Source organism: Coregonus clupeaformis, chromosome 10 (assembly GCF_020615455.1).
Source record: "Coregonus clupeaformis isolate EN_2021a chromosome 10, ASM2061545v1, whole genome shotgun sequence".
NCBI classification, from domain to species: domain Eukaryota; kingdom Metazoa; phylum Chordata; class Actinopteri; order Salmoniformes; family Salmonidae; genus Coregonus; species Coregonus clupeaformis.
The window spans coordinates 24,863,731-24,935,819 of NC_059201.1; the positions used below are offsets into that span (position 1 = coordinate 24,863,731).

The window sequence follows — 72,089 nt, forward strand, 5'->3', positions numbered from 1 at the left end:
AAAACTCTCAAAAATGCTGGCAAATAATTTTAGCAATTTTGTGATCATTTTCTACATGTGATTAGGACGTATGCTCAAATCATCTACTACCCAAGTAGCGCAAGAAACAAATCCTAATTGAGGCATATGTTTCTACCTCCAGGTGAACATGATTGTGTTGGGGAAGAACCTGGGCATCCCTAAGCCGTTTGGGCCCAAGGTGGACGGCCGCTGTTCCCTGGAGGCAGAGATGACCTCCCTCATGGAGGGCCTGGGACTCAGCTGCACATACATTGATGACTTTGCCTCCTACCACAAACTGCTGGGAGAGGTTCACTGTGGCTCCAATGTCCGCAGGGAATCCTTCTCCTTCAAGTGGTGGAACCTGGAGATGTGAGGGAGTTGGGGCAAGGAAGAGGGAATAAGCCTTGAAGTAAACAGCAGCAACTATCGCCAGCAGTAGTCATCTTCAAACAACAACAGTAGTCCTTGTACTGTATTACCCCTTTGTCTTTATTAAACATGTAATTGGCTTTATTTACAAAAGGATGAAAGGCTATATTTACAAACAAGACTTTCGAACTTGAACAAGGGCTTAAGCGTAATATCAACGAGAACAGAAATACAATCATCTGAATTAAGCACATTGCAGGTTGAATCTGTTGTTTGGATTGACTGGGTGCTCAATCCAAGTGTCTTGCATTTACATGTACAAACACAGGTACAGATGAACAGGACCACAGAGAAATGTGCAAGTATAATCTGGAGCCACCAGAGGGCATGATCCAACTATTCAAGCATTTCCAAAGACTAGTGAGAGAGCTTTAATACATTTATTTTAAGCTTTGAGATTAAAATAGTTTTTGATATATTTTGAGTTTCAGTGCCTGCGATACACACACTATGACTCCAAAGGCTCTCTTAACCTGATGAAACTTCACTTTCCAATCACATTTCAATTAATAGTATTTTGTTGAATCATAATCTTCAGAATGGTGTTTAATAATAAATACATGATTAAATAAATGTCAGACTAACTGTATTTTGATGTAGTGTTCCTTACTTACTCAGAGAGCCATTTATTTCATTGAAATAAAAAGTCATGAAAACCATGCCTTCATATCAGTTATTTTCATTATATAAATCTGAGATGAGGGAAAATGGCTCTAATCAGGCAATGTAAGACGTTTCACAAGATACCAAGGTTCCATTCATTGAGAGCAGATATCTACAAATTAATACATATCTGTTTAGTTTTACATTCAAACCAGTTGGTGATAGATTCCAGTTGGCGATATCCACCATGGCATAGATTCCATATATGAAGGGGGATACCCTCCTACAAAGCAGCTTACTTAACACAATCATTAAAAAGGCAACTTCAAGACTTGTCACAGTGTAAATCTTTTAAAAAACGAGTCAGATTATCAAAAGATCAACAATTATTTGAAAATGTAGTGCCAGTTTCCCCATCTTTCTCAATCGAAACCTATGTGAAACTGATATAAAGAAATCTAAAGAAATAATGTCTCTTTATGTGTATTTTTTGAGAAGTTTGACTGGTTTGAAGTAACACAAATCACAGGAACAACTATTTTCGAGCATGGCACCAATTGACATGGGTTTGCAAGCAGATTTACACCATGCACCATGTATACATATCCAAACACATACTTTAAATCAAACTAGTGGTTTGTGATTTCAAAAAAGAAGCTGAAGACAGTAGTCACTGGACAGTAGCTTGGCTTTGGAGGCTGTCTGCTTTGGTTAGGTCACCTTGGTGGAATGTCTGACTATGTGGTACTATCTACAGTATGGGACAGTGATGAAGACTGATGAGAGTCATTTAGTCTGGACACCGGACCTTATCTGTAATTCAATACTTCATGTTTTTTTCCTCAGCTTATAGGGGCAATCTGTGATTGCTACATCAATTTTTGGACTGTTAAATTAATGAAATATATCCATTGATTCTTGAAGAATATAACTTGGAAGTCCCTCATGCACCTAGTTCAACTGTCGTACCCCATCAAAACCCAAAACATAAGTTTGTTTTACTCATTTGTTTGTAAACAAGGTAACTGTAAACAGACACTATATAGCCTCAACATGGTTAAAACTATACTTTTGCTATCATAGATGGTCAGTCCTTGCATCCATAGCTTTGTCTATGAATTTGAGAGTGGTTACTTTTCTCCAGCCCCATCACTCAGCTGGTTATTGAAATAGTGGCGGGTTTGCCACTTTGTTCTTTTTAGAACTGCAGATTACCCCTTTAAATGGCCTGAAATAGGTTGACCATAGTTATGGAGTCAGTAAAATATTTTCCATTCATCAACATAAACTGCAAACTGTAATTGTACAGTTTGTCAGGGGAAATGAATAATGGAATCAAAACCAGCAGCAGCATGAGGATAAAAGTACCTTCTATCAAAAACATGTAACATTTACCAAAAGTTTCTAGTCAACATCCACCATTACACTCATAATTGACCATTAATAAAACAGGCTTGGTGTGACATCAAAGGATCCGGGACACCAAGAGTAACAAATGTACAGTATCATGGTGGGACATGAGGTTGATGGGAGCAATAATGTCAGTTCTTCCAACAATGACAACAGGACAACACCCTCTTATCCTTCTCATGCATTCCTCTTTAGCCTAACAGAAAACTTCCCCTAATGCATGATCAACGGATCTCCTGCAACACCAATCTGTCTAATGCTTAAGATCCACCCCTGCCATCACCTTCAAAACAAAACAATAAACAATGCCATAGACAGGACAAGGGAGAGTGTACTATGATTCAGGCTTCACAGAGCTCACGGAGCAAAAATGTATGCAGGCTAAGCGAGCCAACAGACAACAGCCAGAAGTGATGCTGTGTGAGTGGCACTCCTTTTGGGAATGGGTGCGGGCCGCTCCTCTCCTTCACCCCTCTAGGCATGCTGGGAGTCAGCCACATAGAGTTGGGATGAGGGAGGGCAGTAAGTGCATGTCCATGGACCTGGCTGTTCAGACTGGACTAGCCTACACCAGGTCTGTCTCTGTCCCAGCGACTAGCTCTGCTCCTCCTCTGCGTCAGTGGTGGAAAACACGTGCGCTTGCTTCATCTCCTGCAGGGGGTGCCTCTTATGGGAATGCTGTGGGAGGATAGGGGGACTGGGGTCAGACACTATCTTTACTACAAGTCATCACACACAAACACCCAAATACAGACATGGGTAACACATGGTCAGTAAGCTACATCTACTGAGTTGAACAACTCCAGGTACCTGCTAATGGACATCCATGTAGTGATCAATGGGGAGAGGCTAACAGTTCTGGACACAGACACAGAAAGAGAAAGAGAATGACAAGGTTAACAAAGACCACAATGACTGAACAACAATGAAGAGGGTAAGTTTAGGGCATTTATACATTTATAAGCAGATTTATAAATGGTTATATATACCTGTATGTAAGCGGAATGAAATGTGTCTTCCAATGTACACCGCTAGTACAGTGAACGAGCGGATATGTTACAGAGGATCTGATTGTTAAATGAGTAAAACTGATCTCACCGATGATGACTTATCCTGTGAACGCTCTGTCTTGTCTCGGCTCTCCGCCTTTTTGAGCTCTACCCCTTTGCCCCCCTCAGGCTGCTGGGGCCATGCAGGTGCTGTCAGGGAGGGGCAGACAATGGGCCATCATGACAAACAAACTCAACTTTTGGTACCTTATGGCAGTATTGAAAACACTATTGAAACAACTCACCTGGAGAGCTGCCCTGGCTGGTGGCACTAGTACTGCTCACACTATCCTCTACCCAGGAGACGTACGCAAATGAGTCCCTCTTGTGTGGTGTTCCAGAAAAGGACAGACTCTCCTGCAACAAACAAAAACACAAGCGCAATTGTCAGGATCTTTAGCTTTTTATTAATTTTGAGTGTGTCACTATTATATTGACATGACCTCTATGTGATGTATGTTAGTGATTGAGGGTCGGAAAAGAGGGGCTCCTACCAGTCCTGTGTCGTACTCCTCGATGCCCTCGTTATCGTGTTCCTCCACCACGCTGGCGAAGCTGCTGGCATTGGACGAGGAGCGGGAAAGGTCCTGGGCCTCAGGGATAGAAGGGGCCCTGCAACACATGGCCAAACTACACACCTGGGTCAATCTGACCACTCTAATATGCACGCACGCACACGCACACGCACACACACACACACACACACACACACACACACACACACACACACACACACACACACACACACACACGCACACACACACACTACACACACACACACACTATACACATGTTCTTCAGCATGAGCTTGACAGCACTATTAAGTGCTGTCTATTCACCTGTTCTTTGTGGTGGGCATCTCTGGTGAGCTCTGATTGGATGAGTTCTCTGATTTGGGTTCCTGGGAGATGTGTCCACTGTCTGGAGTCCTCTGTGTGCTGGGAGACACTTCCCGACTGAGGTAGGAGGTGATAGAGAGGTATCAGGATGGGCTCTTAGACATTACCGCTAATCAGTGGAGGCTCCTCAGAGGAGGAAGGGGAGGACCATCCTCCTCAGTGAATTTCATTTATTTTTTTATTAAAAGAAATTGAAAAAGTTATTCTTTTTAAATAAAACTATACTAAATATATTCACGTCACCAAATAATTGATTAAAACATACTGTTTTGCAATGAAGGTCTACAGTAGCCTCAACAGCACTCTGTAGGGTAGCACCATGGTGTAGCCGGAGGACAGCTAGCTTTCGTCCTCCTCTTGGTACATTGACTTCAATTCAAAACCTAGAAGGCTGTTGGTTCTCACCCCCTTCCATAGACTTACACAGTAATTATGATAACTTCCGGAGGACGTCCTCAAACCTATCAGAGCTCTTGCTGCATGAACTGACGTTGTCCACTCAAAGGATCAGAGAATGAATCTAGTACTGAAAACATAAGCTACAGCTAGCTAGCTCTGCAGTGCATAAAATGCATATCATTCCAAGAGTCAAACACCAACACGTCTCTCCAGTGACCTGACATATATTTGAAATCCTCATCGCTCTCTTTACCCCAAAGGTTGTGTGTTCGAATTGCGTCGGTGTCAACTTGAGCGTCTTAGCTAATAACCAACTTTAGCTAAACACAACAATAGCGTTTTGCAAGTACTTTAGCATGTTAGCTAGCCATACTCTAACCCTATCCTTAACATATCCCTAACCCTTAACTTAACCTATCACTAACCTTAACCTAACACTAACCTTAACCTGCTAGCTAACGTTAGCCACTAATGCTAATGCAACGGCGACACTTCTGTAAAATGCAACCACGTGACAGCTGACCGCCATTCAGAGTGACTTGTGGTATTGGAACGTACTTCTGGTATGTTTATTTTCTCCATCTCTTTCTATCCTTTCTCTCTGACACTCCCCATTTTCCTCTTTCTTCTCCAGATAGCCCAAGAAGCCCTCCTCTCACCTCCTCTCCTGCACCTCCTGGATGTTCTCGATCCCAATGGCACTGCTCCGTCTGGCGCTGAAGGGCCCAGACTTCTTCCTGGTGGGGCTCTTCCCAGGAATGATCAGAGACTGGGGAGGAGTGGCTAGGTTAGTCAGCCTCAATACTATATTCCTCTAGCATGACTTATATAGTAAAAGACAGAGGCTACTGTACGGCTATAATATACGACTTGGTCTGTTTTACAGTCAGTGAAAACGTGAACTCCATTCAAAAAGGCATTTGTTGAATGGCATTTGTTGAATGTCATTGAGATTCTGCAGCACAATGACTCAAATGCCTTCAGTATTTGATACTTGCTATCTACATCACATGAGAAACGTTATGGGGGGACTAAAATGAAGTGACAGTGGCTTGTTGGTGAAATACTATTTTAGCTACTCCATCATGTTGTACGAGTGAAAGATAGGAATTGATCCACAAAGGAAGGTAATAAACCAGTAATTATTCTCACAGACCTTTCCATTTTTGTGATGGATACTCTTCATAAAATCTTTAATACCTAAATTATATTTTTCTTACATCCCAGTGGTTTTCCCCCCCACACTTGAGATGTAGAAAATGATTGCTTTATAGATGGCTATAGAAATATTGGTTTCAGCAGAAAGCAACAGTAATTGAGTCATGCAAAGAGACATAGAACCACACAAGTAAGCGAAGAAAAGAGCAGAGAAATAGCACATTAGAAGGGAGATTTATACATGAACCTCTTCTATTGTTCCTATCCCTATGGCACTGCCGCGACGTCCATGATACCTACTGGGACTTTTCCCTGGGACAAGTAATGACTGAATCACACAGGGGAGGAGGAAGCAGAGAAAGAGAAAGAGAATGAGAGGAGAAGATACAATAATACACCACAACATTTCATGCAGCAGGAACCATTTGAACAGCAAGGTACAAATTAGAATGTGAGCTCACAGTACACCATAAGACACAGAAGACAGGAGACATATTGAGCACACATTGAAAGGCCATTCACATTGAAAGCTGGACTAGAGTTAGAGACCACAGAGTGCGGAAGGAAATTGAATAATAGCCCATGTAGCTTGGTCTCACTCTTCTTTCCTTATCATGAGAATGAACAAAAACAAGGAGGAGTTTGTCAAACAACAGAGTGGACCTGTTTAAATAGGTAGATGAGAGATAGAGAGATGAAGAGGAGGGACTGGCACAATCCAAAGAGTTAGCATGTGAGAGGGCAGATTTACTTCTTGAATGTAGTAAAAAGTCATTAGTAAACTAATAGTTAACTAGCAGCTGTTTCTTTGAATTGCCTACCAGAGTACTTGCAACCTGTACAGTGACACAAAGTGGAAAAAGATGCATGCATACACTTCTTATCTCCGCAACTGCCTGCCATGCACAGCTCCATGCCAGACTGGCTTCATGCAGCGCCCATGAAACACTCATGACAGCAAGGTAACAAGGGAGGGACTCTGGGTAGTCTGACAGCTAAACTTATCTCTTTTCAAATGGCTCTCAGGTTGCCAGAGAAAGCAAATCAAGCTTCACAATCTTATGAGACTCAAAAGCCCACAAAGTCTATGAAGTGGCAGAAAGGGTTAAAGGTTCTTTGAGATCATTCACATAAAATAAACTTTCCAAAAAGCACACCAGCACCTACTTATAGCCTCAACAGGTCTGTGAGCAGATTATACCATTATACCAAGTCCAGTTACATCTAACATCCCTGATAACTAGATTTAACTATATGAAATGAATATGATTTAGGGTTGAGCATGACTTTGTATGACATGGAAGACACATTTCAGTTGTACAACTGACTAGGTATCCCCCTTTCCCTTTCCCATTCTCACGACATGAAAATAAACATTACTTTAAAATGAACAGTGGTTCATTTGAAAATGCCATGGAAAAAGTCATGGAAAATGGCAAACTATGGAGGTGACAGATATGAGGGTAAAGGTAAGGGGGGGGGGGGGGTAGTATTTAAAACTCTTGCTCATACCATATATGAAACATTGTGTTAAATCAAGGGATTTGAGCACAGGTAGGTACAGACGGTATATGACTATCCCACATGGGAGAGACGATAGGGTATGCAGTAGTTGGTATTGGGTGTTGTTAGGGGAGGGTCAGTGTCTACTACAGGGGAGTCAGTAGACAGGCCCACGTGGGCCTCTGGTAAAACCAAAAGGGTTACTTACTATCCCTGGGGTTTTGGGGGTCTCAGTAAAGCTGCTACTGAGACTAGTGGAGACAGTGTGTGGCTTCTTGTTACTGAGGCCCATGGCATCCATAGACTGGCTTCTGCTGCGGATCACCCGCTACAGAGTACAGAGAGAGACACGGTCGGTGAGTGTGTATGGATCCTAAACATCGCCTTAACCACACTAACCCTGAATTCTAATGATAACCTGTGATGGAGATTGTGCAGGACCATATTTGATTATTCATTTTTTTGTCATTTAGCAGACGCTCTTATCCAGAGCGACTTACAGGACCAATTAGGGTTAAGTGCCTTGCTCAAGGGCACATCGACAGATTTTTCACCTAGTCGGCTCGGGGATTAGAACCAGCGACCTTTCGGTTACTGGCACAACGCTCTTAACCACTAAGCTACCTGCGAGAGTGGCACAGACAGAAAGAAAGTGGGAGGGACAGAGAGAGACAAGAAAGGAGAGAGCGAGAGATAGACAAGCCAGAGACAGAGCCAGAGAGGAAGAGAGCAGAGTGGCAGATGGGGAGCCATGCGGACAGGCTCATCCGCTCCCTAATGAGGCCATTACAGTGTTCGTCAGAGACACACAATCACAGCTCCTCCACTGCCATGGCTCACTGCCTTGCCCACGCTCCACCACCCTAATGGTCATTGATAGAGGATTTAGAGTCAGAGTGCTGGATGCACATCGACAGGGATGCTCCCAACTCCCTGATCCTCCTCTGGTCACGTGACACAATGAGATATGATATGGCAACAGCCAATCTTCAACAGCATCAGGGCACTTCCAGAGAGCACTTATACTGGCACTTCCTTTTCTGTGCCTTATTTTGAATGTATGAATACCCAGAATCCCTTCCAGGAAATAAAGAAAGCATTTATTTTTCAATATTCAACCTCTCTCATGCAGGTCAAGTGCCCGATTAAGCTTGCACCTTACATAGTAGGGGGTTACCTTAAAGGACTCAAAGAAGCCCCCCCCAGCCCCATTCTCCAGTTTGTCCTCGTCCCCTCCCAGGCCCATCATGGACTGGCTGTTGATGTGTAGCTCCTCATACAGGGTCTCCAACAGGGCCGACCGCGTGCGCTCCTGACAACAACACACACTCATCAGTCAGAGGATAGTGTCCTCAATAGAAATCAATGACATGTAAACACTTGTGCAGACATTTCTGCAGGCATTCAGTGTACAATACAGTTCAACACACGAACGCACACACAGAGACACAAACGTGCCTTTACAGAGATACAAACAAAGGAACATGAGCTGCAAACTGCCATGATCCAGTCATTCACCCTCACATACAGCATCCACACAAACACACAGACAGACAGTACGGTAAGTGGTGCAGCGAGAGCAGCGTGACTCTGCCCCCACACTGCACAGCATGCCGTGGCATGCTCCTGCTCTCACCTCCAGTTTGGCAAACTTCTCAGCCTTGTAACAGGCGTACTCCGCATTGATCAGCTTGGTGAACAGGAACTCATGGAACTCATGTCCCTAGAGAAGAAAAGGAGGGAGGAGGAAAGTCTAAATTAATATGTTGTCCCTCTCATGGGCTCACCTAGTTTATGCATTATTTAGATTCATGACTTCTCACCTTTTTAAAGATGGCTGGGTCCGGTAGAGCGGGTCCAAAGAAAGGCACATCATCTCTCGCTGTCACAGACACCTGGAGGGGTAGAAGAGAGGTAGAATGTATCCAAATGACAACAGCCCATATGCCACCACTAAATCACATAACACTGACTAGGCTCTATAAACATTTATGAGGCAGGTAATAGGCAGGAACAAGCAGGACAGTTAGTCGCCAGTCAGTTACTGATTGATTTCTAATAAGGAATATGCAGGTTGCCTTGGGCCGAGTCTCTATGTATTGAAATAGGAGGCTTGAACAGGTTTATAGACTGTGAGGAGTCTGACTATCCCTGGGCTAACAGTACCTTGTATGTGACGTTGTCTGAGCAGGCATTCTCCACCTGCACCACCACGTAGGCATGCAGGAAGTTGGAGGCTATCATGTCTGGCACAAAGGGTGTGTTTTCCTCCTGAAACAAGATGGCCACGATGTCGTTGCCTACGTGCCTCTTCCTCTGCAGCTGCAAACACAACAGCACAAACAACAGTGTCACCATTACGGTCATACACTTTACCACTACATTTAGGTCAGCCAAGAACACCTATATAGATTAATTAAATAGGCAAATAATCCACTAAATGCATAGTCTACTACAGAAACAATTTGTGCTTACTAATTGTAGGTATGAAACATCTCTCTACAATTAGTTTTCATAAAACAGTGGCGGTCATGTGATGCATATTGAAAGGCATAGGGCGGCCTATAGCCCATTCAGTGATTGGAGACTGAAAAGGACAGAACCTATTTCCCTGCACTGTGATTATAGGCCTCTGCAGCTTAGCACCTGCTCTCTAACATGTGTTGACTCACTGATCAGTCACCAGTTTCCCTGTTATTCTGCACACCATTGTGAACATAGGGGAATTATTCTACACAGCAGGGCCACATGACACCTGTTGATGAATGACATTTACTGCAGGGCAAAGTACTGTCATAAAATAACACAGAGCATATTGATTGTCTGAATAAAACATTAAGGCAAATATTTATTTTCAGGGCTTTATGGATATTTCCTCTCTTGTTGGCTGCTGAATTGCTTTATAGTTGTGTATTTTGGCACTGTGTCTTACACATGAAAACAATAAACCATTTGTTTCAAGCTCTGGAGAAATAAGGAAGAGTTGTTATTGTCATAGAGGCTTTATCTATTTAATAATCTCATAAAAAAAGTAAGTGAGAGACTCAGGACTGATCACCTGACAAGTTCAAAGGCAGTTCAAAGGCCATTTTATACAGTAGTAGCATTATGTTGAGCAGGGTTCTTGTGTTGCATGGTTGGTCTGGCTCTTGGGCAGTGGGAACTCTGAGGCCTGTTGTTGATGTTTGCACACACACACACACACACACACACACACACACACACACACACACACACACACACACGCCAGTAGGGGCCAGATGGTACCAGAACATCCACTATGCATGAGAGCAGATGGACAGCGAGGGAGTGAGAGCTGTCATGTATAACCATGGTGAAACACAGACTTTCAATAATGAACTCAACACAGGCTCAACGCCAGGTCAGCCTCAGCTTTAGACTGCTAGTTGTTTTCCTTCCTCTTCCTCTCAACACATTGTGTCTGTTCATCTTTGCCTTTATCTCGTTGGTGTCACAGTGAATCTCTGCTCGTCTTAGCCTACATGGGTATCCCCTGCGTCTTTATGTGTGTCTGTCTGTCCACATGGCTCAGCTCTGCTGCTCATTCATCTGTTGAGAATAAGGACTCTCCTTGGGATGGTTCTCCCAGTGGGGCAGGTGAGGTAGCTAAGGTCACTCAAAGCAGCAGGAGAAAGCATCAAGCCACCAAACTGTGTCCTCAAATGAGAAACTACATGTTGCCCATGCCTAGCTACTCCATATTCATCTTCATGGAAGTGACAACTTGTCATGAGAAATAGCCCCTTCAGGTCAAAACAGACAGGGTCACTGAGCACACCAACAGGAGAAAAGAAAAACAGTGAAAATAATAACAGTGCTGTTCATGGTGGCTAGCCCCTGGGGATCTTTTTCTTTTTCTCAGATTTGACAAACCTGTACCAATTACCCAGTGATGTTTCTTGATAGAAATGAAGTAGATATACTATACATCCAATCTAGCTACTGACAGACATAATGACAGACAGGATAGGGCCTGACTGAGCTAGTTACCTGCTGGGAGTCTCCCTCTGTGTATGGCAGCTTGGTGGACACGTGGAACATGATCTCCTTGTTGTGAAAGTTAGTGTAGACAGACTCTGTTCCTGTCTGGCCATGGGTGACGTCCAGTCCTCCTCTGAACCTGCAGAACCAGAGTGTGAACCAGACCGTTACATTACCAACAGCAGTAGCACAGGTCGTCTCAGCCAGCGCATCCACACCACTCTGTCTCATCCATCATGGAGTGAATGCCAAGGGCAGTTATCCCCTTCCACTCAATCATAATGTCAGTATCACTCAGAATATTATATTGCTCTAAATCGAGAGAATCAGAGCAGATCTACTATAATAAACGAGGTTCTAGACGTCTGAACGACTGCAGTGTCATCATTCAGGGAGTCATGTCAAAGTCAATTGTAATCGATAGAGACATGACCAGTCTTTCATCTGCCATGTCAATACCATTCTAAGGCCACACTTACCCTTTAAAGTCATGGAGCTCAATCTTGTCCCCCAGAAACTCCAAGAACTCTACAAAAGCAGGACTCTCGTCACTGTTCCCAAATAGCTCCTCCTCGGTGGTCTGCAGGGAGAAATAAAAGGCCGTGGAGAGGAAATATTACATCTGAGCTCAACAGGAAATCAATCAGGCCTCCTCTGGAGGTGGCACAGCAAATCCTCTTAGTTTGGGAAGGAGGGAGAAGTTCATACACCTAAACTCTCCTGAGAATGGCTAAGCTGGAGTGCTATGATGAACAGGAAGTAGCACAGTCATAATAATCCTCCAAATACGGGAAGCAACCAACTGTTTAAATGTATATGACTTTAAATGATTTTACTACCACAGGCTATATACCACTCACCTGGCCAAACTTCTGATAAATGACTCCAAACTTGAAATTGTTGCTGATGACATGCTCATCAAAGGTGACAATGAGCCTTGAGGCCTGGAAAAATTAGAGTAGTGCATTCAGCAGAGTCAAGGTGAATGTGACTTGCATCAATGTAAAACAATGAGGGGGGAACATAAATACACTGTAGTTGAGAAATAAATATTAATACAGCAATAAATGCTCCTTGCTGGACCATACTATTATTGTATAATAAAATAGTTATAGTTAGCTACTCCATTGTAAATGTACAGTGCTGACCATGTAACTGAATAATTTCAAGATGAAAACAGAGCCTACCTTCGGGTAGAGGACCGGGTAAAATCTGTCCACGTTTACCTCTTCAAACACCAGCTGCAAAATAAAAACTAAACTTTTCCTCCTGCCATTGCAACTTTATACAATAACTTTTGTTTCAACTTCACATCCAGTAAATCCCTTTCCAACCGTTCTCAACCGGCTCGGAGCATTAATATCTCCTTCTGGGATGTCTGTCATCCTACCTTGGCCATCTGGACCACGTTGGGGAACTCAGTCAGGCAGGAGATAGGAATCACATCATGGTGGGTTTTTAATTTGGTCCTAAAAGACAAATTGATGGAATAGTTTCATAGATATTCAGCATTCTGTCTTTAGAAAGGGGATTCTCTATTTTTTCTTCAACACTTTGGTCCCATTTAAAAAAAGAAATCCTTCTCATTTTGTTGACATCCCTGCTGATGCAAATGTGATGCAAAACCAATGTGGATCATCTTTCCTTGGATGCCGTGGATATACAATGGCGATTTGCATAGCCCGCCTTGCCACAGTCAACTATGAGCAACATAACCTGTTCACACCTACTGTCTTTTCAGTGACAGCACAGCAGGCACATGAACCGACATACCTACGTACTCTCAGCCAGCCATAATTCTCAGGCATACACCACCTGCAAACTGAGCACACTAACTAACACAACAGCCATTACAGCTGGAGTGCTCTCTCTAGGGTTGTAAAATTCATTCACAGCTTTTATGGAGCGTTCAGTGCTGCCTCCCTCCTTCCTACTCTATCATTAGTGTTATAACGTGGTCGAATTGATAATTTCACAGTGAGTGAACATGTTGGGGAGAGATGGGTGTGTTTGTGCTAGCGCAGTGTACAGGCTGGCCTGGCCAGTATTTAAGGCTAGAGTGCTGCCATGCTAAGCTAAATGAACCTCTCCCTGACCACATAGTAGAACTCGATAGGGATGGAAATGTGGACAGGACTGCTTAACAAACACTATTAGAGGCTGAAGCAGACAGATGTCCTCTGCTCTGGGTTAGGTGTTATTGAAAAGCACCTGCAGTCCTTTAATGGCTGAAGAGAGCCTGAGAGGAGGCCACAAAAAGAGTCAGCGCCACAGGTAACTTCCACAAAGCTGTGAACAATCTGAGAGACAAGGCAAGAAGGGCCTTCTGGGACAAACACCAAATTGAGACTGCATGCAGAATTCTGCAAAAATATCCTCTGTGTACAACGAAAAACACAAAATAATGTATGCAGAGCAGAATTAGGCCGATACCCGCTAATTATCAAAATTCAGAAAAGAGCCGTTAAATTCTATAACCACTTAAAAGGAAGCGATTCCCAAACCTTACATAACAAAGCCATCACCTACAGAGAGATTAACTTGGAGAAGAGTCCCCTAAGTAAGCTGGTCCTGGGGCTCTGTTCAAAAACACAAACAGACCCCACAGAGCCCCAGGACAACAACAACAACACAATTAGACCCAACCAAATCATGAGAAAACAAAAAGAGAATTACTTGACACATTGGAAACTAGAATGCTATTTGGCCCTAAACAGAGAGTACACATTGGCAGAATACCTGACCACTGTGACTGACCAAAACTTAAGGAAAGCTTTGACTATGTACAGACTCAGTGAGCATAGCCTTGCTATTGTGAAAGGCCGTGGTAGGCAGACCTGGCTCTCAAGAGAAGACAGGCTATGTGCACACTGCCCACAAAATGAGGTGGAAACTGAGCTGCACTTCCTAACCTCCTGCCATATTAGAGACACATATTTCCCTCAGATTACAGAGATCCACAAAGAATTCGAAAACAAACCCAATTCTGATAAACTCCTGTAGTGTATTAGGATTATGTCTTTGTTAATGTTTTTAAGTGGAACCTGAAAGGATGTTTATTTAGCAGAAAGAGAGCCGGTTTTAATGTGACACCCCGGATAGGACAGAGAAGTATGTGTGTTGTAGACAGGGGATTGGACAGTAGAGGGAGCCACCCCTATCTTGGGAAGATTATATATACTGGGTAAAAACGACGAAGAGGTTAGAGCGGCCATTGCAATTCGGGGGATGCCGTTCTCCGGGTGATCTTGACACCTGTAACTCATGCTGAAAGCTTGTGATATGAATAAACTTATGATCAAGGTTCAGTATGAGCGGACTCCTTTGTTTATCAGCAATAATTGCCAGCATTACTCGATACTACACTCCCTTATCTACTGGGTGAAAAACCACAGTGTGCCATCACAGCAGCAATATTTGTGACCTGTTGCCACAAGAAAAGGGCAACCAGTGAAGAACAAACACCATTGTAAATACAACCCATATTTATGTTTATTTATTTTCCCATTTGTACTTTAACTATTTGCACATTGTTACAACACTGTATATAGACATAATATGACATTTGAAATGTCTTAATTCTTTTGGAACATCTGAGTGTAATGTTTACTGTTAATATGTATTGTTTATTTCACTTTTGTTTACTATCTACTTCACTTGCTTTGGCAATGTTAACATACGTTTCCCATGCCAATAAAGCCCTTAAATTGAAATTAAATTGAAATTGAGAGAGAATTAAGAGAGATTAGAGAGATAAGAGAGAGAGGGAGTATAATGAGAGAGAGAGAGAGAGAGAGAGAGAGAGAGAGAGAGAGAGAGAGAGAGAGAGAGAGAGAGAGAGAGAGAGGGGGAGGAAGAGAGCGGGTCATGGGGAGAGAGGTAGAGAGAGAGAGAGAGAGAGAGAGAGAGATAGAGAGAGAGAGGGAGAAAGAAAGCGGGACATGGGGAGAGAGATAGAGAGAGTGGTGAAAACAGAAGAGAATGGGGAGAAGGGCAGTGGGCAATAGAGAAATGAGACAGGAGAAGAGACAAATAGTGTGTAGCACAGGAGGCTGGTGATGGGAGGACTGCTCATAATAATGGCTGGAATAGAGTGTGCATGGAATGGTATCAAACATGTGTGATGTTTTTTTTTCAAACCATTCCATTTATTCTGTTCCAGCCATTACTATGAGCCCGTCCTCCCCAATTAAGGTGCCACCAGCCGCCTGTGGTTTGTAGAGAGAAAGAGGAGGCAGGGGAGAAATAAAGATAATAGGAATTGGTACCTTAGCAGCAAGCAGAGGTGCTCCTGGTCCCCGATGACATCATACTTCATGGAGAAGACCAGGTGGCCCAGGGCGATGTCCATGGAGTAGTAATTAAAGTGTTCCTATAGAGACATCACCAGGCAGTACACTCAGATAACAAATAATCCACACCTCAGGTAATGTTAATTATTCCTCTGACTGGCCTAGTCCCCCTCAGCTCCACTGCTCAAACAGACAGAAGCTCCTCCAGCTAACTCAACAGTGGTACATACAGAAAATACTTTCATTTGTTAGAAACACAGTCCCCTGCCAGGAGAATGAATGGACTTAGCCTCAGCCTGTGATGTAATCATTTTGAGGGACTCTCAGCTAGCAAAGAAATATGTTACTTCCTTGTGTTCTATTTCTATTTCAATCTTTCAGCTGGAATGAAAACTCCAGAAAAAAAGTGGGGAGCAGAATGGTGCTTATCAGATGATGCTCACCTTGCCCATGAACTGTTTCCTGTAGATCTTGGCTGTGCTGTTGGTCTCCAGCTTGATGTGGGAGGCAGCACATGGCTTCTGCTCAGGCTCAGGTGTGGCACTGGGTTTGTGATTGGTCCCCTCGATCCAGTAGCCTCCGAACTGAGGCAGCAGGATGAGGGGGAAGGGGCTCGTACGACCCAGGACCTGATACCAACCAGGATGATGAAGTTAATAAAGTTAAATGAAAATAAATACAATTCATGGGATTAAATTCAATAGCAGATAAAGGGCAACCACACTGTGGGTTCATTCAGACCATTTATGCTGTATCAAAGAGCTCTATATGTGATACAGATTTCAGTTTCCGATGGTTTGTATCATGCACAGCTCCATATGTGAGTCAGTTTTAGATTGTTTGTACCTCGTGAACGCTGGGGTAAGGGATATAGTCCTCCTCTGTCTGCAAGAAAACCACATATGATAATAAACAAAACATTTCCATTTACCATCATAGTCCCCTCATAAATGCAGCATGTGACTTTTATGTTGATAGCACAATCAACCAATATGCAAATGATCAATCTACAAAGCACATAACTAGAATGAAAGGAACCCACATGAAATCATAGATTGAAACCACATTGACTCATACCGATATTGGGTGGGCTAACCCAACTAATTCGACCCAATTTTTTGAGTGTCCACCACAATTAACGCAACAATGTATTCACATCCATATTGTCCACTATTGTGACACTCAGAGCCTTGGCGAGCATCCCTTTAATCGGACACAGACTGCCGACCCGCCGAGGATATGTTACACAATCCAGCTTTCCAACACTGCAAGTAGTCTAGCTGTGTGATAAGATTGCTGAGGTTTGTAACGCTGGGGTTCTAATTTGAGTGGTGTGTGTCTGAAAGCCTGTCTGACGGGAGATAAGGAGAGGTTCAAGGCTCTGCCATAATGGAGCCTTTGTCCACAGGGAGTCTGTGGGGAAATGTGAGGATGGACTAGACTCACTTTGAGGGGTGGAGGGAAGGTGCATCTCTGCTCGTCCATTCTGCTACCCTGTGGAGGGAGATAGAGGCATGCCAGGGGCCAGGTGATATACACAGCACACACACTCACACAGCTGCACAGAAATAACCAACATATACTTCTCACTTCAAGTTAACTTCAAAACAATAGTAATATGTTTTAAATGTTCCTCTATAACCAATCTTGGCATTACAGGTACATAGGAAAAGAGAGACATGGGAAGATTTCTGATTAAGGACAATACATTGCTTCAACATATCAACTAAACATAGCATGAAGATAAAGCAAAAGCGGAGAGAATTAAAATGTCACTGGAAGAAAAAAGATAGGGTAGTAACTGAAGCTGAGGAGTGAGTGTGTGAGAGACCGAGGACAACAGAGAAAGCGTCACCAACAGCCAGGCCCAGACCACACACATCAATGAGTCAATCACAGGGAGTAAACCTACTGAAACAGAAGCAGTTAACAGCATCGTCATTAGGCATGGGCTTCCAGGGCTTCAGCCCTGGATGTTTTTGGTCCAGCCTGAAACCTTTATTTTAAATTTCAGTCTGATGTGAGTTTCCATAACCTGCACCACGCAGTATTAACAAAAAAAATATCTACTGACATTTTTATGACAAAAATCAACAATACAATATATTGCTCTAGGCAGTAGCAGGCTCTGCATGAAGCCCCTGGAGTGACGCGGTGACTGCTGTGATTGGTAGAGATTTCACAACTTCACATTATATTTAACCCTGTTTAAAGTTAGCAATGTTGAGGTGGTAGAATTGACAAAATGACCTATTCCATTCTACAGGTCTAATGACCTATTCCATTCTACAGGTAAACATGCTTGGCTCATGTCTGTTATTTCCATATACTGTATGTTATGTAACTATTTGTAAAAACTAAAAAACTAAAAAAAAAAGCCCATTATTAAATTGGTGAAATTATTTCATTGAGCTTTTATTTGTATTACTATTTTTATTCACTTAGCTACTTACTTTTTCTAATGTTGTTGCATTGTTGAGAGGTTAACTTGCAAGTAAGCATTTCATTGCACTGTGTACTCCATGTATATCATGTGTATATGACAAATAAACAAACTTGAACTTGAGCTTAGAAGGGAAGGGGGAGGGCAGCCAGAAAGAGAGGGAAAAGATGGCCAGCTTTGTGGTTATTTGTGATTGTAGGTGAACAAAACATTGAAACTACATAGGCCCTTAAGTTATGTGTCCACAAATGTTATGTAATATAAATATCTCACATTAGCTGGTAGAACTGACAAAGGTCTTATAACTCATTCCATTCTACAGGACAATTTTTGGGGCTCACATCTCTTAATATTAATATAGCCTAGGGGCTATGTAGCTTCTTATATGTCATGTTTGGAGTTGTGTTGCACTGTTATGTGGACACATTTTTCTTTTCAGTTTAGTTGCCCTGGTCATGTCAGTATACAGTCACTTTAAAAGAGCAACTGCCCCTAAAAACCAACTTCTCATTTAGAAAATAGCCTATGTGGCACCGATATGAGTCAGAAACATTTATTCTACTGTCAAAATTGACTACAAAGTGTAAATAGGATAATTCTGGTCATAAAGTCAGTCTCATCCAAAACGGAGATTTGTGAGACTTGTGGTCGTGACTGCATCACAACATAAATAAAGGTTGGGGTTGTTTCAATCCTGCCCACATGCCCACAGCTGGCAGCACACAAGTAATCATACATTTGGAGTGCAGCTGCACGCGACCCAATCGTAATGCCTGTGGTAAATTTGGGTTGACTTCGGATATCCCTATGGGGGCTAGTTAGGGACCATTGGTAATTTATTAAATGTATATGGCACATTATGTTACAATTCCAATAGCTCCACATTTGAATGACTTAAACCCTCAAACCAACTATAAATTGTAGACATGTATGTACAAATATTGAAAGCTAAAAGGTGTGCAACATGAAAATGGTCTAATTTACATTGTGTAATTTATTGACGGTGCCTAACTAGTCCCGGAGATAGGTTATCCTAAGGCTGAGTCAGTCAGGTTGCACATCAGCTGGCTCAAGCTAATTGACGAAATAATTTGGCTAACTCTTCCCACCTGCGAACACACACGAGACACCCACATCAAACCACACCATGAAACCAACTCACATTTGAATTCAGTCATGGCCGCTAGCATTTCTTAATGAACCAAATCTAAAACTAGGCCAAATCAGGAAGTGTAGTCGCCCTTTAAAACGAACTAATGACATGTTGCACCTCTACCTTGCTACCTTTCAGATGAGCCAAGGAGGAGGACAGATGAGAACCGCAGGCCAGTGGAGCACTTAGAACAGTAGCAGCCAAGGGCAAATGGTAGGAAAGAGGATGATTTAAGTGACCTAGACACAGGCCCAAAACAAGTTAAGCTACCCGAGTATCCCCTTGACCGTTTTGGATTGCAAAACTAAAGAGACACACCAGACAAGATACAGAGACAGCAACATAAGTGTAGGATATGATGGAGAAAGACACATCAGACAAGACACAGAGACAGCAACAGAAGAATAGGCTATGATGGAGAGAGACACCGGAAGAACAGAACGGGCCATAACAGAAGAGGATAGACAAAGGAGACACCAACAACAAGAAGCAGAGAAGGTGACAGAAGAGGGCAGATGGAGAGAGAACAGAGGTGGGTTGAGCACACATTAGAATGTATCACTTCAAGCTGCTCTATAGATTCTAATTAGTTTGATTTATTTATACAAATTATAACAGGTGTAATACAGACAGTGAAAAAGTAAAACATGGTTTACAAAGAATTTGCAGGTGAGGTGAAAAAGCCTGTGAAATTACTATTAAAACAATGATTTACTTTTACCCTTTTTACAACCAGGACAGGACGAGAGAGGAAGGTAGACAAGAGAAAGCAACAGAAGAGGGCAACAAGAGAGACAGCAACAGAAGACACAGGGAAAGCGATGGAGATAGGCAGCGGAGGGGTGAGCAAACAGTAGACTGTATCACTTAAAGCTGCTCTATGGATTCTAATTACTGCACAGTGTGTGTGTGTGTGTGTGTGTGTGTGTGTGTGTGTGTGTGTGTGTGTGTGTGTGTGTGTGTGTGTGTGTGTGTGTGTGTGTGCGTAACTAAAATTGTGGGGACCAGAAGTCAACAAACACAAATTTGACCAACTGGGGGACATTTTGTTAGTCCCCACAAGGTCAAATGCTATTTCTAGGGGGTTTAGGGTTAGAATTAGTGTTAGGGTTAGAATTAGGTTTAGGGTTAGGAGATAGGGTTAGTTTTAGGATTAGGAGCTAGGGTTAGGTTTAGGGTTAAGGTTAGGTTTTTGGGTTAAGGTTAAGGTTAAGGTTAGGGTATGGATTAGGGTTAGGTTTAGGATTAGGGGTTAGGGAAAATAGGATTTTGAATGGGACTGAATTGTGTGTCCCCACATGGTTAGTTATACAAGACTGTGTGTGTGTGTGTGTGTGTGTGTGTGTGTGTGTGTGTGTGTGTATGTATGGGTGTGTGGACATGTTTAACTATACTTGTGGGGACCAGAAGTCCCCACAAGAATAGTAAACGGAAACTACAAAGAAGACAAAGTAGTGAGTATAGTATACTGTCACAGTTCCCTCAGCCAGAACCCAAAAGCAGACCAGGACAAGGAGAGTTGAACGAAGGTGAGGGTTTATTGGATACGACAAAAAGGTGCAGTATAATCCAGGGACAGAGCGGGCGGCGTGGTTGAGTAGTTGGGGGTGCAGTCTGGGTCCAGTGATGGCTCGGCAGCCGCCGACCATCAGGCAGAGGTGGAGTGAAGGTTCCGGACGTGTGACTGCAGGTGGAACAAAAACGGAGGTAAGAACACAAAACTCAACAAAGTACAAAATAACAAAAACTCACGCAAGATACTCTTAAACTGATACACAGTACACCTACTGTTCATGGCTAACGATCCGGCAGGAACTGGATGTTGGGCCAGAGCCTAAGAAAGGTGCTGATTAGGCCCAGGTGTGCAGATTGCTAACAGGAATCAGGTGCGGAAACCAGAGCGCTCCCCGGAGCGTTCCCGAACCCTCGGGAAACTGGAGACTACGACCAGACCCCGACTCAGACAGCCGGGATCGTTACATATACAGCATTGATCTCAGACAACTTACTGTACCTGCATTCTCTCGATCATTGCAAATAGGTCTGAGGTCTGAGGGAGAGAGACAAACAAATCAAAGAGGGAGAGCGGTTTACTGGTTGGTAAAATATGCTGTCTCTACAGTCTTCTTCTTCTCGTGTTCATCCCAACACATTTCTGGATGTGGAGCTGGGAGTGTAGTTGAACCGAGCCCTCTTTACTTTCCAACCTGCCTCTGACTGCATGCTCCATGGCATCAATGTGTTGCGCTTCTTTCCCAGGCCAGTCACACCACCCCAGCACACCATCACCCTCACTGAGGCTCCATTCACTATTCACCGAATCGCTCCTAACACTGGAAAACAATCGCCTGGAAACACCGATATTTTCCTCTGAAGGAGCCGGCAGTGTGAAGCCCAGTGCCTCTAAAGAAGGGGAGGGAATATTAAGGTTGCAAACAGCCACTAACCACCTGAGACTGTGTGTTAACTCTGTACACTCAGGATGTGTTGATGTGTGACCGTAACACACTTAGCCCATTAGATCAACACGGAATGGGGAGAGGAGAAGTCAGAAAATGAAAACAAATTAGATGCATGGGGTCTAATATTACCCCCCGTCTGTCAGCCCTGTTAATTTCTAATCAATAGTAGTGTACTGTACAAGTCCTGCTGGAAGTGAGCCAAAGATCCATCACTTCCAGACTCCTTTAACCAAAAATCAACACCAGTGCTGTAACCTCATTACAAACTCTATTCACTATCAGCTCCCATTAACTGCATAATCCATTCTATCCCAGATAAGGTTGCGGCAGGTAGCCTAGCGCTTAAGAGTATTGGGCCAGTAACTGAAAGGTCACTGGTTCAAATCCCCAAGCTGACTAGGTGAAAAATGTGGCGATGTGCTGTTGAGCAAGGCAGTTAACCCTAATTTCTCTGCATAAGAGCATCTGCAAATTACTCAAATGTAAAAATACAAGAACTCATAAAGAGAAAGGATACTCACTGTCAAGCAGTTGTACTCTACTGAGGCTTGAGGATCTATTCTATCCAAGATAAGAGAAGGAATACCCACAGCCAGGCAGTTGTTCTCCACGAAGCCCACTATCCTGATGCTGGGCAGTTCCATCCTGACCACAACACATGGACTAGGGAAGTTACCAATTAAAGACTGTGCTATTGGGTGAGATAGCCAATGACAGCCCAGCTTGTTGTCCAGTGAGGCACTCTCTGTACCATGTAACACAAGTGGACTAGGGTGTCAAGCTAATGTTTCCACATGACAACATTAATTTACTATGAGCACACCAAAACTTACTGTAGGGGCACATACTGACCAACACTGGCTTGTTTTAATAAAGCCATGGGTGCAACCCATTGTTCCCTGTGTGAACAAACAGTGTCATATAATACGCTGGCAGATCATACTGCTGCCTTGAAAGCAAACATGAGTGCAAACTAACATGGACCAAATAATCAGTGAGGATCGGAACCCAAAACAGAAATATTACTGTTTTGCATACACAAATATTCACCTCACCAACCCCTCTACCAAACATGTGAGTGCAGTAGTAACCTACATGTGTGGGGTGACTGAACTCTCTGCCAGAGACAAACAGACCATTGAGAGGTACTGCCATGGTAACGAGTGAAAGTGACGGGACTGGAAACAGCAGTAAAGACCGACCCTGACCTAATGATCTCCTTTCCTAGCCTCTCCACTGTCTCTGTAGCTACTGGAAATGGAGTGCTACCAAAACCAATCTCTGTCCACATGAGAAATTACACATCAATATAAGTGGCGAGTGGCGCAGTGGTCTAAGGCACTGCATCGCAGTGCTAGCTGTGCCACTAGAGATCCTGGTTCGAATCCAGGCTCTGTCGTAGCCGGCCGCGACCGGGAGACCCATGGGGTGGCGCACAATTGGCCCAGCATCGTCCAGGGTAGGGGAGGGAATGGCCGGCAGGGATGTAGCTCAGTTGGTAGAGTTGGCCCCACTGGGGGCCAAAATAAAAATAATGTATGCAGTCACTAACTGTAAGTCGCTCTGGATAAGAGCGTCTGCTAAATTACTAAAATATAAAATGATAAGACTTACAGTCAAGTGAGAGCAGCTCTTCTGACTGCTACAGAGTAATGGTGAACAGATGTGTATCTATAACACTACACTGTAAGATACCTAAGATCACAGTTATCTGACTACATTATCTCTCAGTCTCTTAATCATATGCAATAGTAAGAATGAATACTTACATCACTGTGTCGTCTCCTCTGGCCCCATGTAATAACCGCAGGACTGAGGAACACATGGCCACTCTTAGTCATCCTGAAGTCAGTCATAACTCCAAAACTCTGACTCCAAAAACAGAGTACAGGTATATTTGTCTCTGTGTGTATATTGACCAGACGAGGGTCAGAGGCCTGACTACACTCTGTTTTCTACTGTCCCTAAAAACACAACAGGAACTGCTGCTGCTGCTGTGTCTCAGGTCTCTAAATAGGTCTGCATTCTCATTAGAATGCATGGGTTTGTTTAGGTCTGTATGTACTATATCTGTGTGAGCATGTGCCTGACTGTAAAGATCCTCCTCCCTCCCTCCCTCTTTTCACACACTCTGTCTGTTCTCCACCTCCTTCTGTGAATAACTATGCTTTTCTCTGGCTTACTCGCCCTTCCTCTCTCGCTTTGTGGACTTCTCTTTTTTACCCTTTCATATGGTAAGCATATTGTTCTCTCTCTCTCTCTCTCTCTCTCTCTCTCTCTCTCTCTCTCTCTCTCTCTCTCTCTCTCTCTCTCTCTCTCTCTCTCTCTCTCTCTCTCTCTCTCTCTCTATATATATATATATATATATATATATATTGTCTAAGCTATCATACACTCGACTGTCAAACTATGCAAACATACAGTCAAAAGATCCATAGTCCACAAATCCTCTGAGCTAAACACATATCATAAATGCATATGTGTACAATAGATCATATTTCTTTTCAATTGTACACTGCTGAAAGCTGGGTAAACACTGCCTTTCTCGCACAGATATTTTCACACGGCCACTTTGATAAGATGGGATGATACTGTGATAAGCTCTGTAAAGACCTTGATGTTACAGTAAGACCCTCCTTCTTCCTTTATTGACACACATCACATTTCTTCAGGGGCCTTTATTGACCCTGGGAAAGTTTTCATGGGCCGGGTCTGAGAGGAGTCAGCAGGCTGCAGTAGCCCAGAGTAGGTCTGCTGACACAGCCAGGTCCAGGGTCTGAGTTTAGGATCTCATCATCTCATCTTTTCAACTTTCAGAACAGAAAGAAGGGTAATCATTCTGTAGTATGTTGGATTACATTTTTGAGTACGAGGAAGAGAAAGAGTGAAGAGTAGTTGTATTATTATGTATTGTGTGGAACTCCTCCTCTCTGAGGTACTCTCCCACTATCACATGTCCAACCAATACTGCCCTACTTCCTACCACAGGGAAACACATTTCAGGAACCTCTCAATGAAAACAGATTGGAGTAATTTATTATGGTCTTCCACCTAAAATGATTTCTGCTGAGAGAAATCAATGGGCGAAACACTCGAGCAGGGAGAGATCTGAGTTTCTATGATGAGGAGGCTACAGTACATTTGGAAAGTATTCAGACCGTTTGACTTTTTCCACATTTTGTTATTCTAAAATGGATTTAAAAAATAAATAAATCCTCAGCAATCTACTAACAATACCCCATAATGACAAAGCGAAAACTGAGCAATCGGGGGAGAAGGGCCTTGGTCAGAGAGGTGACCAAGAACCTGATGGTCACTCTGACAGAGCTCTAGAGTTCCTCTGTGGAGATGGGAGAAACTTCCAGAAGGACAACCATCTCTGCAGCACTCCACCAATCAGGCCTTTATGGTAGAGTGGCCAGATGGAAACCACTCCTCAGTAAAAGGCACATGACAGCCCACTTGGAGTTTGCTAAAAGGCACCTAAAGATTCCCTGGTCTGATGAAACCAAGATTGAACTCTTTGGCCTGAAAACCTGCTCCAGAGCGCTCAGGACCTCAGACTGGGGCGAAAGTTCACCTTCCAACAGGGCAACGACCCTAACACACAGCCAAGACAACGCAGGAGTGGCTTTGGGACAAGTCTCTGAATGTCCTTGAGTGACCCAGCCAGAGCCCGGACTTGAACCTGATCGAACATCTCTGGAGAGACCTGAAAATAGCTGTGCAGCAATGCTCCCCATCCAACCTGACAGAGCTTGAGAGGAGCTGCAGAGAAGAATGGGAGAAAATCCCCAAATACAAATCAAATCAAATCAAATTTTATTGGCCACATGTGCCGAATACAACAGGTGCAGACATTACAGTGAAATGCTTACTTACAGCCCTTAACCAACAGTGCATTTATTTTTTTTATAAAAAAGTAAAATAAAACAACAACAAAAAAGTGTTGAGAAAAAAAGAGCAGAAGTAAAATAAAATAACAGTAGGGAGGCTATATATACAGGGGGGTACCGGTGCAGAGTCAATGTGCGGGGGCACCGGCTAGTTGAGGTAGTTGAAGTAATATGTACATGTGGGTAGAGTTAAAGTGACTATGCATAAATAATTAACAGAGTAGCAGCAGCGTAAAAAGATGTGGTGGGGGTGGGGGTGGGGGGGCAGTGCAAATAGTCAGTGTAGCCATGATTAGCTGTTCAGGAGTCTTATGGCTTGGGGGTAGAAGCTGTTGAGAAGTCTTTTGGACCTAGACTTGGCACTCTGGTACCGCTTGCCGTTCGGTAGCAGAGAGAACAGTCTATGACTAGGGTGGCTGGAGTCTTTGACAATTTTGAGGGTCTTCCTCTGACACCGCCTGGTATAGAGGTCCTGGATGGCAGGAAGCTTGGCCCCAGTGATATACTGGGCCGTACGCACTACCCTCTGTAGTGCCTTGCGGTCGGAGGCCGAGCAGTTGCCATACCAGTCGGTGATGCAACCAGTCAGGATGCTCTCGATGGTGCAGCTGTAGAAATTTTTGAGGATCTGAGGACCCATGCCAAATCTTTTCAGTCTCCTGAGGGGGAATAGGCTTTGTCGTGCCCTCTTCACGACTGTCTTGGTGTGTTTGGACCATGATAGTTCGTTGGTGATGTGGACACCAAGAAACTTGAAGCTCTCAACCTGTTCCACTACAGCCCCGTCGATGAGAATGGGGGCGTGCTCAGTCCTCTTTTTTTTCCTGTAGTCCACAATCATCTCCTTTGTCTTGGTCACGTTGAGGGAGAGGTTGTTATCCTGGCACCACACGGCCAGGTCTCTGACCTCCTCCCTATAGGCTGTCTCATCGTTGTCGGTGATTAGGCCTACCACTGTTGTGTCATCGGCAAACTTAATGATGGTGTTGGAGCCATGCCTGGCCATGCAGTCATGGGTGAACAGGGAGTACAGGAGGGGACTAAGCACGCACCCCTGAGGGGCCCCCGTGTTGAGGCTCAGTGTGGCAGATGTGTTGTTACCTACCCTTACCACCTGGGGGCGGCCCGTCAGGAAGTCCAGGATCCAGTTGCAGAGGGAGGTGTTTAGTCCCAGGATCCTTAGCTTAGTGATGAGCTTTGAGGGCACTATGGTGTTGAATGCTGAGCTGTAGTCAATGAATTGCATTCTCACGTAGGTGTTCCTCTTGTCCAGGTGGGAAAGGGCAGTGTGGAGTGCAATAGAGATTGCATCATCTGTGGATCTGTTGGGGCGGTATGCAAATTGGAGTGGGTCTAGGATTTCTGGGATAATGGTGTTGATGTGAACCATGACCAGCCCTTCAAAGCACTTCATGGCTACAGACGTGAGTGCTACGGGTCGGTAGTCATTTAGGCAGGTTATCTTAGTGTCTTAGGACTATGGGGGTCTGCTTGAAACATGTTGGTATTACAGACTCAGTCAGGGACATGTTGAAAATGTCAGTGAAGACACTTGCCAGTTGGTCAGCACATGCTCGGAATACACGTCCTGGTAATCCGTCTGGCCCTGCGGCCTTGTGAATGTTGACCTGCTTAAAAGTCTTTCTCACATTGGCTACGGAGAGCGTGATCACATAGTCATCCGGAACAGCTGGTGCTCTCATGCATGCTTCAGTGTTGCTTGCCTCGAAGCGAGCATAGAAGTGGTTTAGCTCGTCTGGAAGTCTTGTGTCACTGGGCAGCTCGCGGCTGTGCTTCCCTTTGTAGTCTGTAATAGTTTTCAAGCCCTGCCACATCCGATGAGCGTCAGAGCCGGTGTAGTACGATTCAATCTTAGTCCTGTATTGACTCTTTGCCTGTTTGATGGTTCGTCGGAGGGCATAGCGGGATTTCTTATAAGCGTACGGGTTAGAGTCCCGCTCCTTGAAAGCGGCAGCTCAACCCTTTAGCTCAGTGCGGATGTTGCCTGTAATCCATGGCTTCTGGTTGGGGTATGTACGTACGGTCACTGTGGGGACGACATCATCGATGCACTTATTGATGAAGCCAGTGACTGATGTGGTGTACTCCTCAATGCCATCTGAAGAATCCCGGAACATGTTCCAGTCTGTGCTAGCAAAACAGTCCTGTAGCTTAGCATCTGCGTCGTCTGACCACTTTTTTATTAACTGAGTCACTGGTGCTTCCTGCTTTAGTTTTTGCTTATAAGCAGGAATCAGGAGGATAGAGTTATGGTCAGATTTGCCAAATGGAGGGCGAGGGAGAGCTTTGTATGCATCTCTGTGTGTGGAGTAAAGGTGGTCTAGAGTTTTTTTTCCTCTGGTTGCACATTTAACATGCTGGTAGAAATTAGGTAGAACGGATTTAAGTTTCCCTGCATTAAAGTCCCCGGCCATTAGGAGCGCTGCCTCTGGATGAGCGTTTTCCTGTTCACTTATGGCCTTATACAGCTCATTCAGTGCAATCTTAATGCCAGCATTGGTTTGTGGTGGTAAATAGACAGCTATGAAAAATATAGATGAAAACTCTCTTGGTAAATAGTGTGGTCTACAGCTTATCATAAGATACTCTACCTCAGGCGAGCAAAACCTTGAGACTTCCTTAGTATTTGATTTTGTGCACCAGCTGTTGTTTACAAATATACACAGACCGCCACCCCTTGTCTTACCGGAGTCAGCCGTTCTATCCTGCCGATGCAGCTAGCTGTATGTTGTCCATGTCGTCGTTCAGCCACGACTTGGTGAAACATAAGATATTACAGTTTTTAATGTCCCGTTGGTAGGATAACCGTAATCTTAGGTCATCCAATTTATTCTCAAATGATTAAACATTGGCTAATAGGATTGATGGAAGAGGCAGTTTACTCGCTCGCCGTCGGATCCTTACAAGGCACCCCGACCTACGTCCACGATATCTCTGTCTCTTTCTCATGTGAATGACAGGGATTTGGGCCTTGTCGGGTGTCTGTAGGATATCCTTCGCGTCCAACTTGTTGAAGAAAAATTATTAGTCCAATACGAGGTGAGTAATCGCTGTCCTGATATCCAGAAGCTATTTTTGGTTATGAGAGACGATGGCAGAAACAATATGTACAGAATAAATTACAAATAACGCGGAAAAACACACATAATAGTACAATTGGTTAGAGGGCTGTAAAACGGCAGCCATCTTCTCCGGCGCCATTCATTCAGGTGTGCCAAGCTTGTAGCGTCATACCCAAGAAGACTCGATGCTGTAATCGCTGCCAAAGGTCCTTCAACAAAGTACTGAGTAAAGGGTCTGAATACTTATGTAAATGTAATATTTCCGTTTTTTATTTGTAATAAATGTGCAAACATTTCTTAAAAGCTGTTTTTGCTTTGTCATTATGGGGTATTGTGTGTAGATTGATGTGGGAAAATTTTTATTTAATCCATTTTTGAATCCATCCTTTCCGAAGGCACCTTATGTATGCCACTTTAAACTTATAATACAGATTTATGTCCTTTGTTAAATAAAATGGAGTCTTTACTGTGAAGGACCTTTTGTTGTGTGAAGAGCTTTGAGTGAAGCGTACATTTACAAAAATGGCAGCAGTTGAATTTTGTAGAACACACATACACTATATATTAAAAAGTATGTGGACACCCCTTCAAATTAGTGGATTCGGCTATTTCAGCCACACCCGTTGCTGACAGGTGTATAAAATCAAGCACACAGCCATGCAATCTCCATAAACAAACACTGACAGTAGAATGGCCTTACTGAAGAGCTCAGTGACTTTCAACGTGGCACCGTCACAGGATACCACCTTTCCAACAAGTCAGTTGGAAGCACTGTCAGCACAAAAACTGTTAATCAGGAGCTTCATGAAATGGGTTTCCATGGCCGAGCAGCCGCACACAAGTGAAATATCCTGTATAGCTAATGTTAAAATCAAGTCAAAACTGCTAAAATCTCAGCTGTCTGTCTACTGCACGGTGTAGCTTAAAATGGAAACCATGTATTCACAGAGAGAAGGGATATGGGCCAAATGATAAGAGGGAGAGAGAAGTAATAACCAGACAACATAGAGGAACAGATCACGGCTCTCTTTCTCAAGCCCCACCATCATATTGAGACTCCAAGTACACTTTACCTTCATTTCCTTTTACGAGTCCTTTAAGCACTCCAGGTTAGTGCCCTAGAATAGAGGTAATAATGAACCTCTCTCCCACTGAGTCACTTTTCCTGCCTCCCTGGCCTGGGGGCCTAAATGCTATGCATTTTTTATATGTATTTTTTCTGACTTAATTACCAGATCTGGTCTGTGTGAGTGCCATGATGCTCCCCAGACCCTAAATAAAACAGCTTGGTGGAGCTCAGTGACAAGGCGCCTGATGGCCCAGGGCCTAGGTGAATTGGGTTAAGGTTAGAATAACGGTTAGGGGAAGGGTTAAATAAAAATGCTATAGTTGTCCCCGATGTGACTCGAACACACAACCTTTGGATTGCTAGACGGTCGCGGTATACACCTACCCATCCTCCCCGACCAACCTCACTACTTTTGTTTCTGTCTAAAGTAATTAGACCATTAGTAGGTATCATATGTCTTGGAGGTGCTTAGAAATATGTATAGTGCCAGGCTGGAGAGACGATTAGCTGAGGCTGATATCAATGAGTTATAGAGCACTTACACTGACCCTATTGACCACGAATCAATGACTACAATCACTATAAGGCTGCTGCATAAAAGGACATGAACACTTTCAGCTATTCCAGACTATTTCAGTCTATTTCAAACCCACAGTATAATGGAAGGGACTTGACAAACTGGGTTGAGGAAGATGGACCTGATTCCCTGGTCTATTCCATCACCACTATAACCCACAGCCCCCATCACAGCTTTCAGCTCGCTCCCACCACACTCCAATACCAGATACCTGAGTTTCCCATCCTCTACCTGTGGTGAGACCTGCCAATGCTTTGGCCACGCACCCTACTATCCACTCCTCTCCAATTATGTCCTCTGATTGGCTGGTGCCTGCAGGGTTATAAAAAACCTTCAAAGAGAGTCAATCAATGAGTCTGCAGTGTGCACAAAAGCCAATCGGCACGGGCCGGAGAAAATCCATCAGGATCCATTCATTGTGGCCGTCAGCAGCAGGCTCCTGCATGACCTTCCTCTGGCCAGCAGCGGTAGAGCACAAAGAGGCCTCAGTCTCCACTACAGCAGCTGCTCTAGTCTGCTCTGCTCTCCACACATCCATCCATCAGAGGGATTGACTGATGCAGTGGGCAGCAGTGTCTCCAGGACCACCTCCACCACCACCAGAGAAAAATCAGCAGGCTGAGGTACTAAGGCACTGAGCCCCAGCACACAGCAGTGAGAATATGCCTAGATACTACGGCAATACAGTCTGGACCAAAAGCATTTACCTGATACAGCTACATTAATGAAGTACTCTGTGATTTATATTCTGCTGAATTTGTTTATATATTACAAGATAATGCATTATGCATAACTATCATTGACAGCTTCTTGACAAGGACACTCACCTCATAAACGTGTGCATTACTGTAGATCTAATCATTGAGTATTCCTCATGTTCAAACTAATCACATCACCTGGGTTCGTAGAGCAGCATAAATGAATTCCCATGAGCCAAAACCACAGAGAGTGATTCAGTCATCTGAGTGAGTGACAGCAGGTTTACAGAGGTTGAGGACGGACCACTAGAGTCTAGACCACTGAATCTCTCTTTACCTCACTCTAACACTCCAACTCCCTCCAGTTCCTAAATGTAAGGGGTAGATATGGGTTTTTGAGACACAGATATTCTTTATGAGACTCTATGTACCTGTGATGAGCTGGGACCCAAGACCCAAAACAGTTTGCTAAAATATTTATTTCTGTGTGAAATTGATAGCATTCTCTAAATTCCTCAGCCCCCAGTATCATATAATTATTTAAGGTGTTTTGCAAGTGCACCTACTAGCATCTTCCGGACTAAAACAAAAGCTTTGTCCTTGGCTGTTGGAACAACTTATATATTATTTTATCTAAAAGTAATAGATCATAAGCCCTTGATAATGACTTTGACTTTAATGAATAGCCGACCTAACCCCAGCAGCTTGTGGCATATAGGCCATCACCTCCGTGTGAGTAAAGTATCAGAGCAGACTATCCACTAGATTACAGCTAGATAATAATAATAATAATAATAATAATAGTAATAATAATAATAGTAATAATAATGATAGTAATAATAATTGCTTATATTTGTCCTATTTGGAATTATTTTATTTTTTGCATATACCAACTCTCCCTGAGACACCCTCGGAGAGTGGGGTCACGGCTAGGGTCTGCCATCATCAACGGCGACCCTGGAGCAATAAGGGTTAAGTGCCTTGCTCAAGGGCACATCGACAGATTTTCAATTCACCTTGTTGGATGGGGTTTCGAACTAGCAACCTTTCGGTAACAAATGCTCTAACCGCTAGGCTACCTGCCATCCCTGTCTGATTGGTGACACCTTTCCCCTGCACACAGAGTAGGGCAATGGAACAACACAGGGAGGAGTGGGGCTGAATAGAAAAGAGGAAAGAAAGAGACAGGTAAGAGAGAGACTTGTGAAAGGTGAGAGGTCAAGGCTCAATACTAGAGCTGACAGGGTGCAGTTGGGGCTTGGATCCCGCTCCTACCTTTGATAACGAGCGAGCGCGATACGGAGGTTTGGAGTGTGACAGCGAGGGCTCTAGTGTGTCAGAGATACGAGGAATCCTTCCATCCTGTTTGCTGTGAAAACACAAAGGAAAAGTCAGAGTTATTAACATTGATATATGATGACATTATGGGTTACTGTCAGGGGTAGGGTTCGGTTGGTTTTGAGTTGAACATTTCCGGTAGAGATCAGAGAAATGGCAGTGTAAATTCTGGCAATCACGGAGGTCCACGTTTGGTCCTCACCACATGAAAGAGAGGAGCACACCGTAGATTATGTGACTGAGCTGAATGTCTTTCCAGTCTCTCCCCAGTAAATACTTGGGGTTAACCCAAACTTGTTTTTCTGTCTTGTTCGACTGGTCTACAGTGTTGTCTCCTGAGCCTGTGAAGTGGTGAGGACAGGCTATAACTAGGGCTGTCAGGAAACTGGAATGTCTGAATAATTGAAATAGAATTAGAATTACTGAGTAGTTCTTTGGCTTGAACAACACAGAGTGAAAAGGGAGGTTAAGATCTCTTCTTCCCTCCCTCCCTCTGCCTGATCATGTTTTCTCTGGTGACAAGATCTTATTAGTAGCCTGGCCAGAGCTGTGTGATTGAGTCAAAACATGTTACTTCACACAACGTCTCACAAAGCAGTCTGCTGGAACGACTGGCAGTCAGGGTTTTAACGGCCCATATTAAATAAATGGAAGAGCCTTCTGCACACAGAACCTTGAACAGAGGGCACCACACTGAGCCTTGAACAGAGGGCACCACACAGAACCTTGAACAGAGGGCACCACACAAAACCTTGAACAGAGGGCACCACACTGAGCCTTGAAGCAGGAGGCGTTCTATTAAGGAGTAAGGCTTGGCACAACAACCTGGCTGGCAGGGGAAGGTGAGCTGCTGAGAATATGTAAATCTCTCTCTCACACACACACACACACACACATGCATGCACACTTTTCAATCACATGGCACAGGGGGTAGTTTGGAGGTTCAATAAGCCTATTTACCAAGTGTTATCCTTATCCTTAAATTGCAGCTCTACTCGGCTGAAGGGTTCCCTGCCCCATAACCCTGCAAAATCCCTCAGTGCACACCACTGAACATCACTGACAACACACTGTTGACCTGGAGCAGACACTCCTTTACTAGCATTATTTCATATCTTCTATTTGAAAACATAGCAGAATCATGTCGGAGAGCTCATTTCAAATGCTTTTCTAGCATGGCACGTCATAACATTGCCCCATTACAAAGCAGGGCCTTGCAGTGCTTATTCCATCCTACAACAGTACGACACGTTGGCATCTGGTAGTAGGCTGGTTTAGATCACGGCTGGGTAAAGCAGGCACTAATACACAGGGAGGGATCAGAGGGTTCAGCCTGACAACTGGTCACCTCACCCCAGGAACACACACAGCCTGCTTAATGGCTCAGATTACGGGAGCAGAATGTGTGTGTGTGTGTGTGTGTGCGCCCGTCAATGGTAGCTTAAAAGACACCTAACAAAGCACACATGTAATCATCTCACCACTAAGGGTGAGCTTTACAGAGAGAATAGATGATGGTCTCACAGTGTGACTGATGACAGTAGCAATACTATCCTATACGTGTCACATCCCAATACCAATTACAGGGACACCTGCCATACTATCAATGTTTTAAAAAATACACTGAAACACCAAGTCCAGAGCAATGGTTTTGTGCACCTCGAGTTAGTACTACGTACAGTAATCTAATACATTTTTGTAAACTATTTTTATTTAATAGTGACAAATGCCAGAACATTGTGTGAAACAAGTGATGGGTGCAGCTGGTCATCCATGAGTGCCTCAGTTAACAGACTGCAGTGGAGGAGTGATTGGCAGAGAGAGGGCATGTCCTGGTCCAGGGCTAATCTGGAGAACTGAATCAGAGAATGAGAGTCATGCAGCCATTACATAATACAGCTGTCCAAGAATAGCCCCAGGTGAAGAGGTCACCAACCTTCAACCACAAATCTGATTAAGATGCCACTACCATGAATGCTGTGTGTGTGTGTTTGTGTGTGTGTGTTTGGGTGTCCCACACTGACCGTGGAAACTTCCAGTCAAGGTGAACATTTTAAACCTGAAAAGCCTTCCTCCACACGGTACTGCTGGGTCATGGTTTCTGATAAGAAGATGCAAATGAGCTCTCTCTACTCCTCTGGTGGGTGTGGAGTACACCTGGAAATACAAATTAGCTCTCTCTACTCTTCTGGTGGGTGTGGAGTACACCTGGAAATACAAATGAGCTCTCTCTACTCCTCTGGTGGCTGTGGAGTACACCTGGAAATACAAATGAGCTCTCTCTACTCCTCTGGTGGGTGTGGAGTACATTTTTACATTTACATTTTAGTCATTTAGCAGACGCTCTTATCCAGAGCGACTTACAGTTAGTGAGTGCATACATTATTTTTTGTATTTATTTTTTTCATACTGGCCCCCCGTGGGAATCAAACCCACAACCCTGGCGTTGCAAACGCCATGCTCTACCAACTGAGCTACATCCCTGCCGGCCATTCCCTCCCCTACCCTGGACGACGCTGGGCCAATTGTGCGCCGCCCCATGGGTCTCCCGGTCGCGGCCGGCTACGACAGAGCCTGGATACGAACCAGGATATCTAGTGGCACAGCTAGCACTGCGATGCAGTGCCTTAGACCACTGTGCCACTCGGGAGATCAACACACTGTTGACCTGTGCCAGTACACCTGGAAATACAAATGAGCTCTCTCTACTCCTCTGGTGGGTGTGGAGTACACCTGGAAATACAAATGAGCTGGACTGGTTTGCATGTATTGCAACAAAATGGAATGACAAATTCATTTCTCTAGTCCCTGAGCTGCAGAGAGAGAGAGAGAGAGAGAGAGAGAGAGAGAGAGAGAGAGAGAGAGAGAGAGAGAGAGAGAGAGAGAGAGAGAGAGAGAGAGAGAGAGAGAGAGAGAGAGAGAGAGAGAGAGAGAGAGAAAAGAGAGCACATGTTTGCACCAAGACAATAGCTCAATATCCTCAGTAAGGTGTTCCCTGTTTGGTATAATCCATACCAGTCATAATGTATAAACACATCTCCTGCAGAAAATTGAAAAGGCTGCAATGTGGAGGGAAAAACATTCCCTGATTATTGGTGCAACCAACAGATCGATACAATGGTTCAAGATGCAGTAAAAATCCAATTTGATCTAGTGATTAACTTCAGCAGCAAAACCAAGTCTGTTGAAGAGGGCAAGGGGCACCACCAAGCAAGCGGCACCATGAAGACCAAGGAGCTCTCCAAACAGGTCAGGGACAACGTTGTGGGATCAGGGTTGGGTTCTAAAAAAAAATCTGAAACTTTGAACATCCCACGGAGCACGGCTAAATAAAGGGAAATTCTTGAGGGAACCCTGTTTCAGCCTTCCAGAGATTTGAGACTGGGACGGAGGTTCACCTTCCAGCAGGCTAGATGTGCCAAACTTATAGAGACATACCCCAAGAGACTTGCAGCTGTAATTGCGAAAATATTCACCCCCCCTTGGCATTTTTCCTATTTTGTTGCCTTACAACCTGGAATTAAAATGGATTTTTGGGGGGTTTGTATCATTTGATTTACACAACATGCCTACCACTTTGAAGATGCAATATTTTTTTTTTTTGTGAACAAACAAGAAATAAGACCAAAAAACTGAAAACTTGAGCGTGCATAACTTTTTACCCCCTCAAAAGTCAATACTTTGTAGAGCCACCTTTTGCAGCAATTACAGCTGCAAGTATCTTGGGGTATGTCTCTATAAGCTTGGCACATCTAGCCTGCTGGAAGGTGAACCTCCGTCCCAGTCTCAAATCTCTGGAAGGCTGAAACAGGTTTCCCTCAAGAATTTCCCTTTATTTAGCGCCATCCATCATTCCTTCAATTCTGACCAGTTTCCCAGTCCCTGCCAATGAAAAACATCCCCATAGCATGATGCTGCCACCACCATGCTTCACTGTGGGGATGGTGTTCTCGGGGTGATCAGAGGTGTTGGGTTTGCGCCAGACATAGCGTTTTCCTTGATGGCCAAAAAGCTCAATTGTAGTCTCATCTGACCAGAGTACCTTCTTCCCTATGTTTGGGGAGTCTCCCACATGCCTTTTGGCGAATACCAAACGTGTTTGCTTATTTTTTTCTTTAATCAAGGGATTTTTTCTGGCCACTCTTCCGTAAAGCCCAGCTCTGTGGAGTGTACAGCTTAAAGTGGTCCTATGGACAGATACTCCAATCTCCACTGTGGAGCTTTGCAGATCCTTCAGGGTTATCTTTGGTCTCTTTGTTGCCTCTCTGATTAATGCCCTCCTTGCCTGGTCCGTGAGTTTTGGTGGGCGGCCCTCTCTTGGCAGGTTTGTTGTGGTGCCATATTCTTTCAATTTTTTAATAATGGATATTTAATGGTGCTCCGTGGGATGTTCAAAGTTTCGGATATTTTTTTAGAACCCAACCCTGATCCCACAACTTTGTCCCTGACCTGTTTGGAGAGCTCCTTGGTCTTCATGGTGCCGCTTGCTTGGTGGTGCCCCTTGCTTAGTGGTGTTGCAGACTCTGGGGCCTTTCAGAACAGGTGTATACAGTGGGGAGAACAAGTATTTGATACACTGCCGATTTTGCAGGTTTTCCTACTTACAAAGCATGTAGAGGTCTGTAATTATTATCATAGGTACACTTCAACTGTGAGAGACGGAATCTAAAACAAAAATCCAGAAAATCACATTGCATGATTTTTAAGTAATTAATTTGCATTTTATTGCATGACATAAGTATTTGATCACCTACCAACCAGTAAGAATTCCGGCTCTCATAGACCTGTTAGTTTTTCTTTAAGAAGCCCTCCTGTTCTCCACTCATTACCTGTATTAACTGCACCTGTTTGAACTCGTTACCTGTATAAAAGACACCTGTCCACACACTCAATCAAACAGACTCCAACCTCTCCACAATGGCCAATACCAGAGCGCTGTGTAAGGACATCAGGGTTATAATTGTAGACCTGCACAAGGCTGGGATGGGCTACAGGACAATAGGCTAGCAGCTTGGTGAAAAGGCAACAACTGTTGGCGCAATTATTAGAAAATGGAAGAAGTTCAAGATGACGGTCAATCACCCTCGGTCTGGGGCTCCATGCAACATCTCACCTCGTGGGGCATTAATGATCATGAGGAAGGTGAGGGATCAGCCCAGAACTACACGGCAGGACCTGGTCAATGACCTGAAGAGAGCTGGGACCACAGTCTCAAAGAAAACCATTAGTAACACACTACGCCGTCATGGATTAAAATCCTGCAGCGCACGCAAGGTCCCCCTGCTCAAGCCAGCGCATGTCCAGGCCCGTCTGAAGTTTGTCAATGACCATCTGGATGATCCAGAGGAGGAATGGGAGAAGGTCATGTGGTCTGATGAGACAAAAATAGAGCTTTTTGGTCTAAACTCCACTCGCCGTGTTTGGAGGAAGAAGAAGGATGAGTACAACCCGAAGAACACCATCCCAACCGTGAAGCATGGAGGTGGAAAAATTATTCTTTGGGGATGCTTTTCTGCAAAGGGGACAGGACGACTGCACCGTATTGAGGGGAGGATGGAAGGGGCCATGTATTGCGAGATCTTGGCCAACAACCTCCTTCCCTCAGTAAGAGCATTGAAGATGGGTCGTGGCTGGGTCTTCCAGCATAACAACGACCCGAAACACATAGCCAGGGCAACTAAGGAGTGGCTCCGTAAGAAGCATCTCAAGGTCCTGGAGTGGCCTAGCCAGTCTCCAGACCTGAACTCAATAGAAAATCTTTGGAGGGAGCTGAAAGTCCGTATTGCCCAGCGACAGCCCCGAAACCTGATGGATGTGGAGAAGGTCTGTATGGAGGAGTGGGCCAAAATCCCTGCTGCAGTGTGTGCAAACCTGGTCAAGACCTACAGGAAACGTATGATCTCTGTAATTGCAAACAAAGGTTTCTGTACCAAATATTAAGTTCTGCTTTTCTGATGTATCAAATACTTATGTCATGCAATAAAATGCAAATTAATTACTTAAAAATCATACAATGTGATTTTCTGGATTTTTGTTTTAGATTCCGTCTCTCACAGTTGAAGTGTACCTATGATAATAATTACAGACCTCTACATGCTTTGTAAGTAGGAAAACCTGCAAAATCGGCAGTGTATCAAATACTTGTTCTCCCCACTGTATATACTGAGATCATGAGATCATGTGACACTTAGATTGCAAACAGGTGGACTTTATTTAACTAATTATGTGACTTCTGAAGGTAATTGGTTGCACCAGATCTTATTTAGGGGCTTCATAGCAAAGGGGGTGAATACATATGCACGCACCACTTTTCCGTTATATATTCTTTTGAATTTTTTGAAACAAGTTATTTTTTTCATTTCACTTCACCAATTTGGACTATTTTGTGTATGTCCATTACATGAAATCCAAATAAAAATCTGTTTAAATTACAGGTTGTAATGCAACAAAATAGGAAAAACGCCAAGGGGGATGAATACTTTTGCAAGGCACTGTATATTATACAGTATCATACCAACATGTACTTAATGAGGTACAGTTTCAATGAAGGGGTCTGGGACATAGTCCTTAGTAAAGCTTAATGAAGACATTGAGAATATAAAACATTTTAATCTACAAGTATTTAATGCGTCACTGACTGTTATCTCATCCAGATTGCGCAACTAAATCTCCAAAGAAAATGCCATATCTGGCCATAACTGCATCAATAGAGATATGGCATGGCTGGCCCTTTTAATTAGAGCATGTGGGGCCATTAATTATGGCGTTTGGGGCTGTCTGTGGTGCCATCTGCAGATTATGGAGTGTGTTGCCATTTTAATTACGGCATATTTTGCAGTATGTTAACTGTCATATGTCAGCTTTCAGTGAAACCGAAACTAACCTTGACAGTTTGGTTAAGGTTAATGTTTGGGATAGGGTTAACCTCTACGATTAAGTTTAGGTATTCATTCCGAGTGGTTAAGGTAAAGGTTAAGGTTTGGAATAGGGTTAAAACAGAAAAACAAAAGATGACAAAAAAGTGCCTAGCTCTGGGATTGAATTTGCGATCCTCTGAGCCGTAGCTCGCGGTTTGAGCCCGTCCTCAACCCCACCCGCAACACCCTAGCTCGTCGCGAACCTACTAGATGGTAATAGGCACTCGTGTTGCCTGTAATGATGGTAGGAAATTGCAATGGAAATAAAATGACACCCCATGCCATAATTTCACCATTTCAATATGCCTAAATACGCCACAATCCACCAGAGTTTAGCCTGGGATTGCAAACATAGCCTAGAGACATAAAACCATGAATCCAAGCACTGTCAGATTCCTGCATCGACATCATGTATACAAACACCCCTCTAATACACCAACATACTCATACCTGCCTTCTTATAGCTAACAACATCTAGCATAATGGTCCCGTCTTTCTCTTCTACTGCCCACCCCACCTGTCCTCTACCCACACACACTTATAGTTACCAGAGCTTAACCGGCCAGTCCAGCCAGCCAGAACACAGACAGACAGGAGGCAATTTAATCAACCGCAGCAGCTAATGCACAATGAAAGCAGAGTTACTTACCCTAGGCATCAGTGTGAGCAGAGCGAGCGGAGTGCAGAGGCAGGGTCCAGCATGGGATGAAGAGATCAGTGGACGATCAGCACTGCTCTATGCAGCAGAACCTAGTCAGGAGAACGCTGATGGAAAGTGCTGGATACAACTATGTTCTCTCCCTCTCGCTGTCTCCGTCTCTCACAGGCTCTTAGTTTCTACCTCTCCCCTTTTACTTAACTGCTTCACAGAATGGTATTTTGCTATCGCTCACCACCAAATGTCTTCCCCACTTTCTCTCTTTCCTTCTCTCCCTCTACTTCTCTGTCTGATTCAGTTTTAGTGCTCTAACACCTGCTGTCGGATCTCAGCCTCTCCTGTCAGATGATGCTGTGGAAAGCTTCCTCTCTCCCCCTCCCTTCCTCATTACTCTCTCTCTCTCTCTCTCTCTCTCTCTCTCTCTCTCTCTCTCTCTCTCTCTCTCTCTCGCCCTCTCTCTCACACCCCCACCCTCTCTCTCCCTCTCTATCTCCCTCCCTCCCTCTCTCTCTCCCTCCCTCCCACTCTCTCTCTCTTTCTTCACCCACTCTCTCTCCTTCTCTCACATGTACACACACACCACATGCACATGAGTGATCAGAGTGCAGTGGGTGTATGGAGTGGCCGGGACTCATGATGCGAAGTGCTAAGAAGGACATTATCTACCAGACAAGATATCAAATCACTCAGTCCCCATTATCTACCTCATCTCTCTGACAACAATTATCCCGTCCAGCCCATGCGCCATTTGACTCTGTAGCTGACAGCTGAAAAGCGCTAAAAAAACTCTAATCTCAAGCATAGATTATGGATTCACATATGGAGATAAACATAGCCGAATAGGTAAAGGACAAAGTCAGCTATTAACCAATGATTCTGCTGAGATTCTGTCTTTCATAGAGGACAATTCAAATAAAACACAGTCAAATGCATCTGTAAATAGCATCATCTTCAAACCACCATGTCTACCAGGACCAGAAGTCTATCTCATTCTCCACTGAGCCAGATTTCAGTCTCTTTCCACCTCCTCTATGAGTACTTACCAGATATGCTGCACCTTATGGAGTATTGTGTCAGAGAAGCTCCCTTTCCTGGTTCCAAAGCCCATGCTGCCTGCTCCTGTCCTCCTGCTCTGAGGCATGTTCTCTGGCTGCTGCCTGCTGCAGCTCTACAGTGGAGGAGGGTTCCACCTGGACCTGCCTGGACCGCCCAGGCTCAACTAGACAAAGGACCAGGGTGGATGCCCATTGGTGGGGAAACCCAAGGTCATTGGCGGGAGGAAGACTTAGTCCTGTGGTCCACACCCAGCTCAGAGTGTAGTCTTACAGGCCAGCCCAGAGCTCCCTAAAGCCCATTATTTGGGAATGTGGTTGTTTGGGTGTGGTTAAACACCAGTCTCAATAGACACACAAAACAATTTTTTCTAAGGTTTTCACAGCCCGTAGTTTCCCCCTGTCTCTCTCCCAGGTGAACTACTTTGGCACTCACACAGGGAAGATAATTTTACCTCCGATAACCTTTCCCCTCAGGAGACGACAACCAGACCGAGACCCAGGCAGCCTGGAAGGGTCTGATGAGGCACGTGGCATGTGAGGCTAGACACACATCTCAATCTGGGCCTCTCCGATTGGCAAAGCTGACAATAGTATGAGCAGGGTATCATTGTTCCCAAACAGAAAGAGAATGAGAGAGTCAAAACTAGGTCATGGGGAGTCAATATCCCACTCTCATTGTCAGCCCAGACAAAGATCAATGTATTTGAGTAATATTTAGAAAAATAATGCTCTTTGGCATGTGCTAATGCTAATTAAAAGGATGTATAATACCCCATTTGCCTGGAGTTTAATCTCTCTCTCTCTCTCTCTCTCTCTCTCTCTCTCTCTCTCTCTCTCTCTCTCTCTCTCTCTCTCTCTCTCTCTCTCTCTCTCTCTCTCTCTCTCTCTCTCTCTCTCTCTCTCTCTCTCTCTCTCTCTCTCTCTCTCTCTCTCTCTCTCTTTCTCTCTCTCTCTCTCTCTCTCTCTCTCCATTCACTCCCTCTCCCTTTGCCACTGTCTTTTCAGTCCCTGCAGTCATCTGTGGAGGCAGCTAGGCTAAACTTCACATTTACACACTGTCATACTGCAGATACTTCACTCCATGCTGAGAGACAATGCCTATGTGGGAGGAGGCACAGACACTATATTGAGTGTGTGTGACAGAGAGAGGTAAGGAGAGTGGCAATGGCCTCCTCACTGAGTGTGACTGAAGGAGTAACTTTATCAGAGTAAATACCTCCTGTCTGGCCTGTCCTGGGGCTGTGGGATTCTGACTCATCGTTCCCTCTGAGTCTGCAGGGACTAGGAGGACTACACATGGCTGGCCTCACAGAAAATGAGAACCCTGTCAACCCTGCCTCCCCCCTCTGCTTCTCATAATTACATTGTGTTTGGAACTCTTACTCCATTGATTTAGGTAGCCCGGTGCTGGAAACACAGTGTGATGTGAGACAACACGACAACCCGGCAGACAGGCAGGCAAGGCCATGGCCCCTGTCCCCAGTCCCCTGAAGCCCAACGTGATGATGGAAGACAGTCAGGCAGGCAGCAGCCTCCTAGTTCATTCCCAGTGTCAACGCCAGTCTCCCTGACCCCGTGATGATGACACACAGACAGACAGGCACGCAGGCAGGCAGCAGCCTCCTAGTTAATTCCCAATGTCAACACCAGTCTCCCTGACCCTGTGATGATGACACACAGACAGACAGGCAGGCAGGCAGCAGCCTCCTAGTTCATTCCTAGTGTCAGCGCCAGTCAACCTGACCCCTGGGGTTGGAGGTAAGCTCCTCTGCTCAGTAATGAGCCCAGGCCTAACCCAGGTCATCCTTTGTCCCTGTGCTTCAGTGTACTGTTCTGCTCTGCTCTGCCCTGGTCCTGGTCCAGTCGGAGCCCAGCTTAGCTGTGGCTTTTGCTCTGCTGACAAGGTGACTATTTAGGTGATTACAGACATTAATAGGATGGCCAGTGATCTCAGCGGGTGCTCCAGGTGGACCTCAGTGGCTGACTGAAGTGCATTAAACTCCAAAAGCAGCAAACAGTAAAGCTAGCCATACTCTAGGCTAGCCATGACTATACCACCAGATGAAAGCAGCAGAGTTAAATATAGAAGAGATGTATCTGAACCACTCAGGTATTGTTATGCTGATGCACTAGCCACACAATGCCCAAAGCACTGGGATTTGCATAAGAACAATATAAGAACTGTGAATAGTTGGATTTCATTGTTCCACTCATAAGTGAGTAGCCAACATTCTTCAAACTGCGTCAAACCAGACCAGATCCTTCTGACTGACGCATTCATTATCCTGTGAATAATGAAGGCAAGACAACCCACTGATAAGAAGTTGACGTTGACATTCCCCTTCTATCTCCACTGAGGTAGCCTACACACTTTAATTCACCTGGCGGCCGCTACTCTGGCCAATCCCCTGTGCTCATACTAAACCAATTTTAACAACCCTTGATTAGATTAGAATAACCCCCAGACTATAGGGAAGGCTCACAACTGCAAGGGACATTACTCCCTCAATGAGTCTCATCTTATCGATTAATAGCATTAATATATGGACCCTGAGTGGAGGGACTCTGACAGATTACCTAGATCACAGCTGAGTGAATGCACTCTCAAATGCAAATGCTGAAAGCTAGATGCTGCAAATCAGCAAGCCTCTACAGAGAGAGTGATGGGAGGCGGGAGGGATAGAAGGGAGTGAGGGGGGGGGCCCATGCATTATCATATCATCAGATATGAGGGGGAAACTGGAGAGGGAATGTGATGGATTGGAATCGAGTCATTCAAAAGAATGGGGAGGGAAATTACACATCACTTTAGACCGCTCCCTCCCTATGTCAGTCTTCAACACATAATCTTCCTAAGGTATGATGATGTATGTAGATGATGATTTAAAATATTTTTATTTATTTTTATTTTTACGATAAAGGTAAGTGTTACCGGTTGAGACAAATGATCCTTGACTAGTAATGTGGTGGCTGGTGATTGTGGAGTTTCTCCCTATGGTATCTACAGTAGCCTATCCAACTATAGCAGGGCCCACTGGGGATATCAAGTTGGTCATATTTTATTTCAAACCTGCAGCTGTGTGGTATTGTGGAGGTGGGATTGGCACTGTGGGGAGTGATTTTGAAGGAGTCAGGCGCAGGAGGGTAAATCACAGAATAAAAGGGTTTATTCCGAAAACACAGCGGTACGCAGCAATGCGTCAAACACTCCAGTGCGTAAAACTCACTGGGAAACAACAAGGCACACAGGTGAAATATCCCGGCGAAACAAAATACAAGGAGCTCCACCGAGCTAATCTAACCTCCACAATAAACAATCACACACAAAGACAAGGGGGCAAAGGGAACACTTATACAGGCACTGATGAGGGGATATGAACCAGGTGTGTGTAATAAACAAGACAAAAGGAAAGATTTTACATTTTAGTAGACACTCTTATCCAGAGCGACTTACAGTTAGGGAGTGCATACATTTTCATACTGGTCACCCGTGGGAATCGAACCCACAACCGTGGCATTGCAAGCGCCATGCTCTACCAACTGAGCTACACGGGACTAGATGAGGAGCGGCAGTGGCTAGAAGGCCGGTGACAACAAACGCCGAAGCCTGCACGAACAAGGAGATGACGCAGCTTCGGAGGAAGTCGTGACAGTACCACACCCCTTGATGCGCAGCTCCAGCAGTGCGCCGACACCGGCCTCGGGGATGGCCAGGAGGACGCGGAGCAGGGCGAGCCGGATGGCGACGGTGGAAATCAGAGAGAGGGATTGAGGATATCCCTCACCGGGACCCAGCACCACTCCTCCGGACCGTACCCCTCCCACTCCACGAGGTACTGAAGGCCCCCCACCCAATGCCTCAAATCCAGGATGGAACGGACGGAGTACGCCAGGGCCCCCTCGATGTCCAGAGGGAGCGGAGGAACCTCCCGTACCTCAGACTCCTGGAGCGGACCAGCCACCACCGGCCTGAGGAGAGACACATGGAACATGGGGTTAATACGGTAATCTGGAGGGAGTAGTAACCTATAGGTAACCTCGTTTATCCTCCTCAGGACTTTGAACGGCCCCACAAACCGCAGGCTCAGCTTCCAGCAGGGCAGGTGGAGGGGCAGATTCCAGGTCGAGAGCCAGACCCGATTACACGGTACAAAGACTGGGGCCTCACTGCGGTGGCGGTCGGCGTTGGCCTTCTGGCAACGCACGGCGCGCTGGAGGTGGACGTGAGTAGTGTTCCACGTCTCCTCCTCACACCGAAACCAGTCATCCACCGCAGGAGCTTCGGTCTGGCTCTGATGCCATGGTGCCAGAACCTGCTGATAACCTAAAACACATTGAAATGGCGATAGATTAGTGGAGGAGTGGCGGAGAGAGTTCTGGGCATATTCGGCCCATGGCAAGAACACCGACCACTCCCCCGCCCGGTCCTGGCAGTAGGACCGCAGTAACCTACCCACATCTTGATTCACCCGTTCCACCTGCCCATTAGACTCAGGGTGAAACCCAGAGGTCAGGCTGACCGAGACCCCCAGACGTTCCATGAACGCCTTCCAGACCCTGGATGTAAACTGGGGACCCCGGTCAGACACTATGTCCTCTGGCACCCCGTAGTGCCGGAAGACGTGAGTAAACAGGGCCTACGCAGTCTGCAGGGCCGTGGGGAGACCGAGCAGGGGCAGAGGAATGAGGCGGCAGGCTTTAGAAAAGCGGTCCACAACGACCAGGATGGTGGTGTTACCCTGAGAGAGGGGAAGATCAGTGAGAAAGTCAATACACAGATGGGACCATGGCCGTTGTGGAACTGGTAAGGGCTGTAACTTACCCGCTGGGAGGTGCCTAGGTGCCTTACTCTGGGCGCACACCGAGCAGGAGGAGACATACACACTCACGTCCTTAGCCAAGGAAGACCACCAGTACTTTCCGGTCAGGCAGCGCACTGTACGGCCGATACCTGGGTGACTAGAGGAGGGTGACGTAGATCAGACGGTCACGGACAAGAGACAGCACCCAGCTGGACACTGAGGTGGAGATGGCTCTGTGCGTAACGCCTGCTCTTTGTCCGCGTCCATCGCCCACACTACCGGCGCCACAATGCAGGAGGCCGGCGCCTATCCCAACCTCGGACGCATCCACCTCCACTACGAATGGTAATGATGGATCGTGATGGGCCAGTGCCGGGGCTGAGGGAAACAACAAGGCACACGGGTGAAATGGAATGATGAGATGAGGAGCGGCAGTGGCTAAAAGGCCAGTGACGAAGAACGCCGAAGCCTGCCCGAACAAGGAGAGGAGGCAGTTTCGGAGGAAGTCGTGACAGGCACACCATTTTAACAGGGCACGATTGGTGTGATTTATAAATCGGCAAATGGGCGGATGTGTGTGCCTCCTCCTCCAGCTGCCTGCTCTCTAGCATGCATTAAACAGAACAGGTGCTTAGACTAGAAGTGAAGTGTAAAAACTGCTTAACAACTTTTGTTAATTGTTGCGTCAAAGGTCTGTCTTTTCTACAACCTCCACCAGAGTCACCTCGTGGTAATGGTCATACAGTAGAATGGGTTCTATCTAACTAGCATAGACACCACTCTGTCTGGGTCACCACTCAAATTGAATGCTCAGTGAATACTCAGCTTTCTCTACATGCTCAGTGACTTACAGTACCCCAAAAATAACCAGACCCCATTCAAATGCATAATCCGAAACACTCAAGTAATCAGCATCTTAAGCACTCCCAGTAGCAGTTGAATAAGTGAGTTCCGTCCTCACCAGCTTTCTGTGTCATTAGAGATGCCAAGAGGACTACAGGGACCCGTTTGACAGGTGAGACACACTGTGACACTGGTGCCCACATCCACAATTGTTCTCTCTGGGGCTGAGTTCAGCTTTCCCCTCACGACCTGCCGCTGCCTGCATGCTTGTGTTAGGGTGGATGGCAAGCCATTACAGAGGAGCTCAGGAGGACATCCTGGTAATGAGGTCCTACTTCAGCTCCCCCTCCTCATCACTCACCACTGATGATCACTTCATGACTTCATGACACCGCTCTGGGCCCTGAACGGGAACAGAGCCTCGGCAGCAGTCAGACGGGATACCCATTGGGTTCACTGACATGCAAACACACACACACACACACACATACCCACACCACCTCATCAACACTCTCTAACCCCGACACAATCAAACTGTTACACACACACAAACTGAGGACAAAGGACTTTACCATGGCTTAAAGCTGAGTTATGTCCTTGGGGAAGTGTTATTTCCAAAACCACAGTTAAGACTAACACTGAAAATGTCATTCAGAAAAGTCTGGATGGTTATATATATTCAGCATGGCAGTGAAGAAAATTTAGAGGGTAAACGGTCCCATAATCAAGAGTAATGAAGTTTACAACTATTTCACTGCAAGAAGAACGTTGAAGAATGTTGAAGAACATTGTGTTCTGAGATGGTCATGATTGATCATTAACCACTAGAGGGCACTTGCCACACATACACTGAGGGATAAAAAAACAACACAGCCTACATGGATGGAGTTTACTATGTAGTGAGTGTCAAGTTACCATTATCACTGCTAACCATAAGAGGAAAAACGACACACACACACACACACACACACACACACACACACACACACACACACACACACACACACACACACACACACACACACACACACACACACACACACACACACACACACACACACACACACACACACACACACACACACACACACACACACACCTGCCGGCTGCTGAGAGAAAGGATGACTGAGGCTCTGATGGATTTAAGAGGGATGCGATAGCATACTGTGTCTGATTTAAACCTGCTCTCGTAAATCTGATTATCAAGCTGCTATTCTTACACAGTGACACCTTTCAGTCCTGTATAATGGAGATGGAGTCAGTCTGGGACATCCTTCTTCTGACTTCTTAGTAAGTCATACATGGTCTAGCCTTCCTAAATTATTTATAGCAGTGATGAATGCATTTAATAAATACAGATGAATGTTTGTCTTATTTCTCAAAAATAAAACTTTCACACAAACAAACCCAAAAAAGGCTTTTCATGATATGGGTTTTTTATCCACCTGCAGGTACAGTGGGGAAAAAAAGTATTCAGTCAGCCACCAATTGTGCAAGTTCTCCCACTTAAAAAGATGAGAGAGGCCTGTAATTTTCATCATAGGTACACGTCAACTATGACAGACAAATTGAGAATTTTTTTCTCCAGAAAATCACATTGTAAGATTTTTAATGAATTTATTTGCAAATTATGGTGGAAAATAAGTATTTGGTCACCTACAAACAAGCAAGATTTCTGGCTCTCACAGATCTTTAAGAGGCTCCTCTGTGCTCCACTCGTTACCTGTATTAATGGCACCTGTTTGAACTTGTTATCAGTATAAAAGACACCTGTCCACAACCTCAAACAGTCACACTCCAAACTCCACTATGGCCAAGACCAAAGAGCTGTCAAAGGACACCAGAAACAAAATTCTAGACCTGCACCAGGCTGGGAAGACTGAATCTGCAATAGGTAAGCAGCTTGGTTTGAAGAAATCAACTGTGGGAGCAATGATTAGGAAATGGAAGACATACAAGACCACTGATAATCTCCCTCGATCTGGGGCTCCACGCAAGATCTCACCCCGTGGGGTCAAAATGATCACAAGAACGGCGAGCAAAAATCCCAGAACCACACGGGGGGACCTAGTGAATGACCTGCAGAGAGCTGGGACCAAAGTAACAAAGCCTACCATCAGTAACACACTACGCCGCCAGGGACTCAAATCCTGCAGTGCCAGATGTGTCCCCCTGCTTAAGCCAGTACATGTCCAGGCCCGTCTGAAGTTTGCTAGAGTGCATTTGGATGATCCAGAAGAGGATTGGGAGAATGTCATATGGTCAGATGAAACCAAAATAGAACTTTTTGGTAAAAACTCAACTCGTCGTGTTTGGAGGACAAAGAATGCTGAGTTGCATCCAAAGAACACCATACCTACTGTGAAGCATGGGGGTGGAAACATCATGCTTTGGGGCTGTTTTTCTGCAAAGGGACCAGGACGACTGATCCGTGTAAAGGAAAGAATGAATGGGGCCATGTATCGTGAGATTTTGAGTGAAAACCTCCTTCCATCAGCAAGGGCATTGAAGATGAAACGTGGCTGGGTCTTTCAGCATGCCCGGGCAACGAAGGAGTGGCTTCGTAAGAAGCATTTCAAGGTCCTGGAGTGGCCTAGCCAGTCTCCAGATCTAAACCCCATAGAAAATCTTTGGAGGGAGTTGAAAGTCCGTGTTGCCCAGCGACAGCCCCAAAACATCACTGCTCTAGAGGAGATCTGCATGGAGGAATGGGCCAAAATACCAGCAACAGTGTGTGAAAACCTTGTGAAGACTTACAGAAAACGTTTGACCTGTGTCATTGCCAACAAAGGGTATATAACAAAGTATTGAGAAACTTTTGTTATTGACCAAATACTTATTTTCCACCATAACTTGCAAATAAATTCATAAAAAATCCTCCAATGTGATTTTCTGGATATTTTTTCTCATTTTGTCTGTAATAGTTGACGTGTACCTATGATGAAAATTACAGGCCTCTCTCATCTTTTTAAGTGGGAGAACTTGCACAATTGGCGGCTGACTAAATACTTTTTTCCCCCACTGTAGATAATGATAGAATTCAACATAATGACTTACTGAGTGCAGCGAGAGCACTGTGCAGAGCAGCACTGTTCAGAGCAGCACTGTTCAGTGACTAGAAGGCATTCCCTCCCTTTGGTGTCCTGCTACATTAGCATGCGCTACAGACCTGTTCGGAACACGATGCAGAATGAACCCCCAAATCCCCTCTTGATTAAGTTCAGTGGGAGAATGTGGCCAACGTTACCCTCTGATGGTCTTTCAGAATCATCCTGCACCTCTATTGGCCCTGTCCACACCCCCCATCTTCACCCCTCTCCCTCTCTCTTTTCAGCAGATTATCAGCCCTTTCCAAAGTTCTTATGAGATTGCTTTACACGGATATATTCCATTTCAGATGATAATGTGTAAAAGGGAATCTATCTCATGTTTAAACGCTGCTTGGCCAGAAACTGTACATACATTAGGGTCAGGGGAGACAATGGTGATTCAATCTCTACTACTCTCTTGTACTATGTTCAAACACTCACGTTTCACCCTGTGGCAGTGGTAAAAGAAGACTTTATCAGACTGGGTTGTGAGTGTGTATTTTTGTCCCTGTGAAAAGGACACGTGTGAGACAGACTCACACACAGCTCCTTGCCTGCACTACGACACCCTGGCAAAATAAAATATGTCTGATAAGTGGAGGCCTTCTTTCCAAACGCTCCATTTCTCTAGCACTCTCTCCATCTGTTACCTTGCCTGTATTTACAGGGAATTCACACATCTTTCTATCATGCTGCCAAGGAGGGAATATTACATTGCCCTCCTTCTCAATATTAATTATGTTACCAGATGCCCTGATCCACAGCCATGACATTAGGCTTCCTCAGTGCCCATATATGTTACTGTCTGATGTAGCAGTTCACTGAAGGAAACCCAAGCATGGCTACAACAGCAGTATGGCACATTGAGCATAGACATATTTGGTACAACATACACAGTAAATAAAGACATTGGCTGACATCCATGTAATGTTTCATGTCCTGTTATTATGACTGGAATCAGTACTTAACCGTGGTTGGACATCTTAGCTGGATAAAGAAAGCTATTGTATGAGGTGGCCTATCTTAGAAACCTCTTATTAAATTAATCTCCAGTACTTTTAAGAGTGATCTAGAGCCACCTATAGGGGGGGGGGGGTAAACTCACCATAGACTTCTGGTCCTGGAGAAGGTCTTGTCGATACTAGAAAGAGAAAGAACAAAGAGATGTCAGTTCAGACTTCTTGTCTCCCACCATCTTCACCTGGTCTGGTTTAATCAACTGGGTTCCACTGAGTGTGTTAGGTCATATCAGACTAAAGAAGAGTCTAGACCACTGCCTTAACCGTAAGACTACCAACTGACTGGCTCAGTTGGTAGAGCGTGGCGCTTGCAACCAGTACGTAAAAGTATGAAAATGCACTCACTACTACACTCTGGATAAGAGCGTCTGCTAAATGACAAAAAATGGAAACAGCGTTTTAGATTCAACTCTAAGGTGAAAGCATGAGGGATTCTGGCTGAGGACTAATTTGGCTGAAAATAATATCTACGTCATTTACATGCCTGTAAAAATCATCATTCAGAAAGAGAATTTAACCATAGTCTGTATTTAAAACAGCATCAACCTCCATGGACCCATGGCACCAGATTAATGAGTCCATCAATTCATCTCTCTCTGCCTGACAACCAGCCGATGGGCACACTCTCAGGCTTATGGCTGGCACCATCTCCTAGGTGAGTAGGCAGTCTGGCTGAGGTGCCAGTGTGCCAGTCAGACAGTCAGAGCCCATTGTAGCGCTCAAAATATGAGGAAATCCACAGCGGATAGGATGACGATAATCATAGAATTAGGAATTAGAATACTAGAATGGACATGAACCTTCTTATGATGGTATAAAAGGTTAGCCATTTTGGTCAGGCGGTTGGTCAACCATGGTTTGCCAGTGCTGTGATAAGATATTGTGTAAAACAATGAATTAGAAGAATTGATCTGCACTGTATGCTTGTTAGCTAGCTAGCCAGACAGTTTTAGAGGAATTATTCAAATTAAATGCCAATATGCCAACATTGCAGTCAATCCGTAGCCATACACTGGCTGAAATCAATTGATGATAGGACTTTGACAAGTTTTAAATGCAACAAGTACTGATATTGTTTCGTATAATATCACTCACAGCTTTTATTTTCATGCATAAGTAAAATCAGGATTATGTGTCTACTGCCATTCATTCATGGATTTCTCCTTGGCGACAATGGCTGTCATCACCCCATTCTGGAACTTTGAGGGTATATGACATAGCCCCTCTAGTAATTTAATAGGATCTCTATGGATGAGATGGAGAGAGCAACAGCCCATTTTATTCTCTTGGCAATTTTCCATGGATTTGTTTGTGGTGTTTGCACAGAGAGAGATAGCAGTTCGAATTCTGACTACATTTACCATGCTGCATACAAATCAAACCGGACAAATGCTCTGCCTGGATCAATCACAGGAGCCGTTGTGGAGTAAATGCTGAATAAATGCTGAATACGGTCAATCAATCAACTGCTAATCACCGCTTATCCCTGCCCCCCTGAATCCTAAGCCAATCAAACAAATGTCATTGTCATTCATAGCAAATCAAACTCCAACGAAAGCCATCCATCATGTAAAATAACAAACAGGCAATCAAAGCCCCAAGTCTCTCTAATGGAAAGTATCAGAGAGAGAGATTAAAGGTACAGGTACCCTTCACACACCCCATCAACAGGAGAATATGCTTTAGAACACAACAGGCATTCTAGGTTAATATAGGATGGCACAGCAGATTGAATATGCTTTTATAGTAAAGTATACAATCTGCTGGGCAGAACTAGCATACTGCTGCAGACCTCATCGATGCTGACTAGGTGACATTGGATGGATGTCATTAATCTATCCTACCTTTCTCCCTCTCTTTTCATACAGGCCCTTTCAGGTTGATGAATGTGACAAGCGACGGCCCCTGAAACAGTTCAGATTTTCCAATGCCAAGCCAGTGACACAACGTGCATCCTAATAGCATACTTTAAACCCAGCATGGTTTAATATCATCCCCCTTATCTATTCTAAGGACGGCATTTTCTGCAATTTAAACTGATCCATTCATGCCTTGTTTGAGTTCTATGGGATATTAGCAGCAAAGATGAGATGAATCCCTGTCCTGAGGACAGGACAGTGCAAAGGGAAGGGATCACTGCCGCTACCTCGCTTTCCAACCAAGGTGCATGAATTGAGGAGCAAACTGAAGTAGACAGGAGATTCGTCAACTCTTGGAGGACAATGCAATTTAATTAAAAAAGCTTATTTATTGTTAAAAGTAGAACCAACACGTTTTGGCTTCTGGCCTTCTTCAGGGTTTTAGGACAGGACAGGAAGGAGGAGTGGTGAAACATGCTTTAGATGTATGGGTGCATCTTGCAGTAGAATGGCTGTGCCACTGGATGGCTCAATAGAGCTGGAGGTTCAGTCTGTTGCACAGGAGGAGGATGGGCTCAGAGTAATGGCTGGAACGGAATAAATATCACCCCGTGTAGCTCAGTTGGTAGAGCATGGTGCTTGCAACGCCAGGGTTGTGGGTTCGATTCCCACGGGGGGCCAGTATGAAAAAAAAAAAATGTATGTACTCATTAACTGTAAGTGGATAAGAGCGTCTGCTAAATGAGTAAAATGTAAATAAATGGTATCAAATACATCAACAACATGGTTTCCATGTGGTTGATGCCATTATTATGAGCCCTCAGCAGCCTCCTGTGGTCTGTGGAGGAGTGATGGGTTCCCTCAGGACATCCTCTTTGTCTCTACATGGCTGAAGATACAGTATGAGGAACTACGGCTGAGGAGATGAGGAACTACCTAGAGACCTACTACCTGTTTTATAAGATAGGTAACGTGAAAAATTCAACATTTGCTTAACAATCCAAAAATAAGAACCAACTGTTAAACTCCCTCACATGATCGCACCATTAGTTGTGTTCATACAAACAAGTATTCCCCCCTCATCGTTACAGTATGACATTCTGCACAACTTGAAAGTTGTTGTAAGACAACAGGAAAAGGCCATTTGCGTTCTGTTTGTGTTTGACTGTTAGGAATAACAAATATCAGGCTGTCACTCAGGGATCTCTCTCTGCTCCTCTTTCTGCTGACTGAGGGGAAATCTCTGTTTTGGTGTTAACAGTACACAGTGGAAAACACGCCTGCACAAAAACAATGTCACAACCTGTTACCAGGCAGCCACCATAACAATAATAATACAGATCATGGTATCAAACCAAACATAATAATATAAAACATATTTATAATTATCTTATCAAATAAATGGCAGTGACCATAATTAGGAAGTGATATCTAAAGCCTACAGAGCCAGTACGTCCAACCGGCCTCACAACCGCAGACCACGTTTATGGCGTCGTGTGGGCGAGCAGTTTGCTGATGTCAACGTTGTGAACAGAGTGCCCCATGGTGGCGGTGGGGTTATGGTATGGGCAGGCATAAGCTACAGACAATGAACACAATTGCATTTTAGCGATGGCAATTTGAATGCACAGAGATACCGTGACAAGATCCTGAGGCCCATTGTCAGGCCATTCATCTGCCGCCATCATCTCATGTTTCAGCATGATAATGCACAGCCCCATGTCGCAAGGATCTGTACACGATTCCTGGAAGCTGAAAATGTCCCAGTTCTTCCTTGGCCTGCATACTTACCAGACATGTCACCCATTGAACCGTGAAATGCTTACTTACAGTACAAGCCCTTAACCAACAATGCAGTTTTAAGAAAATAGAGTTAAGAAAATATTTACAAAATGAGCTAAAGTAAAAAAAGCAAATAGTCCAGGTAGCCATTTGATTAATTGTTCAGCAGTCTTATCGCTTGAGGGTAGAAGCTGTTAAGGAGCCTTTTGGACCTAGACTTGGCACTCCGGTACCCTCTGTAGCGCCTTACGATTGGATGCCGATCAGTTGCCATACCAGGCGGTGATGCAAACAGTCAGGATGCTCTCGATGGTGCAGCTGTATATCTGGAGACCCATGCCAAATCTTTTCAGTCTCCTGAGGGGGAACAGGCGTTGTTGGGCCCTCTTCACGACTGTCTTGGTGTGTTTGGATCATGATAGTTTGTTGGTGATGTGGACACCAAGGAACTTGAAGCTCTCAACCCACTCCATTACAGCTCCATCGATGTGAATGGGGGCATGTTCGGCCCTCCTTTTCCTGTAGTCCACGATCAGCTCCTTTGTCTTGCTCACGTTGAGGGAGAGGTTGTTGTCCTGGCACCACACTGCAGTTCCTCCTCATTGAACATCTCATTGTTTTTAACAAAATCATCTTCTTCTTCTACAGTACATTTTAATCTACTTCAAATACATTTCCTGGGCTAAATTATACCCTCAAAACAGGGCCCAAAATGGCATATGAAAAATGACATTTTGTGCTGCCCCAAATATATGAATTTCTAGTTTCACATTGATTAAGTCCTCCGTTTGTGATTACAGTATGTGCCATCATTTTGAACATGCTGTAGGATGCATTATTTACTAATGGCAATTTTAATTTTTATGTGTATACAAAATCAACCCTAGTCAAAAAATCGTATAGGATTATGTTACAGGAGTGGGTTGCAGTTCCGGAGCGACCCACTAGGTGTCATCCTCCGACAACCTTATGCACCTCCTCACTCACAGTCGGGACTAATTATCTGCCTGTTGATGTCACCTGTGGCTATCTGATACACCTGTGTATTTATGCCCTCACTTCCCTGTGTTCCCTTGCTCAGTTTTCTCTGCTAGTTCCTTAATGTCAAGCAGTACGTATCAGTGTCGGATCACGTGACGGAGTTACAGGTACTCGAGAAGTGTTCTCCCTGTGTCATTGTGTTTTTCCAGTCAGAGTTATCATTTCGTATTGTTTGCTGTCAGCCTGTTTTTTGGAGACCTATGTGCTCCTCATTTGTTTTCGTGTATAGTCCATTGTTTTGTATCCTGGCTTTGGACCACCAGTAAAGATCCTTGTTTCGCCATCCTTGCCTACTGCCTACTGTCTATCCTGCACCGCACCTGGGTCACACCTCACACCAACCCTTACAGGATTAGTGATTTTTCCAATAGAATCCAATAGGATTCTCACAATCCTATAGGATTTTGTGTCACCTCTATCAGAACCCTATCGGAATCCTATTGGACTACTTTTTTTCCTATTGGAAATCAATCCTATTCGATCCTATAGCTTTTTGATAAGCCTTGTACGATTTTGTCACCCCAATCAGAATCCTATTTTTATTGAACCCATTAAATTATAGTTTGTTGGTCATTCATTCCAGTACAATACAACAACATTAATTACAACATTTTCTTTAATCGTAAACTACAGTTCTATGTTAATTTCGGTTTTATTCACCCCCACAATATGACATTGATTCAAGGCTGCCAGCTCATTTGCATTACCAGTAGTGCACCTTTTTCAACAAAAAAAATAGTTATTTTATTCTTACTCATGCAACTTCCTCTCTTTGAATTAGATATGACATACTATACACTATATAAATGTTATAATAACAAGCTTTTTGGGGGTTTTCCCCTTAGAATGCACAGCATGTATCTGATCCCCTGTAGCTCAGTTGGTAGCTCAGTTGGTAGAGCATGGCGCTTGCAATGCCAGGGTTGTGGGTTTGTTTCCCACGAGAGGCCAGTATGAAAATGTATGCACTCACTAACTATAAGTCGCTCTGGATAAGAGCGTCTACTAAAATATAAAATCTATACATTGCTTATATGCAAATAAAAATTAGAAGGAAAATACATGTTTAGGTACAGAGAACACAAAGATATGAGCATTTCTTTCATTGAATATATAATAGTCAGCTATGCATACAAAAAATACAATGTCCCCCCCCCATCTCCTTCCCTCCCAGGGTTGTACTACCCCCTCTCCCTGCCCCCCTCCCTCCCTCCCTCCCTATCTTCCCTATCTCCCTCCTGGATCTAACTACCAGTGCCCATCTAGTGACCTCTTGGCACACCTGATCCCAAAAATATGATGACCTGTGTCCCATTAAGATTTGATCAAATTGTTAATCTAGCTCTATGCTGTTTGGTTGTAATGCCACATAGCACACCTTTTTTTAACACAAAAGGTTTTTGTTATATGATTATAAATAAATAAAAATACCTATTAGGGTGTGGTGCCTGGCCTTAAGAGGCAATCAAGGTTTTCTAATTAATAAAATCCATTCCCTGCATGTCTTTTCACTTCTTTGTAGAATGGAGTCCAATACAACACAGCAAAGTGAGGAAGAAGTTCTAGCTCATGGCTAAACTGAAGGTTGAAATGTCCTTGGTTAGAGGCCTCCCGAGTGGCACAGTGGTCTAATGCGCTATTCCACTAGAGATCCTGGTTCGAGTCCAGGAGAACCATGGGGCGGCGCACAATTGGCCCAGCGTCGTCCAGGTTAGGGGAGGGTTTGGCCGGAAGGGATGTCCTTGTCCCATTGCGCACTAGTGACTCCTGTGGTGGGCCAGGCGCAGTGCACGCTGACACGGTCGCCAGGTGTACGGTGTTTCCTCCGACACATTGGTGCGGCTGGCTTCCGGGTTAAGCGGGCATTGTGTCAACAAGCAGTGCGGCTCGGTTGGGTTGTGTTTCAGAGGATGCACGGTTCTCGACCTTCGCCTCTCCCGAGTCCGTACGGGAGTTGCAGCGATTGGTTGATTTTTCAGGGCCTTCCTCCTCTCAAGGATTTATTTTGATACTAAAAGCAAATGTCCCTTTTGAAAAATTAACAAAGAAATACATACAGTCAAAGAAAACTAACAGAAAACCATGTCCATCCTGAACACTCAAGTACATCCAGTAATGTCAGCATGGCTGTTCACCATGCCTGCTATACAGTATTCCTTATTCTTACCTGAGGCCCACAACGTGTATACGGTGCAGTATAGTATCTTGAACCATGTGAATGAACTGAACACTGTTGTTGTGTTTTATTTCTTCATATGGACAAAGGCTCTTTGTAATAGTATTCTCGCCCTATGTATTATTCTCCCCCAATTTTCTGAGTTCCATTAACCATTTATGTGCTCGGGGAGGCTGTGTATGGAAAGATGCACGCGGTTATAAAGATGTGACAAAAAAACAAACTAGAGGAATAAAATGTCCATTAACGGGGACAAGCTCCATTTCTCAGAGTGCAGATGGCGGTCAGGGAGACTATCTAATGTGCTCCACTACTCAGAGCTGTGTGTGTGTGTGAACACATGCATGTGGTTCCTCCCCCACTTCTATAGCTGTGCAAACCTGGCGCACAAAAAAACCTAAGAATCTCACTCTGTCCATATAATTCACTACAGTGCCAACCACAGCATGTAGAGCCTGAACAGTCGGTTGATGCTGGGCTGGAGGGTGGGAGATTATGTTAAAACAGCCTTGACGATCTGACTTTGAATCAAACGGTGTCCATGAAACTCCACACACACTGTACTGTACTATTCACACAGTGCCTAAGGGTCAGCCAAAGGCTGAGTTTGTACTCTGAGTCTCATGAGTGAAATGTTTTCCTGCATGTAGCTGTCAGTGCCCAAGGCCAGGGCAACATAATGATGGAAGTTATAGTTATTCCAGTGCCAAGGGGTTTTCGAAGCAACTAGTCTACACAGTATCATACATCATTGAATGCACATCAGTGCTGTGCTGAAGTGTGTAATTTACAGTAAAAACACACTGACCAACATTCATACCATTATAATGCATTGACGTGAGCCACATCTAGCTAAACTCTTCATATGCCATCCACAGACCACAATAACACTGAATTAATTGTAACAGATCTGCCAGTGTGTTTTACACAGAGACCGTACACTATATAACACATAGACCGGTTTAACAGCATACCTTGAACTCTTGACCTCATCAATGCAACACATTCCCAGCAGCATCTAACAGTACCCCAAAGAGCCAAAGCAACAGGTTAAAGTGCACTGACTTCTCCAAAAACTAATCAAATCTAAAACCTATGAACCTCTGTCTCGCAAGCAAGCAAACAAACAAACATACACACCCCCACCATGCCTATCTTTGCAGTGCTGGGAATAAAAACAATAAAACTCACTAGTTGGACATAAATGAAACACATTACTCTCCCGCACATTACTATTGTAATTTAAAAAGTAATGATCACAGCGGTAAACGTGTTGGAGTATATTTCATAATTGTACCTCTATTTCTATCTAACTCAACTCCTGTTTCACTGACCTCATTATGAAACCACTTGAGTAACTTTCAGAGCTAATCATAGATGTTAACGAGTTGTAGTTCAGAGCAGACACTGTTGCCTGACCTTGGTATCTTCCTCTCAACTGCTAGTCTGCTGAATATCTAAAGTATTATTCCCCAGGTGGCCTCATTAGATCTCAGGCCTAAGTCTTCAGTGATGGAGTTAATTCCATACCAGGTATTACTGTCTGTTACACCTCCCCATTACTATCCCCCACCAAGGCTATTTCTAGCATGCCGAGAGACACACATAAGTAAATGTTATCTGTTGTCCGAATGGCTTTCATCCTTACCCTCCATATGCTCCAAAAGTGAAGCTCCTCTTTCTCTGTGACATCCTACTTGCTAGGGCTGCTGAGGCTTTCTTGGGAGACTGTCCACATCAGTGGAGTTCACAGCAAGTGAGCAATGGGAGCACTCATACCTCTCCCCTCCCTCCTTCCCTCGCTCTTCCTCCCTCCCTCCTTACCTCCCTCCCTCAGTTATTCTCTTTAAACTCCCTAGGCTGTCAGAGGCTGTGTGTTTTACAAGAATACATTTCTGTCTGTAAACATCCCTGCTCTCCACCTCCCTCTCTCCTTTCTTCAATTCCTCCTCACTTCTCTCCTCCGCTCCCTCAGTACGTCATATCTCCCTCAGACTAAGAGAAAGGTGCGTCCAACCATTCCGTTGCCCTGGTAACGAGCAGGTGCCCCTCTCTCCCTCACTTAGACTAAATTCATTTCCAGGCACTCAGAAAGAAAGAACTCACATGTCCTCAATTTCCATCCTCATCCTAAAAAGAGGTAACTTCTTGTTTCAGCTTAAAACCTCAGTCGTATTATCACTAAGTTGTTCAATAGAATATGTCCTTTACTTAAGTAGTCTTAATATTGTACAAGGGAGAACATTTGTATTTGTTAGTAGCAGCTGCCAGATTCAAGGCTCTGACAAAAGGTTGAATAGTGGACGATAATGACTTGCACTGACCTTGTGGTAATCAGCTCACCCCTATTGGAAATTGGAATCTCATGACTTTTCTCCTACCCTACAGTCAAGTCTATGTAAAAATCAAAAGGTTAAGGAGGTCAAACCCAAACAAACACCCTTGCATCTCATGCAGAAATGTTGATTGTACAGAAAGCTGGTTAAGGGTGTGGTGCAGGTGGAGTATCTGCTGACAGAGTGGGTCCTAAGCCTGTCCTAAGGTCAACCAAGGATAAAGGGATGGGCCACCCCACAGATTCCTCCTCTCCCTTCCTCTGCTCTGCCCTCTATATAAGTGGATTCCCCTCCAGCCTGCCCACTGTCCTGTGGTCAGAGCGTCTTTTCCAGGAGTGTCCTGTCCAGGGCTACAGTGCGACCTCTCCTCCTCCGTTCCCCATCCATCAGCTGTGGTGTCGGGGTGCCCTGGTGTCCATCGAACCTGCTCTTATTCAATTAGGCCAGAATGGACGGGGGCCAGACATAGGCTCTTAATCAAATCACAAACACGCAAAGCATAGGACTGTTATTTCTGCACCTGTCTGCTCCCCTCCACTCCCATCCGCTCGCCTGCCTGACACTCGTTTGCTCTCATCATTGAGTGGAGATTAGTCAGACAACCTCCTGTAGGACATGCCTTCTCTTCTGTTGGGCCACAGAAGAATGGGATGTTGATTCCACTTCCATACTTCAATAATCTCTATATAAAGTGGGCTGAGGTCATAAAATGAAGAAGACCCAGGAGCTGTGTGGGATTAAAGTTAGCCATGTTAGAAAGTCTTTCATTTGGCAACTGATTATCCTTTGTCTTCACCTAAGTTGACCAGTGTAATGGTTTATGGATCATATTTTCAAGATGAAACTGATATAGATCCCATGATGTTGCTCTGGGGGAGTATAATGTATCGTGTCTAGTCTTGAACAAGCAATGTATTGAGTGATACTGTATACCCTACATTGAGTCAAACTAGGTGAAATCTTAAGGACAAGCCTGCACTTTGTTCCAGCTAACCACAGCTATGCTGTGTGGTGCTGTGTGTGATAACCATAGCAACTGAAATGTAATTTCTCCAACAGAATGAAAGCAGGATCCTCTGGATCTGTACTGCCATCTCATACCTCATCATTGTTACAAGGTAATGCACTTTGAAGAGTTCTTTTGACTACTGTTTTTCCACTTCCCCTCCAGAGATGTCCAATGCAAAATAAAAAATAAAAAAATAAATACCCAGTGTAATGTGTGTGGGGCAGGTGAAACGGGAAGGGTACGTTAGTATAATTAGTCTATGTCCGCCAGTCTCAATGGCCACGGCGATGCTTGTGCTCCTATAAAAGTGGGTCAGACGCAACTTTGAGACAGTCTCAGACGGCAACAAGGGCAGCACAGTAATGAGCGACTGCCCTCAGAGATGGGGTTGAGTACACCCTGAGACGCCTCTGTTTTTTCACGTGTTTTTTTGTAAGGGTTGGTAGGCCTATACAATAACATGTTTCTCTATCATCTGACAAAGGTGACTTACAGAACCATAACAGCATATATAAACTTTACTGTATAGACATTCACTAATCATTTATCTCAGCACTATTTCTTCAAAAGAGAAAATATGCTTTTTAACTAGAGGATACCTCGTCCAACAGAGGTCCTCAGGGCTAACAACCCATTACATTATTGTCATGTCAACTGGTCTACTGGGAAAAGCTGACATTAAATATTTACTCTCTGTCCACACAACTACACCCCTGACACGATCTGAAGGTTCTGCCCATCTAGCCTGCAAAGGACTGACAATTGACACAGAGTGCAATCAAACACAAAAATCACATCGCCAAGATTCACCATACATCATGGTTGGGAAACTCCTGTCTTGCAGTATGCACAGGATTTGCAGGATTTTCTTGCATTGTCTGTTTGTTATCACCATTTTGCTGTTTCTTAAATACACAAAGGATGTACAACAGCATCAGTTACCTGCAGCACTAACACGTGCTGCCATTTCCTTTCCATTTCATTCATTCAAGTGACAACCTCCCTTGTAAATGTCTGCCCACAGATTCTTCCTCTACCTTGATGTACTTTGTGTTCTCCACCCTCTCCACCACTGATTGACATATCACAGTTCCACACTGTTGTTTTGTGTTCCAGTATACCTAGTGCCGCCCACCATCCCATCCCATCTGACTAACCTGTCAGAAGCCATCAGTACCAATTAAATGAGGAAAAACTGGCAGAGAAAGAGACACAGAGACAGAGACACAGACAGGGAGATAGCATGAGTGTGAGAGCACCTTTCCTTGGAAAAAAAATTGATTAATACATTTGGGTTGTGTCAAAATACTGTTACCAACCAGGTGTATTGTATGGTGTATTGCATGTTTTTTCTATTTGGTTAGATTGGTCTGAATCAGAATTTATACAATGTGTACCCTATACTATTATAGTCCTTTAATTTAAGTTTAATACTATCTACTAAATCACAATGAATTGAAAAGCAAAAACAGTCAAGGAGTAGTGGACTAATGCAGTCCTCTTAGAGCCCCTATACACCCAGAACATATCAACAGAAGGGAATTAGAATAATAAGGTGAGGAAAGACTTCTCCAGAAAAACTTTTCCCATTCATTATCTGACCAAGCCAGAGATTAAAATTATATTAAAATAGTATATTTTTTATTCCAGCCAGGACCTGTACACTCATTAGAGGAGTATTATAATTATGGAAGGATGCAGCGAAGGCCAGTGTTCCGTAACTGAATGTAACAAATTAGATTCTGTCTGCCTCAAATTGCAAAACACAGATTACAGTTTTTCTCAATTGCTAAAACACTAAACCCTATTGTCTGAACCAAATGCTCAGTTGCCTGAACCCACTGATTGAATCAATCACTCTTTTGGCAAAACCATAAGCACTTTTCACCTGTTTAGACATAACTTGCCAACACATTTTCATTGTGATGCACCCGTGCTGCATAATGGTGAGCACAGGTGACAAAAGTCAAACACAATTAGAGCACAGGTGTCACCACTTGAACACAACAACTCAAAATTGATCACACTTGTGGCTAATGATGTGAGGGAACATATACAGTAAGCCAGTTCAGAGAGCACTGGTTTGTGAGGCCCTACAATGGATAGAAATCTGAGAGGAAGAGTTCGTGTGAGAGGAGGTCGAGGTGGTCAGCGAAGACAAAGAACAGTAATATCTGATGAAATCAGAGCTACTGTGATTGACCATGTTCTTGTCCATGGTATGAGCATGAGGGAGGCTGGACAAAGGGTACAACCAAACATCAGTAGATTCACTGTGTCCACCATAATCCGAAGATTTAGAGAAGAGAACAGGTAATTAACTTTTTTTGACATTATAGTACAGTATGTAAATGTTGACAGCAATTACTGTATGACATACTATATACTGTACCACAGTATACTGTAAGTAAATATATGTTTCAGTACATCACTGTACCAATGTACTGTAGTATTGTAATGGAGGGTTGGTCTAACTGTTTGTAGGCCTAGTATTCCATGTATATTTTTTGTCCATGTTCTCTTTTTGTAGAATTGAAAGACTGCCACATGGGGGTGGGAGGACAGGTATGTTCTCCCCACACCAAGAGACCCTAATTGTTGATATGGTCCGTGTGAACAATGCCATTAAACTGAGCGAAATTCAGCAGAAGATCATTGAGGACCATTTACATTTTGAGGGTATCAACAGTGTCAGCCTCTCTACTGTTGATCGTGTCCTCAAGCGCAACAGACTGCGCATGAAACAGCTATACAGAGTGCCCTTTGATCGCAACTCAGACAGAGTCAAAGAACAAAGATTCCAGTATGTACAGGTTGGCATATATCCAGACACATTCAATGTTGATTACTCTAAGTAGTGATTTACTGTAGTGGCCTAAATCACTTTTTCCGTATCACTTACAAAACTATATCTATTTCTACAGAGGGTTTTTCAACTGGATGCAATGGAAAGACCCCATCAATACATCTACATGGATGAAGCTGGGTTTACAGTTTTTTCCAACTGCTTACACACGTTTTCAAAACTATGTCTCCTTTTTTCAAAACTCTACACACAATTCCCAAAACTGCACACACAAAATGCTAAATGCCTCACATCTCCTTCAAAATGTAACACTTCATTCAAAATGCCATAAACACATGTCAGAATGAAGCATTTGCATCAAATGGCAAACACTACTTTCATAATAGTAAATTTTTGGATATACCATGTAAACACTGTTGTTCTAAATCTAAAGCCCTTTGGTCTTTCATAGGCTTATATATACATTCCAATACAATGTTCTACAGTGAAAGTAATCTGCTGAGAGGGGTAACAAGTACACTGTAAACACCAATGCAATGTAGAAACAGAAAATATTTATTAGGCCAAACATTACTGTTGTATACAGTAGCATACAACAAAACCATAAACATATGTAAACCAAAAGTATATTCTTTAGAATACAGTAAAGAACACAAAAGTGTGTGTGGGGTCCGGGGGGCAGTCCAGGAATTGGTAGGCGGGGGGGGCAGTCACCAGTGCTAAGCTACGCTTCATCTCTTCTCCGGGCTGGGTCTGGTCTACTTCGTCCACATCACAAGATACGTTTTCTCTTGCCAAACATCGAGAAGTATCTCCTAGCATGGCGTATCCAACCTTGGACAGAGGCAACCTCTATGTCCCCACATGCGTCCTCCATTGCCTGGAGAAGCGGCACGCGGGCATAGGGTTGGCAATCATACACTTTCCAGCACCAGGCTGAGAAGAATTCCTCTATGGGATTTAGAAAAGGTGAATATGGGGGTAGGTACAAAACTACAAATTGTGGATGGGTGGCAAACCAGTTGTGGGCCAGAACAGCCCGGTGAAAACTAACATTGTCCCATATAACCACAAATCTAGCAGGCTCCTGATATGGATCAGGGACAAGCATTGTGTAAATTGCATCCAGAAAAGTGAGGATATGGCCGGTGTTGTACGGACCCAGTGTGGCATTGTGATGGAGGACCCCGTTTTGAGTGATGGCAGCACACATAGTTATATTACCTCCACGCTGTCCAGGGACATTGGTAATTGCCCTCTGTCCTATTACATTTATTCCACGGCGCCTGGTTTTGGTGAGGTTAAAGCCAACCTCATCCACATAAATAAATGTACATGGGCATCCATCTCCAATACTCTCTGTAACAGACAAAAGGATATACAGATGAGTAAATATGGTATGTCTGAAGTACTGGAAGTAGTGTTGCATACATACCTCTACAAAGTCATGTCGCAGATTCTTGACTCTGTCAGAGTTTCTCTCAAATGGCACCTTGTAAAGTTGTTTCATCGTCACTTGGTGCCATTGGAGGATGCGTTGTATGGTCGACAGGCTTACAGCATTGATGTTGTTAAATATGGTGTCATTATTCAAGATATGCTCTCTTATCTCTCAAATCCTAATTGCATTGTTGGCCAAAACCATATTTATAATTGCAGTCTCTTGTACATCTGTAAACAAACGTCCTCGTCCTCCATGATGTCTTTGCCTTTCCACTCTGTACAGAATTCAAACACAGTATGTGTTCAGCATAGGAACTGTAAACAATGTACACAAAAATGTAGTACAGCATGATAACCTGTCATGAGCCCTCTCACTCCACCGGGTTACCACCTTAATTGGTTTCCACTATCTTCCACTCTGCTCACCTCCCTCTCTCTACTCAGCCTAACTAGCTCCACCTGTCCCTGCTCTGCTCGGCTCTAATTACTCTGCCAGCTGCGCTGCATTACCCACTAACCTCTCCCAGTATTTAAGGCCCTGTCTTTCAGCTCTCCGGTGTCAGATCGTCTGCAAAGCTCACACCCGGAACCTGTTTGCTCGCGCCTCTGGCTCACCCTGGTTTTGTGACCCCGGACCTGCCTGTTTATTGGATACTCTTCTGCCTTAGGAGATCCAGACCTGCTTCTGCCATTATGACTCCTGACTACTCTTCAATCCCGGTAACTCTGACCAGCCTTCTGCCTTGCTACTACGTATTTTGGATTCCCTTGAACTGTACTGCTGCCTGGTTTCATTCCGCCCTGTTGTGTCTGTGTCTCCCCCCCCCCCAGGACTTCTGGACCACCCACCACCGGCTTCATAGGACGCATCGCTGCCACTGGGGGGGGCACAGACCCAGCGCTTTGGACGGGATCCCTGTTACCCCTGGAGCCTTCATTCACTCCCTACTTCCCTTTTCCCTTAAGTTTAATAAACTTTCTGGTGTGACGCAATTGTGGTCCTCTGGTCGTCTGTCTGAATCGTGACATAACCAACCTCATTCATTCAATGCAGTGCAGTAAATGGATGGCTTAGAGTTACAAATGTTTATGCAATACTATGCAGTCATACGTATTTTACAGTACATTACTCTAATGCTAAAATAGTCATTAGATAGTTGCATACCTGTTCTCATTTCTGAAGGTTCGAATTATGGACGCCACTGTAAATCGACTCAAGTTGGGCTGGACTCTCAGTCCAGCCTCTCTCATGGTCAAACCGTGGTTGATCACATGATCAACAAGTGTTGCCCTAATCTCATCAGAGATGGCTCTCCTTCCTTCTCTTCTTTGCCCTCGTCCTCTTCCTCTTCCTCCTCCTCCTCCTCCTCCTCCTCCAACTCTTCATCTTTGAATTTGTCCTCGTTGTTGTCCCCTGCCTCTCCCTCCTACTCCTCTTGCTCTCTGTCCATTGTTGGCATCCATTGTTCAAAACAGTCCTATACTACAGTAAAGCAGTGATTGGTTAGTGATCAGTAAAGCAATTAGTGTTTGAACATTCGAGGAGAGTGTGTTTGACCTGGTGAATAAGTGTAGCATTTTGATTGGTTGTGTTTGGAAAAGGAAAGCAAGTCACTTCCTGTTAGATTTTTGTGTTTTAGGTAGAGAATTGTGTGTAGTGTTTTGAAAAAAGTGTTTTATGCAATTGACAACTGAGTCAAAGGCTGAGAAATAGCTTATGGTTTTGGAGATTTGGTGTGTAGTTTTGCACTTTGAGTGAGAGGTTTCAAAAATCGTGTGACATGAAAAGATTTTGTGTGTAAGCAGTTGGAAAAAACTGTAATCTCACCAAAAGGAGAAGGAGAGGCCGTAATGTGATTGGCCATCGGGCCATTGTTGGTGTTCCTGGGCAGCGTGGTGGCAATGTCACATTATGTGCTGCCATCAGCAATCATGGGGTTGTCCACTATCATGCCAACCTGGGGCCCTACAACACTCACCAGCTCCTCATTTTCCTCAATCACATGCGAGATGCTTTGTTAGGGCAGCAGGATGAGCATCCCATCTATGTTGTTGTTTGGGACAATGTGAGTTTTCACAGAGCCCTCCAGGTTAGAGAGTGGTACAATATGAACCAAGGTTTTATCAATCTTTGCCTTCCACTGTACTCCCCTTTCCTAAACACCATTGAGGAATTCTTCTCCTCATGGCGGTGGAAGGTATATGAACGCCAACCTTACACCAGGGTAAATCTCCTGCAAGCCATGGGACTTGCCTGTGGTGACATAGGTGTGGAGGCATGCCAAGCCTGGATACGGCATGCCAGGGGTTTTTTCCCCCGCTGCCTGGCCAGACAAAATGTGGCCTGTGATGTGGATGAAGTCCTGTGGCCTGACCCAGTACGGAGACATGATGCTGTGGCTGAGTAATGCACTTATTTGTATATTTTGTACTTTATTTTTACATGGGCTTACTGTACACAAGTGGCAAACGCATAAGATTTCTGTTTGTTTTTACAAGTGCTACATGTAAATGCACAAGATTTCTGTTTTGTCTTTTTGTACAAGTGCTAAATGCACAGATTTTTTTGTTTTGCAACATGCATTTAGCCTACAGTGAACAATAAACATTTATTTCTCCAGCTTCATGTCCTGAGCATTGTGTTTTCTATTTTTCTACGTAGTGTTTAGTGACTGTTCAGTAGTGTTTTTTATTTTGATTGACTCGGGGCACGATTTGACAACATAGTTCAGTTTTGAGCACAGATTGAACTGTTTTGAGGTGAAAGTTTGGTTTTGCAAGAAGAGTCTGAGGTTTTGTGAATGTAGCTTGAAAATTGGGTTTTGTGTTCACAGTTAAGAGAAAAGGAGAGCAGCTTTCAAGAAATGTGTCTTAGCAATCGAGAAAAACTGTAATAGACAGACATTTTATAACCCCGTCATCAAACTGACTGCTTCCAGTAGGAAGGAATTCACAAGGCTATTATTGTCCAGCATCGCTTAGTCCACTGAATGTCGTGAATTCCACAAATGTCTTCTCTGGGACTGCTAGAGAAAAGTATGCATGCCTATTACGACATAAATCATGGGGTTGGTGAGAACGGAGAGAGAGGTGGAGCGAGAGAGCGAAAGAAGGAGAGAAAGAGCGAAAGAAAGAAAGAGCGAAAGAAAGAAAGAAAGAAAGAAAGAAAGAAAGAAAGAAAGAAAGAAAGAAAGAAAGAAAGAAAGAAAGAAAGAAAGAAAGAAAGAAAGAAAGAAAGAAAGAAAAAGTGAGAGGGGGGAGAGGGGAGAGGAAAAGAGCGAGCGAGAGAGATAAAAAGGGTTGAGGTTTGGTATGTACTTAGCTGGTAGATGGATTTAAAAAATGAGGTTACTGCTGGATAGAGGACATTCTTGACTTTGGTGTCTGAGAGGAGAAAAAAAGGATGAGGAAGGGGTTCAGGCTCAATGTATGTGTCAGTTGAATATCACATGAGCGGCAGGTAGCCTAGCGGTTAAGAGAGCTGGGCCAGCAACCGAAAGGTAGCTAGTTTGAATCCCTGAGCCGACTAGATGAGCAAGGTACTTAACCCTCATTGCTACAGGGTCACCGTTAATGGCTGGTCGTGACCACACTCTCTGAGGGTGTTTCAGGGGGAGTGGGATATGCAAAAATGTGTACATGTTGTACATGTGTGAAATAGGACAAATGTAAACACCCACCTTATTATTATTACATAGGCACCATTCAAGCCTGGAAAACTGTGGTTGGGAATATGGATCCATTCACCTTTATTCTCCCCACATGTATTGATCAGATTAACAACTGAAGAGCGAGGTGGAGGAGAGGAAATAAAGAAGATATATGAAGACACAAATCCTGAGGGACACGCTAGGATTCTTTGCATGTGACAGCAGAGTAGTGGAAGTATGGAAACACTGCAGAGAGACATGGAGAGAATCCCTGCCTGCCTGTGTGTCTCAACTGGAGCAACCCACATACTGTACACACTACAGGACAACACATCCACACCACACACACACATTCTCTGAGGTGAATACTGAGAGGCAGAGGCCTCTAGGATAAACAACAGAGAGATATGGAGAAGGTGAACTTTCTTTCAGCTCAACTAGAAAGAGAGCACCCACAGACCAAAGGCCTGGGTTAATGACTGTGCAGAAACAGAGGCTGGAGGGACACAGTTTGAGACCTACTTTGATTCATCCAGAGGAGAGGGACAGACACTGAGAGGGCCAGACAGAGTGGGGATGTCTCATCACACTGCTTTATTAAAATAACACAGGCCTGCCTACTAGCTCTCACCACTTCATTAATAAATGCAATATGTTTTTACAACCTTGAGTTGCTTATAGCTATTGTAACAGCATCACACACAGTTTGAAAATCATAATGAAAAAGCAATCAACTACAGAACTTCCACAAAATCCCATCTGAATCCCTGGATTCTAGCAATAGTGGCAATCAGACCACATGGAAAAGGAGAGGCTGAAAATCCTACTGCTTCAAAAGAACTGATCTCACTGGAAGCTTTTGGAAGAATGCCAGGTGCGGTTTCTCAGCAACAAGCCACTCTTTGGGGTTTGCTCAACAATGGGCTTTATTGTTTCTTTGGCTGGAGTGTGTTTCAGCACCATGGACAGCAGCATGGTAAGGGGCCAGAGTAGAGTAAAGGAAACATACAGTACACATACACTCTGTCTCTCTTTAATTCACAAACACAAACAATTTCTTGCTTTTATGAAAACAATTAAATAAGCACACGTTAGTCTAGTGGGAGGATATATCTATGAGTATTTTCCAGATCATGAACCTGATGCTTTTCAATGACAGCAGTATTGCTGAAGGTATGGACAGTACTGTAATGGAACTTCCCCGTGTGTAGTGTGATCCATGTAGTAGGTATGTGTTCCTTCCACCCTGCCTCTCTCCAATAGTCCTTGTCTTCAGTCACACCATCAAAGTGCCACTGTCCTCTTTCATTTACCTTTGTAGCGGGCGGCAGTGGCATTTCAGCGTATTTCAGCTCAATGGCCAGCCCCTGCTGTACCTATGACCTTGAGATGTGAAACAGGATCCAGCCGTGCATTCCCCCCTTCACAGTGCCACTGAGGGAGATCACAGCCGGATAACCACTAACACACTTCACTTCATACACCTATAAAACATGGGCAATGACTGCTTTAAACCTGATCTGAAGACATGCATCATCCCTGATAGTATCATGAACCACTGCGTTTCAGGCCACATTTTCTGAATATTCAACCAGTGAATCCTGGCGATGAGAGAGATCGATCATCAAACACATTTGAAAATGCAATGATGAGTTGGCATAAAATGTCAGAAAAACATGCACTATCCATACAACATTTTATACTGTACAATTCCATCTTAAGATCGTGCCCAGAATGCTTACTTCATAAACATTTTTCTTATTTTAAGCACTGTGTGTGCTTATTTCCAGAAATAAGCACACACACTCCATTACTCTGACTGCAGTCTTCCTTTCAATATACGGTACGGTACATAGTACTGTATAAGCCATTTGGGAATGGATTGGAGGACAGTGTCTGTGAAATCCATAAATAGTGTTGAAGAATGAGGGGGCAACTAAAGCAGAGTGACAGAGGTGTGGGTCAACAGCAACATCCCATTTAATCATAATAGTATTCTGCTCAGGGATGAAAAACTGCCTCTCCCCCAGTCCTCCTTTCACACCAAACCAAACCCAATCACCATGGTTGTGTTGGGAATGATGGATGACCTGAGGAGCTGGGAGATGCTGAGGGTAAAATACGAGTTTGGATTTGACTTTATGGCATCTAAGCTTGTAGAAATCCAACTCGTCCACACAGTGATTTGGCCCCTTGATAACTGAGCGGTATTTCTACTAAAGTCTAATGAAATATCAAAAAGCAAAGATTCTGAGCCTGCCTGGCAGGGTTGGTCCTACAAAGCCAGAGCCCCCTGATGGGAGAGCATTATATACAAGGAAATTCTCAAAGCTGCTAATGAGAACCTTGACGACCTTGTACCTAGCCGGTGGGGATTCCGGTGGGGTACCCCCACCCAGGTAGTGGCAGTGCTGGCAACACTGGCTGCAGTAACCCATGGGGAGGGGGTCACACTCGGACAATCAGAGAGGGGGTTTATCATTGTGGCCCAGGTGGCACAAAATAATCAAAGGTCTGACTGCACGGAGATGCTTGGGAAAAATGGTTACAACGGGGGACCAGAGTGTTTGTGTCTCAGGTGAAGAGGGTGGATCTGATCTCCATCACCTAGGACTTGACATAGATTAAGTAGATTAATCAAATCTCACATTGTTGTCAATTTCTGCTCAATCTTGCATGCTTTCTCAATCAGCTGTAACTGTATGTGCACTCGTAAATCAGGTCCTTTCTTGAGTTGGGCTCTGGGATATAACAACCGTTGAGTATATGATTTTATGGTGGATTGTGGAGGAGGGGGGTTGAGTGTGTTGGAGTATGTGAGTATGTGCGTGTGTGTTTGTCCGGCATCTGTTGTGGGGGGGGTGGGGATGTTGGGGGGTATGGGATGGACCGCGGTAATTATTTGCTAGGATAATAATTGCTTGTCAATAAATTAAATGTATTACAATGGCAATCCGGTTTATATGTTAAAATCCTACGCATGAACTGCCGACATTATTACGCATATTAATTGATAATGATGGAAAATAAGATATGCAAGATATTTGAATAGATATATATTTTTAAATAGTTATATATAGAGGTGACAGCATTGGAAATGCTTTTGGCGGTTAATCTGCTTCTGTTTTGTGCGTGGCA

The 72,089-nt window shown here is 44.3% G+C and overlaps 2 protein-coding genes across 8 annotated transcripts in view; one reads left to right on the forward strand and one right to left on the reverse strand.

Annotated features, from left to right (window-relative positions):
* padi2 (peptidyl arginine deiminase, type II) overlaps positions 1 to 1,091 on the forward strand; it is a 10,143-nt gene extending 9,052 nt beyond the window's left edge. For both annotated transcript variants that reach the window (XM_041887621.1, XM_041887622.1), the window contains exon 16: positions 143 to 1,091. In XM_041887621.1, coding sequence (XP_041743555.1) covers positions 143 to 376 — 234 coding nt within the window. In that variant the 3' untranslated portion in view covers positions 377 to 1,091. The remainder of the gene's footprint in view (positions 1 to 142) is intronic.
* Positions 1,092 to 2,111: 1,020 nt separating this feature from the next.
* On the reverse strand, positions 2,112 to 59,435 carry LOC121574928 (rap1 GTPase-activating protein 1-like). Of its 6 annotated transcripts, none has more exons than XM_045222907.1 (24): positions 59,356 to 59,435; positions 50,936 to 50,971; positions 32,404 to 32,497; positions 17,194 to 17,241; positions 16,594 to 16,632; positions 16,191 to 16,376; positions 15,724 to 15,827; positions 12,846 to 12,924; positions 12,643 to 12,696; positions 12,316 to 12,399; positions 11,935 to 12,035; positions 11,465 to 11,594; positions 9,620 to 9,775; positions 9,277 to 9,348; positions 9,090 to 9,176; positions 8,631 to 8,765; positions 7,662 to 7,781; positions 6,198 to 6,278; positions 5,452 to 5,561; positions 4,334 to 4,450; positions 3,989 to 4,124; positions 3,740 to 3,851; positions 3,544 to 3,644; positions 2,112 to 3,123 (listed from the first exon to the last, which is right to left on the reverse strand). In XM_045222907.1, exons 1-24 carry the CDS (start codon positions 59,397 to 59,399, stop codon positions 3,040 to 3,042), a joined length of 2,310 nt encoding a protein of 769 aa, XP_045078842.1. In that variant the 5' UTR covers positions 59,400 to 59,435; the 3' UTR covers positions 2,112 to 3,039. The 6 variants fall into 6 exon arrangements, with proteins under 6 accessions (XP_045078842.1, XP_045078838.1, XP_045078837.1 ...); XM_045222904.1 differs by lacking the exon at positions 6,198 to 6,278 and adding an exon at positions 3,256 to 3,303 and having other exon boundaries at positions 3,033 to 3,123; XM_045222903.1 differs by lacking the exon at positions 7,662 to 7,781.
* Between the last annotated feature and the right edge of the window lie 12,654 nt (positions 59,436 to 72,089).

Bases quoted from the DNA above. Each gene is read 5' to 3' on its own strand.
- LOC121574928 (XM_045222907.1), bottom strand. From the start codon at position 59,399: ATGTCACAGAGAAAGAGGAGCTTCACTTTTGGAGCATATGGAGG. The intron at 11,595-11,934 runs GTAAGTGTGGCC...CTGGTTCTGCAG, and splicing joins GAGCTCCATGACTTTAAAGG to GTTCAGAGGAGGACTGGACG. The intron at 9,177-9,276 runs GTGAGAAGTCAT...TTTCTTCTCTAG, and splicing joins ACCCAGCCATCTTTAAAAAG to GGACATGAGTTCCATGAGTT.